We start from the raw sequence: 70,524 nt of genomic DNA, 5'->3' as shown, positions 1-70,524 counted from the left end.
CAGACTCAGGAGGAGACCCGGGAGTGCTGACGGTCCTTGACTGCTGTTGTCCCATCTCCCCATGAGGCCACACAGGTTCCGAACTGGGAGTCTTCCCCGTTGAGTCCCAGGCCTTGTGTCTGGACTGAAGTCTCAGGCTCTATTGAACCTCCCCCAATCCCCAGAGGGACACTCATTCAGCCAGTAACATGTCCTGGGTTCCTGCAGGGTGCACTACCCAGTACTGGTGTCTGGTGTGAAACTAAATAAATAAAGACATCATTCCCGCCTGGGAGGACTGGACAGGCCAGCCCCGCCTGCCTCCTGGGGCTGCTGAGGGCAGGAAGAGGTCTGGCTAAGTGCTCAGGGACCTCAGCTAAGACGCGCTCTGCTCTCCGAGTTACCACTCCCCTCCTCAGGTGCAGGCCACGGTGGTGGGCTTCCTGGCGTCCATCGCAGCCGTCGTCTTTGGCTGGATCCCTGACGGCCACTTCAGTATCCCACATGCCTTCCTGCTCTGTGCCAGCAGCGTGGCCACGGCCTTCATTGCCTCCCTGGTACTGGGTAAGGAAGGGAAGGGAGGGGCAGGGGCGTAGGAAGGGCTGCCCCAGGGGTGTCAACTAAACCTCCAGTCTCTCTTTTTGTTGGTTGATACCCCATTATCTCTTCTTACCCTGGCTGGCCCCTCTCCTTCCTCCCCAGGCATGATCATGATTGGAGTCATCATTGGCTCTCGCAAGATTGGAATCAACCCAGACAATGTGGCCACGCCCATTGCTGCCAGCCTGGGAGACCTCATCACCTTGGCACTGCTCTCAGGCATCAGCTGGGGACTCTACCTGGAGCAGGGTGAGGCTGAGGCAATCAAGGGTGTGACCAGGGGGGACTCCTGGATGGGACTGGGAGAGATGGTAGTGGGCTTGCACATGTGTAAGGATGTCTTCTATGTTCTTAACTGTTTGGTGGGAGCACAGTTTGTAATAACTCCCTGCCTTAGAGAGGTGAGGCTAAGTACTTATCTCAGATTCATGCAGGCAGCGGGAGAAGGGGTGAAAGTATTTGAGAAATATGCTTGGTGCTGTCTATTCTCACTTATCTTGGAGGGGTAAGGGGGAAAGGAAAGGAGCTAGAGGCTGGAATCTGCTTGCAAAATGAAGAAGAAGAGGGGAGATAGGGATTTCTGGGGAATCTAAGCAAGAAACCTAGGATCTGGTCTGTTCCCCTAATAAGTTCAATATCTGAGGAGGTTTCACCTTGGTTTCCTTATCTACAAATGGAAAAGGCTGGCCCCATCTACCTCCCGGGTGTACAGTGAGCATCAAATGAGGTAATACATTTACTGGCATTGAGTGTGGTGTTACTGTTGGTCAGTTGGGGCATTTGCAGGCTGAGCCAGGGGGAGGCTGGGAGCAGGGAGCCGCAGTGCTCACCTCCCTCCCATCTCTGCCTCTCTCAGATGTCTGGCAATATATCTACCCCCTGGTGTGTGCCTTCTTCGTGGCCCTGCTGCCTGTCTGGGTGGTGCTGGCTCGACGGAGCCCAGCCACAAGGGAGGTGTTGTACTCAGGCTGGGAGCCTGTCATCATTGCCATGGCCATCAGCAGGTAGGCTCGGGCTCTTGATGCCCACCCTCCCCCTCCCCCCTCCCTTCCACAGACTCACTTTTAAGCCCCGGAAAGAGGAAGTGTGGCACAGACCCTAGAAATGCCTTCAACACTGGATCAGTCACATGTCCTTCCGGTGCAAGTGACAGAAGCCATCTGAAATGGGTTTCATTAGAAAGCAGAACACACTGGCTTAGAGAACTAAAGAGGCACAGCTGGATTCAGGGACATAAATGATATCATTAGGGCCCCAGTATTCTCCATGTCTCAGCTCTGCTTTTCTCTGTGTTGGCCTGCAGCTTCAGGTTTGCACTTCCTTACGCTTACTGATGCCAGCAGGGATTCTTTCTCTCAACAATTCTGCAGAGTCCCATTATAGAATGTCATTGGCTGTCATCCAGTCATGTGGCTATCCCTGAACCAATCACTGTGGCCTTAGGGATGTGCTGCTCTGATTGGATGGGCCTGGGGCCTCACCATCATTGGAGCAGTGTCACTCGAACCACAGTGACTGAGTTTGAGAGAGGTGGTTCCCTGAGGAAAAGCCCAGCACTGTTACCAGAAGGGGAAATCATACTGAGCAGGCAGAACAGCAGGCGGCTCCTCTAGCCAACTTGGGAGGTGGGTAAAGGAGACAGCTGCCTGCCCCAGTTTGCTCCGGGTGCTGCGCCGGTGTGTATGTCAGGAGCATCAGCTGGTCTGGCAAGGGGAGGCGAGGACTGGAAGGACAAGGGACTCCTGGGAGCCACCTTGCTGCCCACGTCCAGATGGACCTGTACCTCTCATCCCGAGGTCTGGAACAGAAGCCTTCAGTGGTCTTTGTGTCTTGTCTTTGTGTCTGTGTAGTGTGGGAGGCCTCATCTTGGACAAGACTGTCTCAGACCCCAACTTTGCAGGGATGGCTGTCTTCACACCTGTGATTAATGGTGAGGTCTTGGCATTAGCTGCCTAGGGGAAAGAAGAGGGCGGGATCAGAGGATTTAGGGGGCTTTGTATCAGTCAGGGTTCTAGCAGGCAAGAGAGTCCAGCTCAGATAGTTCACGACTTGAACTGCTACTTGAAACTGGTTACTGGAACCAGCGCATGAGCACTGGATGCCTGGGTCCACGCAGAGTTTTGGAGAGGGGCTGAGCCAGGCAGGGCCTTGTCCCCTCGGCTGTGTCTGACCGCAGGTGTACACTCTGCATTGATGGAGAAGGCAGATCCACCTGTGTCCCTTCCTGCACTCTCAGCCATGTTAGGAGTACGTGGGACTGCCACCTCTCCATAGCATGGGGGATGGGAGGAGCCTGGAAGACTCCCTGGAAGGAAGGGTGTCTTTGTCTTCCTTCTTAGTGTCTCACTCTTTTCCTGGGGTCTGGTGAATGGGTCGTGCCCTCCCCACTCCCCACCCCCACGTCTCAGGTCTTATGTGTCTCCGCAGGTGTTGGGGGCAATCTGGTGGCTGTGCAGGCCAGCCGCATCTCCACCTTCCTCCACATGAATGGAATGCCAGGGGAGAACTCTGCGCAAGCCCCTCGCCGCTGCCCCAGCCCTTGTACCACCTTCTTCAGTCCCGGTAATGCCAGAGTCCCCACCTCCTAGGTTCACTCCATCACTTCAGAAACAGCTGGGGCCTGCATACGTAGGTTCTCCTTCTCTGTTGGGCTGTATGTACCAGCTGTTCTGGAGGGCAGAGCCCAGGCAGGAAGGCTGTCCTTTCCTGGGTCACCCTGGGGGTTGGGGACCATGGGATGGAGACATAGAGATAGTCAGCTGTCTGCTGCCCTGGAGTGTAGCGTGGTACCTCCTGACTTCGAAAGGCCTCTTGGAGCCCGTTCTCCTCCTCCCCTTCTCCTCCTCACACCATCTCTCCCCTGGTTCCAGATGTGAATTCTCGCTCGGCCCGGGTCCTCTTTCTCCTCGTGGTCCCAGGACATCTGGTGTTCCTCTACACCATCAGCTGTATGCAGGGCGGGCACACCACTCTGACACTCATCTTCATCATCTTCTACATGACAGCTGCACTGCTCCAGGTACGGACTGGCAGGGGCACGGGGGCGGGGGCCAGGGCTGCCCTGCACGGATGGGAGGGGAGGTCCAGGTTTGGCCCAGAAAGAGTCTTCCAACTCTTTCTCTGTGACTGTGTGGCCAGTAAACACTGGACAGAGGCTCAGGAGAACAGGCTGTAGTTCCAGCAAGGTCACTAACATGCTGTGTGACTTTTGCTCAGTCATTTTACTTCTCTGAGGCTCAGTGATACATTTGTAAATTGAGAGGAGTGGACCAGAGGTGGTGGACTTCAGGCAGGTGCCACCCCCACTATCCTGGCCACACAGCTCCATGTGGTTCTGTTCACATGCTGGGGTTCCTTGGGAGATTTCATTTGAATAAAGGGTTTCACAGCTTGAAAACATGTCAAAACCACTGCACTAGATAATCTGTTGGATCCCATCCAGCCTTGCCATTCTGTAATACTAGGATGCTTTCTCCCTGGCTTTTTATTACCTTTTTTTCAACTTTTTGTTCTGAAATAATTATATATTCTCAAGAAGTTGCCCCCCAAAATGTAGAGAGATCCCATGTACCGATCACCCAGTTCCCTGCAGTGGTAACATCTTGCATAATTATAGCACAACATCAAAACCAGGAAATCAGTGTTGGTACAATGCACAAAGCTATTCAGACTGCACCAGTTTTAGTATGCACTCGTGTGTGTGTGTGTGTGTGGTTCTATGCAATTCTATCACGTGTACATTCATGCAACCACCACCACAGTCGAGATACAGAACAGTTCCATCACCACAAGCCTCCCTTATGCAACCCATTTATAGCCAAACTCACCCTTAGTATCACATTTTCAATTTCTACAGATTTGCTCTTTGAATAGGAAATAGTAGTCACATAGTTCAAAAAATGTGTAAGGTTCCTAGTGAAACCTCAGTGAAAAGTCTTTTCTCTGCTTTTTCCAGCCATCCAGTTCTGTTCCTCACAGGCCATTGGTGTTATCTGTTTCTTTTTTTTTTTTTTTTGAAGTATAGTTGATTTACAGTGTTGTGTTAGTTTCTGGTGTACAGCAAAGTGACTCAGTTTTTTGTATATATATATATATATATATGTGTGTATATATATATATATATATATGAATATATATATATTCTTTTCCATTATGGTTTATTACAAGATACTGAATATAGTTCCCTATGCTATACAGTAGGACCTTGTTGTTTATCTATATCTGTTTCTTATGTATCCTTCAAGTTTATTCTATATTTATGGAAGCAAACATACATATTTTTCTTATTTTCCTCCTTTTTTTTAAACACACATGTAGCACACTATACATACTGTCCACACCCTGGTTTTTTCACTTAATTCATCTTAGAGATCATTCCACACCCATATGTGAAGAGCAGAACACCCTGATTTTTATGGCTGCATTTTCTCCTGTTGTGTAGACGTGCCACAGTTTCATTTAACCAGTCCCCTATTGGTAAGCCCTTATCCATAACTCCAATCCCTCATCCCCGACTTTAGAAATGTTGTGTGTTAGGACATCTTAGCAAGGGCTGGGCCAACCACATGCAGTTTCCCCGCGGCAGTTACCCAAGTTGCCACGTTGCATTGTGAGTTGGGGTGAAGCACACTCGGTGGGAGAAGGGAAGGTGTGTGTACCGAGGGTCTGTGGCTGGAGGGTAGCCCTTGGCCACGTCGGGAAGGATGGGCCCGGCTTCATTCCCCATTGTGAACACGCTGGGGGACACTCTCACCTCTACTGTCTTCTCTAGCCTGTGCAGGGCCGGAGCACGGCACTTGATCCCCTCTAAAGGTTCTTCCTGACCCCCTCACTGCCCCCTCCCAGCCATGTGTCCCAGGGCCTGCTCGGGAGGCTGGAATGTGGGGACAGCTGCTGCCATTCCCTTCGTGGGACACGTCCCGAAGTCCTTCTGGCCACGCTCTTTATTTGGGATGCTTCTGCAGCTGCTGGCCAGGGTGTGAAGTTATGGGGGGCTGGCCCTCACCCAGGGCTGGGGCCAGGGCCACAGGAGTCCAAAGCAGCCGTGTGTGGGGCAAGGTGGAACGTGAAGGTGCTAGAACTGTAACCTCTGGCTTCCTTGGAGAGAAGACAGGAGAGCAACCAGGTTTGCCTAAAAATAGGTATCACTTCTGGCTTCTGGATCCCCCAGTGGCCCTGGTTCCGGCATCTGAGCCCCTCAGGGCAGAATTTGCATACCACAGTATTTACAAAGTACAGTCAGGAGTAAAACCTCCCAAATGACTGTGTTGGAGCTTTACCGTTAGAAACTGTTTCATTCTCACACAGATGCAGTCATTTGGGGATCCCCAAATGTCAGGAATCATGCGGACTATATCAAAGACGCAGGCCAGCCCACTCCACCAGAATATTTTAGACCGAGTTCATCACCAACTTAAAAGTGCGTGTGAATCTTGTTAAAATGCAGATTCCGATTTAGGAGATCCAGCGTGAGGCCTGAGATTCTGCATTTTTCAGAAGCTCCCAGCTGTTGTTGATGCTACTGGTCCTGGGCCCACTAGCAAGGTTCTAATCTAGATCATTCTTAATTTTCTGTAGTAATGGAAGAAAAGCAAGGGCACAGATAAATCAAAGCAGCAGATAATCCAAAACGTCTTTTGAATTGGTGTGCACTGTCTGCTTTGTATTTAGCCGACTCATTCTTAATTCTGTTTTGCTAGGACTAATGTTAAAATAAACTTGCATTCTCTGAGCCCACAACAGCAGAATGGGAAGGGTCAGGAGGAAGGCAGCTTGGGATAATCAACTGTTACTCAGACAGCTGTGCCGGCAGCAGCCTCAAACGCCGTCCTTATTCCACTCTGCTCTGGGACAAATCCCTGTATGAAAGGCAAACTCCAACCCCCAGTCCCCTGCTGGGCTCCCAAAGAGGCCAACATGGCAAGAATTGGAGTGACCTGAGGATAGGATGACCCAGAATTAGAGGCAAGAGGGCTGAATTCCTGCAACCAGTGGGATGTCAATTAGGAAGCCTCTTGTTTAGTAAATTTGGGAGCAGAATGTAATGCTGATGTGGGAAACTCCACGGGGTAGGGGCATCTTCCTTCCCAAAGAACTCGAATTACTCCTGTCATCTGTTCAAGGTGGTCACTGTGGGGTGAAGGAACATAGAGGGGTTGCTGAGGCAGAGGGACGAGCTGTCCCAGCTTAAGGACTGTGGATGGTCAAGCCTTGTGATGCAATGAATGGGTTGATGGCATGGCCTCTGTCTCCCCCTGGAGAGAGGGGATGGCTGCAGGCTGGGCCCTTCTGTTTCTCCAGGTGCTGATTCTCCTGTACATCGCAGACTGGATGGTGCACTGGATGTGGGGCCGGGGCCTGGACCCGGACAACTTCTCCATCCCGTACTTGACGGCCCTGGGGGACCTGCTTGGCACTGGGCTCCTAGCACTCAGCTTCCATGTCCTCTGGCTCATTGGGGACCGAGACACGGATGTCGGGGACTAAGCCTGGTCACTCGGCCTTCTCTCCACCTCTCTGCACTTTCTGTGTGAAATTTTTTTTTGGTTTCTCTTCCCCCACCCCACCCCACTTGACACTCCCACCTCTTTCTAGGACTTCACTTTGATACCGAATTCTCATTATTTTCAATGGGAATTTTTATACATTGAGCCAAGTTTGTAGAGCAAGAATTCAGGCAGGACAGACGGACTGAGATGAATAGTACAAGTAGATTCTTGAGACAATCACCAAGTGCAATTTCATGGTGGGTGCCTCCAGGTGAAGTGGATTGGGGCAGGGGTTTCCATCTGGGATCTGGGGACATTGGTTTAGCTTTAGCAAACTCAGCCTCAGTGAGTGGGCTCTGGTTTTGGGGGTTTGTCTTTGTTTTCTTTTTTTCTTTTCGGTTGAACAGAGGGATAAATGTCACTCTCCCTTCCCCTCCCACACACACATACTTTTTCTAGAAATGGACCAACTTCAAAGCACTAAGCAGGAGACAGCTGCTCCTGGCCCCAAATAATCCGAGCCCTATTCTCTACCCTGCTCTCAAAGAGAATGAGGTGAACTCCTTAAATTGTGTACATGCTCCTTACCCAATTGCCTGATAAATACCACCAGCCCCTCCCTTTGATCTTTTTTCCAATTGATTGTCTCATCCAGGAAGATATGAGCAGTGGCCTGGTCTCCCTGTTGACCCGCGTCTACCCATAGTTTGCCAGGATCTACATCCTCCCTGGGCCCAGAGAACTGATTATCTCTGTTCAACCTTTATCTCTAATTACTTCTAAGCACGACCTTTCCCAGAGCTTGCCGGGTTGGGTTCCAAGATTAGGGACGGAGAATGGGTATGTGAAAAATGGTTGGGAGGTTGAGGGCAGCCAGGGGTGTTTCACTGCTGCTGTTCTCCTGAAGACATAATCACGTGGTCACCTTAGACCCTGTCACTTCCTGAAATCGCTCATTCTTTCATGCCATGGAGGTCAGTTTTCCTTTCTCTTGGCTTCTGCCCACATTCATCATTCATTCACTCATTCATTCATTCAGCAAATACACAGCCTCCCCAAGAGCAGCTCTTCTGCAGGCACGGTCTGAAACATTTGTTGAGCGCTATCTGTTGAGTGCCTACTACGTGTCAGGTCCTGTTTGCACAGGCACTGACTAGCCAGCAGTAAGGGAAACACGGTTCTAACCTCGCCTCGTTCCTAGATATAAAGGCCATGTGCCCTTTTCAATCTGGCAGAGAGTTTCCTCGCTGTATTTCCATCTTTGTCACCGAGCCAGCTTCCGCCTCTAGATTCCACTCCTGGATCCCACTTGCGCACAACACTGACCACGGCTAGAGCCCCTAGCCCCATTGCTCAGCCACTGCTGATTTCCCTAAACTCCCCTTCCTCACCCTCCCTTCCCCCCATCTCCTCACCAGCCACGCAAAAGAGGATTCAGAACTAGAAGGCTGGATATCAACCAACTGCTTCCACTTTTCTCTGCCCAGCACAAGACTGGGAGAACACTGGAGTCTCTGCACCTTCCCCACACGTTACCGTGAGCAGATCAGGATTCTGTTGTCCACACTCACATGTACAAATCTGGGCATTTGGATGCAGGTTTTTTTCTAGCCTGTCTATCCACAGCTTTCCCTTAAGCCCTCCGCTCTGTAGCCTAAAGGGCCCCTCTCCAGGGGAAGACTAGGCAGTGACCCTGACTTTTACCACTACCATGCCTCATCCCAGGAACTTGCCCTTTACTTCCAGAGACTTTCCTCTCCCTCCATTTCCACCCAGGCCACCTTCCAGAGCCTAGAACTTTAGAATTGGAATCATAGAGGTTATCTAGCTGGGGTTGTGTCCAGCAGAGTTTATTAACACCAGCCTGGCCTTGTTTCTGCTCTTCCTCAGGCCTTCTTTCGTCTTGTCTTCCACCTCCAAACCCATTTGCACACAGACTCTTATACAGGCACCAAAACCAACTCTTCCGCCCCTGAGGCTGTGCCCCTGTGGTGTGCAGTCACCCCTGCCCCAGTCACTCACCGCTTCTTCATCTCTGGAGTTCAGCCAGGCTGCCCTGGGGGATTCCGGAGTGTCCTTTGCCACAAAAGCAAGAAGGTAGGCGTGCCCCAACCCCTGAGTGTGTGAGCAGAGGGAGGACTGCGGGGTGAGAGGGAAAGAAAATGGACTTCATGACTTTCATGGAAGATCCATTTCTTTTCCCCCGATTGCACAAACTGCATGGACTTGTGGCCCAGCTGTGAGGAGCAACATTGGTTTACGCTTCTATCCTTAAAAAGTTACAGAACTGTGTCCTACGACAATTATTTATAGTGACTATAACTGAATTGACAAATGTCAACGTAACTGATAAATTATATTTGGTAAAATAAAGAGGACGTTTATTTAGGTGGCTGGTGGTTCCTGTGTGTCTCATCAAAAAGCAGCTTCCACTCTTGCTTTGGGCCCCCTCTGTAGTCCCACCCCCTCCTCGCACAGAAGTGGAAAGGGGCCAGAGTGCAACAAGAAATATTTCTTAAATACAGAGATGCGTGATAGAAAACATCAGCCATTTATTGAGAAGCAGTCAGTGCTGCTCTGGGACATATTCCAGAAGCCTTACTCTATCCTTGCTCTCCACACACTGACTCAGCCTCGGTTGGGGTATTGTGCAAAGGGTGCAAGCATCTATGGGTTAAGATTCCTTCCCGCCAGAGGTTTATAATCTGCTTGGGTCAAATAATAATAGCCATTCTTTGCTGAGTACTTGCACATGCTTTCACTGTGCTCAACCCTGTAAACTCTTAGCAATTTACAATTGACTGCAAAGGGTTTAGAGTCAGGCGTGAATTCAAATCCCAGATCTTCTGCATTGATCTGTGTGACCTTGAGCAGACCATTTACCCTCTCTGAGCTTCAGTTTCCTCATCTGTACTAATACCTATTTCCTAGGGTCGTTAAGCAACTTCAGTAAGATAACTGACATAAAGAACTAGACACTGTGCCTGGCATACACTAAACCCCAACATGCTAGTCAACTCTGAAGTGAGGGGGAGGTGGGCCAATGACTAGGCAATGTCAATACTATGACCATAGGGGTAAACCGAGGGTGGCTGGGGAGCAGGCAGACGGAAAGGACACCTAACCAAGTCTTGAGGGGCAGGGAAGTCTTAGAGGAAGCCAACAAGAATAGGAGCAGCATGTAGAAGGAGAACCATCCTGGAGAGGAAACAGTAAGCTAAGCAGAGAAGTGAGCCTGGTGCTTTGGGGAACTACAAATGGTTCGCATGACTGGGGTTTGGAGGGCAGGGGGTGATAACACAACCCTCTGAGACACGCACACGTTTGTGACGAAGCAGTTTTTCTGAGATGGCAGATAGGGAAGGGCAGAGTCACGGTGCAGTCCCACCCAGATCCGTCTGACTCCAAAGCCTCTGCTGGGAACCACTGCCCGAGCAGGACACGCTCCCCCAAGGATCCTTGACAATGATATAAATGACACAGTGCTGAGCATTACCCAGCTTGGTGATCAGCCCTTTTTTTTGAGATATAATTGACAAAGTTGTAATATATTTAAAGTATATAATGTGATTTAATATATGAGTACATTGTGAAAGGATTTCCCCCCATTGAGTTAAGTAACACATCTATCACGTCACATAATTACCCTTTTTTTTCTAGTGAAAACATTTAAGAAATCAGCCTTTTATAAGGGGCCTGGACTCTGGGACTAACTCTTCAAAGCAGTAATATGTTAGTAAGGCCATTAAGGGTTAGTGGAAAGAGGATAATTGCTTGTTAATTATTATTTGTATAATATTTAATATATAGTATATTATACTCTATGATATACTTTTAAATAATAGCCTCATTTACAACTTCAATATTATCTCTCAAAACTTTGCAAAAAAGATATTATCACCTTTTTACAAGCGAGAAACTGAGGCCCAGAGGGGTTAAGTGTCTTGCCCAAGGTCATAGATTCACACCCAGGATTCTCTCAGCCCAGTGCTTTCCCACCATGCCTGGAGCCAGATGAAAGAGGTGTCCAAGGTGTCCCTGTGTAGAGAACATTAAAACGTACTGAAATGGTCAAAAATACTGTGCCTGTTATCTGTTTTGCCCTTGAGACACCTTGTATTGCTGTAAAATGATAATTGTCTACAGAAATAGACAATATCTTCCAGTGGACATTTAAAAACAGGCCTCCCAGGCGCCAGCCTATCCCTGATGATATTTTTGCAACATAATTACAGGCAACACCACCAACCCTGAGATCAGTCAGCTGACAGTCTCCTGAAATCCCGCTGTCTCCAGCTAAAATTCAGTAACTGAACAATCACAGTATAGTGCTGTTTAGTGCACTATATGTTATTACATTATCTAAAGATAAAATATTTTAATATGACTCCCAAGAAAATATATGGCTTGATTAAAAAAATTTTTAAGGGCTTCCCTGGTGGCGCAGTGGTTGAGAGTCCGCCTGCCGATGCAGGGGACGCGGATTCGTGCTCCGTTCCGGGAAGAACCCACATGCCGCAGAGCGGCTGGGCCGGTGAGCCATGGCCGCTGAGCCTGCACGTCCGGAGCCTGTGCTCCGCAACGGGAGAGGCCACAACAGTGAGAGGCCCGCGTACCACAAACAAAATAATAATAATAATAATTTTTTTTTTAAAGCTAGTAAGAAAACCAATTGCAGGGAGTTCCCTGGTGCCCTACTGGTTAGGATTCCCGGCTTTCACTGCTGTGGCCCGGGTTCAGTCCCTGGTCGGGGAACTGAGATCCTGCAAGCTGCGCGGCATGGCCAAAAAAATCAAAAAAAACAGAAACAGAGTACCTTCCTGCTAGGAGGAATGGAACAGCCTAGAAGGCTGGTGCCCCTGGGCCTGAGGAATAAAATTAGCCTGGGTGGTTAATGTTAGTGTTTCTCCCCTTCCACAGGGTCTCTTTGACAATAGGAACTGTCTGACTTGGTTACTTCTCGTGAAAACACCTCAAACCCCTACCAGCTTGAACTCTCAGTTGAAATATTACATTTAAAGGCCAGACAGAACCCAAATGAATGGATGATTGCGTCACCTTTCAAATATCACTTAAAAAAATCTATGTAGTGAAGACTCAATTCCTTTGGGAAGGAGCAGGAATGAACTGTCACCCGTATCCTCCCTCGGCTTCAATTTTGTCTCTCTCCCTCTATTACTGGCTTCTCTGCTCTCTCCCAGGCTCCCCCTTCCCTTGTCTCCCCACCCCTTCTTCCCATAAAAAAAAAAAAAAAAAAAAAAAAAAAACAGAAACAAAATGCAGGAATGTGAGAACCAGTTGGCCAGAGAGAAAAAATATTCTAAACATAATTTGAAAGACTTTATGGCTATATTCATGTTTAGTTAGGTTGGGTTGACTAATATTGTCCAGTTATTGGTGTTTTCTTTTACAAAGTTAAATGAAAATAATCCCAAATAAGTAAATATTTTGTCATATTCAGAGCATAGTATAAGTTCCTTATTTTGAACATACTAGAACAAATTACTTATGTTGAACATTACAGAAATTATTTTCTCTTAGCTCCTATCAAAGAAATGTTGAGCAAGTAGATAGAAAACCTAGCTTTAAGGGAGCTCCAAATTGTGACCTGCCTGGGACACCCACATGTTTATCCATCCTTGACTCTGCACAGACTGTCATATGTGTGACTTTCAAGTACATTACCTAAGTTGTTGACTACCTCACAAATTACTCAGAAATCAAGTATGTATCTGGTTTTTAGGAGTTAGAAATCTGTGGGAAAAGTAACTAAGTCAAATATGAAATATTAACGAAGATTACCAGGCCAAAAATCAAACCAGCCTTCGATACAGGTTCAGGAAGGTGCAGGGGAGAGATGTCACCATTGCCTGAGGTATTCTCAGGGGACCCAATCCCAAGCCTGGAACACAGCCACTGATCTTCTCCCTTGGGACTCCCATGCTATGGAGGACAGAACAGCACATCACGTGCCCACCTAGGCTTCTACATTCTCTATCTTTTGCTTTGCTTAGCATCCAGGTTATCTTTTTCCTGTGTCAGGGTCAAAGATGGTGGCCAGAATCCTCTGGGATACCCCAGGGCATCACTAGAATTCTCCTACTCCTCCAGTGAGGCACAACTGCCCACTGCCTTCTCCAATCAAGGCAGATTCTTATTTTTTGAGCTCAATAAGTAAGACTCATCATGTCCACTTTTGGAATGAGGCAACTCTTGGAAAACATGCTAAGGATGCTATACTCTTCTTCTGAGAAGTCATCACCCTACTTTCCTCACACAGCTTAATTTTAAATATAATAACAAGCACAAGCTTTAGAGGTAGACATAGGTTTGAATCCCAGCTTTCTCAGCTCTTTTGATCCCCAGTTGTTCCTTCTGTAGAATGGGACAGCAATGCCTTCTCTGTGGGGCTGTTGAGCACACAGAAGTTTCAATAAACAGAAGCTCTTATTATTATTATACAATGTTGATTAAAACAAGAAGAGAAATACTCAGAATATAGAGTTTGGGATGATATGAAGGAACTAGTGAATTGAGAAGTTAATAGACCCGGACCCACCCTGGATTCTGCTCATTAGTGCCGTGGGTGCAGTTGAAGTTGCACAAAGTTGTGCAGTGTGGCAGACCAGCCAGGTTCATAGGTCTCTGTTGGGTAGGTGCACTGTGACCCTGACCCGGCTTCATCTTCAGTGGCCCGAAAACTCAATCCCATCCAGAAGTCATCTCAGGGAGGCTGACTTAGGCCCACAAACTCACAGAGGCCTGTGCATAAGACAAGATGGTCAGTGGGCCTGACACACATGTAAGCCTGACCAGCACATTCTCTCCCTGGAAGGAAGCTACCCAGGAAAAAGGTGATCAGAAGGTACTCAGAGAGTTGGGAATCTTAACAGAGAAGTTTGTTTTATAACTTGAAAATATAATGGTGTCAGGCCTTGTTAGTCAGCTGCAGAGTCTCCACAATAGGGACACCTGACAGACAGCCAGATATTCCCTTAAGACTAAGGTGTCTGCCAGACAGAAGCCAGAGATGTGTAGCCACTCTTCTCCTCTCAATGTCTCCTTTCTTTACTTCTAAGACTGACCAACTTCCCTTCAGATCAACACATTTCTTCTTTAGATATGTTCATACTCCAATCAGTCTAGTCTTCTACCTAGGAACCTCTCATTACATGTTGATTTTAGAGTTTAACACAGTATTTCCAAGTTCTTGGTGGAGGGGTGGGGGGTTGTCAGTGGGTAACTAAGGGTGGCCTATGGGTACAATAGTCTCTGGCTTGCTCCCCTCTTACAGAGTTGAAAGGTCATAGAAAATTAGAATCATCTGTGTTAGAAGGGAATGCCTTCATTATACAGATGCGACTTTCTCAGTGACACGTTGACAGTTGGGGCCACACACTCAGCTCTTTAAACCAAAAATTCTCCTCTACCCCTTTTCCTATCTTCTTTCCCTGGTTTTATTTGGGGTGGACGGGAGGGTATCCATGGAAGAAGGCAAATGTGGCAACAAAAGCAGTAAAAACTAGGGTATAATGTTTTCCCTGGATACTTCCAGGCTCAAAGCTAGCTGCAGACTCTTGGGTACAAGCCCGCAGAGGAGTGATTGACACGTTGCCCTTTGAGCCCACCAGCCTCTCTCCAGAGGGTTTCCTAGGGTACCTTGCTGCAGAAACTTCTGGCTGAATGCTTAGCTGGGTCACAGGCATTCCTGTGCTTCTGCTTCCTGTGCCCAAAGCAATCACCACAAAGTTATGATTACTTAAGTGAATCTGGAGTTTGGGGCTTAGGGACAGCTGCAGCCCCATGGCCTGACCCTTCTCTGGGTCCATCCCTCCCGTCCGTGCTCCTGGGCCACTTGCTGTATCATTTCAGTCTCCATTTCATGTTACAAAGCATTTTTCCACTTTCTTCCTAGCACAGGGGTGGAGGCTATGGAGATTATATAAACTTTCTCTTCTTTTTTTTTTTTTTTTTTGCCACGCAGTGCAGCTTGCAGGATCTCTTAGTTCCCCAACCAGGGACTGAACACAGGCCACAGCAGTGGGAGTGCCAAGTCCTAACCACTGGATCACCAGGGAATTCCCTAAACTCTTTCTCTTCTATTTGAAGTCAAGCTCCCAAGTTCTTAGGCGATTTCCTAGTGCTGGGTCACTTCTTTAATAAATATTTATTGAAATCATATGGTAGTCATCACCAACCTGAAATTAGTGATGTAATAAGCTATACACCACCTCCTCTAGGTAGGGCTCTTGCCAAAAACGTTTTTCCAGAATCTAATCTTGAGAAAACAATCAGACAACCCAGAACATGGGTTGACAACCCAGACTCTCTACAATACAACTCTTTAAAAAGAAAGTCAGTGTTATGAAAAGCAAAAAGAATGGCAAGGGATTACTGTAGATTAAAGCTCTCCAATAGAACCGTCAGTGATAAGGAAAACAGTCCACGTCTGAGCTGTTCAATATAGTGGCCACTATTACATGTGGCAACTGAGCACTTGAAACGTGGCCAGTGTGACTGATGAGCCGATTTTAAATTTATTTAATTTCCATTAATTTGAATATAAATAACCACATATGGCTACTGGCTCCTGTATTGGACACAGCATAGTTCTACATTAAAAAAAGACTAAAGAAACAAAACGACCAAATGCAATGCATGAACTTTTATTGGCTCCTGGATCAGAGGAAGGGAAGTGAGAAAAAAATATTTCAAGGGATATAGATAAATGTAAATTTTTTATGATATTATTGAGCTAAAGTTAATTTTTTTAGGTGTGATAAGGGTAACGGTATTGTTACCGAGTCTGAGCTCCTACTGCTTGCCGCACAACAGGCCAATAAATGGAGAGCTGAGTTCTTGGGGCACGGAATAGCGACTATATTTGGAAAGCCAGATGACCAAGAAGATGATGAACTAGTGTTCCAAAGAACCATCTTACCCTAGTTAGAATTCAGGCTTCTTTTATACTAACAGAGAAAGTGGTGTGGTTGGTTGTTGAAATGTCTTGGTGTTGGTGATGTAATCCTTTGTGCTTGCAGCTGTCCACATAGGTCAGATCACCATGTTTCTATAAACCTCCAACAGGACAAATGTTATTCTCTGTTCTGCAAATTTTTATCTCTATATGAACGGAAAAGTATTATACTTACTTTTAAAGGTCAGAGCCTGGACTTCCCTGGTGGCAGAAGTGGTTAAGAATCTGCCTGCCAATGCAGGGGACACGGGTTCAAGCTCTGGTCCGGGAAGATCCCACATGTCGCGGAGCAACTAAGCCCGTGCGCCACAACTACAGAGCCTGTGTGTGCTCTAGAGCCCACGAGCCACAACTATTGAGCCCACGTGCCACAACTACTAAAGCCCATGTGCCTAGAGCCCGTGCCGTGCAACAAGAGAAGCCACTGCAATGAGAAGCCCACGCACCACAACTAGAGAAAGCCCGCGCACAGCAACGAAGACCCAATGCAGCCAAAAATAAATAAATAAATTTATTTTAAAAATAAATAAATAAAGGTCTGAGCCTTGAGAATGCACTATCCTGTATATTTCAGGTGATAGGCAACATTCTTAACTTACAGCAAAAGTAATAGAATACAAAGGTTAAAGTAAAAGAAACAGATCTAATATGGAGTCAGATTTGTTCTTCCTTATACAGTATTTTGGTTTTATAGGAGAATTTAATTATTAGGGCCTATGTACTAAAGTATTTAGGGATGAAGTGTGTGCTACTTACTTTCAAAAGGTTTGATATGTATACACAAAGAGACAAAGCAGATGAGGCAAAATGTCAGTAATTGAAAATCCAGCTTTAGGACATACCGATATACATTATACTCTTCTTTTAACATTTCTATGGGTTTGAAATTTTAAAAAAAAAAGTGGGAAGTAAAAAGGAGAGAGGCAGGCACCAATTGGAAGTGTGATAGTAACAGAGCAAGGCTGACCACTTCCCCAGCTTCCAAAAAGCTGTGTTCCAAACATGTACATGTAAATCTGCTGTTGGCACTCTGAATGTGCTTTCCCTCTCTCTTATTTATGACTGTCTATCTGGGAGACTGAAGCTTACTATCGAAGAAATACAATACCCCTACCCCCACCAAAGGAATTGTCACTCCTTTAATAGAAACTCTGTGACTTGGGGGGATACCAGGAACTTGCTAATCTTCTCTCTGAAATCCTCACTCTTCACACTTCTGATTTGGCAAACTTAAAGTAGCTCCTCTTACAGACAACCGGGCCCAAAGCCAAAATTTTGTATTTGAAATGCTTGTTTACTTTGCAATGTATTATTTTGCATATAAGTTAAATAATTTTAAATTGGTCACACAGTTAAAGGAACACAGATCAAACCGATTGTAAATGCTCCAGGGGATGAATAAGGGCTGCAATAATAAGGGAAATATTCCTAAATCGGTTGATGCATAAGTCAGGCTTTAAAGCAGCATTTCTCAAAGTGGAATCTGGTCTGGGTATCACCTCAGTACTCGACAAAAAGGCAGATTCCCCTGGGTTCTACCACAGCCCTGCAGAGTCGGAATGTTCATATTTAACAAGCATCCCCAAGTAATTCTTATGCACACTAAAGTTTGAGAACCCAAAGTATGGTAAGATTTAGGTGTGTGAAAAGAAGCCTGAAGGGTATTCTGATAGGTGAAGCACCCTGAGCGAAGATACAAAGTAAAAAATGAAATTGGGCTTTTAAAGAGCAGAAGGAACATCACCGTTTGGAGGGGGAAGATTCCCGTTTGAGATCAGGTGAGATAGAGTTGTTAGGTAGGGTGGGGCTTTGGACACCAATTCAGGAAGGTTGGACAATTTTTGGATAATTGGTAGACAATGAAGGAACAGTGATGTTTTAGGAAAATCATCCTGGCTGGTTGTACAGGATGCACTGAAGATTTTAAAACACTAAAATCAGGGAGATCAATAAACAGGTTTCTGAAGATGATCCAGGTGCGAATAATGAAAGCCTGAACATGAAAGTGGCACTGGATACAAAGCATAAAGGATGGGTGGGAGAAATGTCTTTGAAGGAAGGATCAGTAGGATGTGGTGACTGACTTTTTAAAATGGAGGGGCTGTAGAGGAATGTGTGTAAGAGGAAATATTAATAATGCTCACTACTACACACTACTATATATAAAATAGATAACTAATAAGGACCTACTGTATAGCACAGGGAACTCTGCTCAATACTCTGTAATGACCTATATGGGAAAAGAATCTAAAAAAGAGTAGATATGTGTATATGTATAACTGATTCACTTTGCTGTGCACCTGAAACTAACACAACACTGTAAAGCAACCATACTCGAATAAAATTTTTTTTAAATGCTCAAGGTCTACAAGCAAAAACAAAAACCTAATAACATAGTTTTAAAATTGGCTAAGGAGTTGAATAGATTTTTCTCCAAAGAAGACATACAAATGGCCAAAAAATACATGAAAAATCGTTGAATGTCACTAATCATCAGGGAAATACAAATCAAAACCACAATGAGATATCACTTCACACCTATCAGGATGGCTATTATTAAAAAAAAAAAAAAAGACAACAAGTGTTGGTGAGGATGTGGAGAAATTGGAACCCTTGTACACTGTTGGTTGGAGTGCAAAATGTTGCAGCCACTATGGAAAACAGTATGAAGTTTCCTCAAAAAACTAAAAATAGAACTATCATATGATCCAACAATCCTATTTCTGGGAATTTATCCAAGAGAATTGAAATCAGGATCTCAAAGAGATGTTGACACTTCCATGTTCATTGCAGCACTATTTACAATAGCCAGGATAAGGAAGCAACCTAAATGTCTATCAAATGATGAGTTTAAAAAGTAGTATATGCATACAATAGAATATTATTCAGCCATTACAAAGAAGGAAATTCTGCAATAAGCGACAACATAGATGAACCTTAAAAACATTATGCTAAGTGTAATACCCAAGTCACAGAAAGACAACTACTGCATGATTCCACTCATACGAGGTATCTAAAATAGTCAAATTTATAGAGTCAAAGAGTGGAAGAAATAGTGGTTGCTAAGAGCTGGGGGGAGGGGGAAATGGGGAGTTACTAATCAGTGGGCTTAAGGTTCAGTTAAGCAAGATGAATAAATTCTAGAGATCTGCTGTACAACACTGTACCTCTCTTGCACACTTAAAATTTTGTATTTTTTGTATTGTATTGAATACTTTAAAACATAAGAGGTAGATCTCATGTTAAGTGTTCCTACCACAATAAAATAAAAATGTTCAGGTCTGAAGCCTGAGTGAAAGGAAGAAATGATGAGGCCAGTGACAGAAATAGCTGTTTTTGTGGTGATGCAGTGAGAGGGAGGCTCTGGCACGACAGCCAAATGGAGGCACCTTTATAGCAGTTGAACAGAACTGACTGGAGATAAAGATATAAATAAAATTTAGACAAAGAGAAATTTGAAGCCAAGGCAATTCACTAAAGTAAAAAGTTTAAAGAATGATCAGCTCAAGGACCAAGACTGAAGCCTTAGGAAATTCTTAGGGAGTGATGGGATGGAAGGAAACCATGAAAGAAAAAGGCGATCATCACAGAAGTAGGAGGATAAACAAGAAAAAGTGTCACAGAAGCCGCGTGAGAAACAAATTTCAAGGAGTTGTCAACTATGTTAAAGCCAATGGGAATTGAGAAAAGACCATTGGAAAGGGAACTGAGACATTCGGAAAAGATGAGTAGCCTAGCCTGAACTTCCTTACCTGGGTAACAAATATTTTGGGCTAAATACATTCATTGTGAACCGTGCTGATGTTCTCTCCTCACAGAACGTAAGAGGTAGCCTATCAAGAGATCTAACCAGGGCTGTTTTCCCATTGCCCTGTTGCTTTTACTTCTATTCCTGGGAAAAGTATAGAAAATGGAACTTATTTTCTTTGCCGTGAAGCTCATGTCCCCTTAACTGCTACCTAAAGGGCAGGCAGGTCAGAAAAGTTACAGGCTAAAAAATTAAAAGTATTTGCAAAACTGTAGTTTAATCGTTATTCATGAGCAACAGCAACAACTGGAGGAGGGCTGCCAGTGTACTCCAATTAGCTTCCAGCCCAAATGATGTGATGACTAGAGATTGTGGAAGTGAGGATGAGGAACCGTCTGTTGTTTTCTGTCTTTACTGCAGTAGCTAGTTATTAAATATTAATAACTAACATTTAACGACACGGGTTTTCCTAAGAGTCAGCCTTTTAATCTGTCCTTGAATTTGACTGATATTGGGTCTTTGGGGAAAAATATAAGAGCTAGGCTTCATCATGTTCACAAGATCCTGGATATGTCCATTCAACTGAAAGAATAGGAAATAGATTTGGAGCATGAGGGATGAGGCTTGAGCTTTTATTAGTGGAATAATGTATGGCATCTATGGAATAATTTTTAATCTTAGCTCCATAAAACTTTTAAAGATAGTGAGAAATCTACCTGGGGACGGATTTAGGCAGGTGAAATCATGTCGAACAAATCGCTTCTGAAGGATCTTCTCTATTCCAGAATTATTTTAAAATAAGATTCCAAACGGTTGAAAGGATTTGAAACTTTGCGTACTTTTTTTAAAAAGAAAAATAGTGCATTAACTACACTTCCCAGGAGGCCAGGCGGGCGAGTCTCCTCACTCGCCTACTTCTCTTCACCGCGAGGTAAGATGGGAAATGTAGTGCCTCAAGCAACGCTGCACGTGACGCACGCGGAGGAAGGCGAGAGGGACTGCGCCGCCTGGTGCGGTATGGGGTCTGGGGAGTCTGGTTGTGAACGTCTTTTTCCCCGGAATTTGGTTTTTGCAGTGCGGGGAGGGCTCCCATCTTCTCCCTGACCGTGAAATGAGCTGGCCCGGGTTCATTTGCCCGCCGGAGCAACGCCGGGGAAGTCCCGGTGGGTGAGACACCGTGGTGCCTCATCTAGTTTCTCGGTAGCCGGGCGGGGAGGGGGAGAAGGTGAGAACAGCAGGGGGCTAGCAGCTTGCACCCTGCGCCCCACCCAGGCTGCGGCCGCCCGGGGAGGAAGCGCGTATAGGTTGAGTGCGAAGTTTCCTTTTTTGCTTTCTCGTCAGAGAAGCCCCAACGGGCGGTTCGGCGGGAATGCCAAACTTCAGTTTGAGCGGGGTCGCGAGCCAAAGGGTTTAAAATAAGTTACTCCCCCCACTTCCCGCCGCCGTATAACGTCCATCCCGCTAGCCATGGGCAGCCGCGATCACCTGTTCAAAGTGCTGGTGGTGGGTGACGCCGCAGTGGGCAAGACGTCCTTGGTGCAGCGATATTCCCAGGACAGCTTCAGCAAACACTACAAGTCCACGGTGGGAGGTGAGACGTCGCTGCGGGGGCGGGGTAGACAAGAGGCCGGGATCACGGGACTTGAGCCGCGGACTCAAGTGGGGTGGGGAACGGGGGATTTGGTGTCTTTGGGTCCTTCCCCGGGCCTGGAAATAGGTGTCTGGGATCCTGAAGGGAGGCATGCTGGTGTTTGATTTGCATGCCACTCTTGGGTTTCCCCCAATTAAGTTTTCCCAGCCTGAGCTGATTGTCTGGAAAGAGAGCAAAACTGTGACGATGGGAAATGAGGGCGGGTGGATGAGAAAATGAGCGATTGCTGCGTTTCGCTAGGGAACTCAAGTCTCCTCCTGCAGCCTTCCTAGCGGTCACAGGCACATCTCTGCGATCAGCAGAAGCAGCTGAGACCCTCTGGAGCGCCTGGTTAGGTACCAGTTGGGGCTGTTGTCCTGCCTCTCACGGGAGTTACAGACAGCTGTTGAAGGAACAGAAAGGTGTTTAACCTGGCCTCAAGGAGCCTAGCTTTGTTATGGAAATACCTGCCTGGGAGGGCCCCTTGGCCACACAATCAGATGCTTATCAGGGCTGAAGAGCTGTGTGTTTTTTGTCCATCGATTGCTTAAATAAAGACTAGGAATTCTTCCTAGTGTAAAATATACCACTTTTCTGACCTATCTTCCCCCACACACACACCTTTTTCTCTCAAACTGGGGAGATGAAGGAGGCAGGGAATACAAAGAGTTAATTTCTTTCTTTCCAGTTTGGCCTTTGGACTCAACTGTCTTTTCAGAAGTAGAAAAATGCCTTCTAATTAGAAGTTTAGATGGGAAGAGCTGGTGAAGAGGGAAAGTAACAAACATTTATTTATCTCCATTAAAAGAACATTTTTTAAGGAAAAAAATTGCAGTAATGTAAGTTTTGAAATTGTGTGCTAGTGTTCATTCTGGAATTTTTTTAAATTAACATGCATTTACATTGCAGTTAAAACACCCTCCTTAAGAACATTCATCAAGGGCTTCCCTGGTGGCGCAGTGGTTGAAAGTCCGCCTGCCGATGCAGGGGACACGGGTTCGTGCTCCGGTCCGGGAAGATCCCACATGCCGCGGAGCGGCTGGGCCCCTGAGCCATGGCCGCTGGGCCTGCGCGTCTGGAGCCTGTGCTCCGCAATGGGAGAGCACAACAGTGAGAGGCCCGCGTACCGCAAAAAAAAAAAGAGCATTCATCAAAATTAAGTGTTTAAAGTTTCAAACAAACAAAAGTTTCAAAGATTGTTTCCTGACCATTCTGCCCCACACTGCTCAATAATATGAGCTTCCCTATTTCATGAATTTGGTTTAAAAGTATCCCACTAACTTTTAGCAATTGTTGTAGTTTTCCTTTAGTAGAGAATATAATTGACTGGCTAATTTTTTGTTCAGTGTTTATTCTTAATTTTCCATAGCTTTTATTTCTGTCATAGACGTGGAGAAATGTATTTCCAAATCTCAGAAATTATCCTGTTGCTGTCCTTATCAAAAGCTCTCCCCCGTAGCCTTAACTCATGGACTCAGCATCTACAGATGTGGCAGTAGATTCCAGCACTGTTCTTAAGCGTCATCCATGGAGTATCTTCTTCCTGGTGAATCCTCTGGGACCTTTTCACTTTATCCCATTCCTGCCCAAGATAATTCCTACGGCCTTATGGAGAATGTAGAATTCCCTGAGGGTGTGTTTTTCTCATAATACAGTTGGACTAGAAACCAACACTGAAATGTGGAAGATGCAAAAGCCAACCCACTTACCTCATTTCCCTCTTCTACCCCATCATCCCTTCCCTGAGAAAACCCCCTAAATCTCCCAGAAACTGTTTAACCTGAGATTAGGAGTTGTTTTTATAATTACTCCCATCCTCCTATCCCCAGCCTTAGAGACAAGTAGGATCAAATACATTGATTTGATGAGAGAGTAAAAACTGGAGATGCCTTCAGAGATGCATGTGAATTACCTGTCCCACACTTAATACATGAGTGTGGGCTCATCTCAGTCCATTGAGGGCTTAAAAGTAACCAAACAAATAAATAATGAATGAATGAATGGGATTGGAGTTGTGTGTCTCTAGGGTTGTAATTGCATATTTGATATGACTTTGTGGATTTTTTAAGGTAAATTTAATTCAAGTATATTATACATAAATTTTCAGTGGATTTTGCTCTGAAGGTTCTCCAGTGGTCTGACTCAGAGATGGTGCGCCTCCAGCTGTGGGATATTGCAGGTAGGATGGATAAGACTGGACAAGAACAAGGAAGACATTTTGGTTTAACCAACAAGCTCTCAGAGAAAGAATGGGACAGGGAAACCAGAAGTTTTTTCCTGAAGCTGGAATGATTGAACTGCTCTGAGGACATATAAGCTGAATAGATGTAGAGCTTTTGTAGATGTTTTCTGTAGATGTTTTGCCCTGAATAAATGTAGAGCAGTCTCTGTGTGGGTGAGGGTCTGGCAAAGTAGTGAACTGTCCAGACCGTAGGTAGATGCTCCCACAGCAGGGGGAGGGGGTGCTCTTTCTAGGTTTTCAGCTGACCTTGGTGAGAAACAAGAAAAGAGAAGACAATAATAATAATAGCTATCCTTATTTATTATGTGCCAAGCACTTTTCTGAGCATTTTAGATTCACTGACTCATTATTAATCCTTACAACTATCCTATGATAAAAAGCTACTGCTTGTTTCCCCACTTTACAGATGCTTAATCTGAAGCACCGAAAGCTTGACTTGTCTAAAGTCACATAGATAGTAAATGACAGAGCAGGGATTTGGAATTGGGTGATCTGGGCGCAGAATCTGGACTCACCCACTACGCATACTGCCCTCTTTCCCACAATGAAGATGGAAAGGGCAGGGTGTCAGGGAGGGTTCCAAGGCTGGCTCTCAGGATCACCTTCTCAAGAACCGTCTCCTTACTTCCCAGGGCAGGAGCGCTTCACCTCTATGACCCGACTTTACTATCGGGATGCATCTGCCTGTGTTATTATGTTTGATGTTACCAACGCCACTACCTTCAGCAACAGCCAAAGATGGAAACAGGACCTGGACAGCAAGCTCACACTGCCTAATGGAGAGCCGGTGCCCTGCCTGCTCTTAGCCAACAAGGTATGTGGTTGATCTTGGAAAATGGCCCCTGGCCTCAATCCGTGGGCAGAGAGTAAGCATGTCTAAACTGCACTCTGATTGTGGGTATCCACTTGCCCTTCTCTACCTCCTTTCAAGAGATGTTGAGACTTTCTTTGGGAAGAATGTTGGCTGTAGATTTCAGATGCTGCTGTTCTAGCCATGGGTGGAACTGTTTTAAATCCACACGTATCTGAGCAATGTTTCTATTCCCAGGAAGTTTATGGTGTTGCCTTTTATTTATTTTCTTTGCCAGTGTGATCTGTCCCCTTGGGCAGTGAGCCGAGACCAGGTTGACCGGTTCAGTAAAGAGAATGGTTTCACAGGTTGGACAGAAACATCAGTCAAGGAGAACAAAAATATTAATGAGGCCATGAGGTGAGTAGCTCATCCTGTTCTAGGGATAGGCACGCAGATTTACCCATCTTCCACTGCAGCCCCTTGGACCTCCTTTCCTTGTTTCTGAGCAAACAAGAACAGACTGAGCCACTGGAATGCCAGCTCCTGAAGGTCAGGGATGCTGTCTTCTCTCCTGAGATAATTGGGGACAAAGGGGCATTTAAACCTTGTGACTTTACTGAGTGCCACCTGGTGACAAGACAGATAATATCTGCCGTTTCTCCATCCAGCTTCTCAGGCTTGTTTTTTATTTGTTTTTTAGAGTCCTCATTGAGAAGATGATGAGCAATTCCAGGGAAGATATGTCTTTGTCCACCCAAGGGAACTACATCAACCTGCAGACCAAGCCCTCTTCCAGCTGGGCCTGCTGCTAGTAGCGTTTGGCTTGTTTTCCCTCCCAGTTCTAGGAGATCCTTCTCTTCCCTTTGGTTGCCCACCCAGCAGTTTTACTAAGTACATTTGAACTGTCTGCTGCTGACGGTCCAGTAAGGAGGGCCATCATCACTAAGAAAAGACACGTGGGACCCATGGGCATTTCTGCTGCCTCTGCTGCAAGTTGCCTGTCACTTGCTGCTGGCTCACGGGGCCCAGTCAGTGCCTTCTGTCCAAAAAAGATCATCTCATCTCTCAATTTGTGATCTGGGATTTTGTGGGAAGGATTAGAAGTCAGCATCTGTGTTTTACGGATCATAATTCTCACCTACTTTTGAGCATATTTTTCCATTTAATGTATATTGATATCTCAATCTGATAGGACTTCAGATTGCAAGGAAAATGAGATCAAAGGTCATTTCCCAAATTCCTTGTTGATCAGTGCTTTCAGATTCTTTCTGTCTTGGACTTTGAATTTAAACACCTGATTCTGAGATACAGGAGAAATGGGGCTGGATATCTATGGGTTTAGGGCTACTGGAGGTAAACCAAAAGTCACTATTTCTTTAAGCTTCTCAAGTCATATTAGCTTTCTTTTGTCTTGGTTTTAAAAATAGTTAACCTTTTAAATGATCTGTCTTTGGTTAGAGCGATTCTTTCCCCAAAAAATTAATTCTCACTTTAAGGTTTTCTAGTGTCTCTCTCCCAGTGGGATGGGGACAGGGTTTGCAGGTTGATGTCTTGCCACGTAATGCTGCAAGTGACATCAGCTGGCTGTGGTACCCTGAACTAGGTCTATTCCTCACAGCTCTGGGAGTCTGAATGGAAGAAGAGGGTCAGGTTAACAGAACAAAATCCTACGGGGCAACTTGCTTAGGAGCACTTTGGGTGTCTAGCACTTAACAGCCATAGAAAATAAATATTATGTGTAGACCTTTGCCTGGGGGTGGAGAGTAGATAGACAGAAAATCATTAGGTAATTTAAGTGCTAAATTGGGTGGAGTTTTTAGTATCAAATCACTTCTAGACAGTTTAATTTGTTAAATTCTCACAGGATGGTGATTTATAACCTGCCCAACGTTATGAATATTCTTAGTGAGCTCAGGCTTAGAGCTCTTTGAGAGACACTTACCTAAATAAGTGTTCTAAGTCAGTGGTTCCCAAATCTGACTAATGAGAACCACCTGGGAAGTTTAACGATTTTAAAATAAAATGTTTTAAGATTTCTGTTTCCCAACCTCAAACCTACTGAACCAAAATGTCCAGGGATGAAGCTTGGGGATTTGTTGTTGTTTTTCAGAGTTTCCCAGGCAATTCTGCTCAGCCCGGTTTGGAAACCCTTGCTGGAGAACGTGGTAAAGATGCAGAGACCCGGGCCTTCCCTGGGCTTCTGTAGGCTCCATTAATTCTCCAGGTGATTTTGACACACACCAGACTTTGAAAAGCACTGTCCTAAGAGAGCTCAGAGGCCAAATATCAGAGCCTTCGGTGGTTTGTTTGTTTTTAATGCCAGTTGTTATAAATTTTGCACAATCTTCTGAGACCTTCAGGTTCTCTTTTGTATTACTCTTTCCAGGTAGGGTTTTTATTACAATGATTCTGAAAATAATAGTGGAATAACAAGTTCTCTGTGAAAATAAAATTGATTTTTATTCACTGGTTTGAACCCCTGAAAAATCACAAATAAATGGGAAATAAGTATTGTATTGATAGTAGTTATTGGCCTTCAATGTGACTTTGTTATTTTATACTGATAGAGTATTGTGGAAATGGAGACTTTATTTTTTAAATACCTTCTTTAAAAATGAAGGTAAGGGCTTCCCTGGTGGCGCAGTGGTTGAGAGTCCGCCTGCCGATGCAGGGGACACAGGTTCGTGCCCTGGTCCGGGAAGATCCCACACGCCACAGAGCGGCTGGGCCCGTGAGCCATGGCCGCTGAGCCTGCGCGTCCAGAGCCTGTGCTCCGCAATGGGAGAGGCCACAACAGTGAGAGGCCCGCGTACCGCAAAAAAAAAAAAAAAAAAGAAGGTAAGTGTTATTCTGTTTATCTGTTAATTTACCAGTACTGATTGCCTCATTCCAATTCAGAACTTGATGTAACTTCTCAAATACTGCAATGGTGACCATTTAAAAAACTTGAATATGCTTTCTTTTCCCACTTGCTGACTCAGGATATTCCTGCCTTTTCAAGCATTGCTAGAGGCTGGCCTGCCAGCCCTTCTGGATTTTCTCTCCCAGTTGGTCAACGTTATGGCCCTGAAACTAATTAAAGAAGAAAGTGAAATATTTCTCCTTATGTTCCTATCTATAAAGAAAAGGGAAAGCAATTAAGATAAGGAAGAAGAAAATATTTACATGGTTAGAAATGTGATTATACTAAAAATAATTAGATCCTATCATTTGGATGCTACCTCTTGGGTAAAAATTGTTTGGAACATGGATATCATTGTAGCCCTTCCCTAGAGAAATTTCCATATTTGAGACAAGATACCCCTTCAACCATCCACCAGGTCTGTGGCCAAAGAGAAAACATAAGCATTCCCTGCAGACTGTTCTAAGAGACCCAAGGAAAGGCTGAGAACAGAGCTGTGGGACTGTGACTGCCCTGACTTTCAACTTTGAACAGAATAGCTGAGTGATCAAACAAGCCAGGAAAGGAACCCTAAGTCAAGGAAGGCCCCTAAGCATAAGTGATGGTTTGCTGTTTTGTACTGCTAATGAGCCGGAATTGCTCCAAGATGCTGTTACTCACTTTCCTTTCCTATTGCTAGGGAATATTTGGGTTCCTTATTTTTCCCTTTTATCTCCAGATTTAACTGTTTTCTTTAGATGGTCTTTCTTCTGTCCTCAAGACACTGTCCCATCTAACAGGAGGCTCTTCCTGCCTGTCGTCCTTTTGTAGGCAGTGGCCTGCTTTTGACATGATCTAAGGCCATGGTTAGAAGATGTAAAAATCTCCATGGTAGGTATTCTGTAAAATCTAGTGACTAGATTGCTCAGGGAAATAAACCTCAGTGCCCTTTTCTCCTTCACCCCGCTTGGTTCACTATGTATAGGAAGAGGCCTCAGCTGTGTACATGACTCATTTATTAAAACCAAATAACCCCCAAGTTGGAATGGATAGGAAGCCACTAGACAATGTGCATTGGGGACTTCCCTGGTGGTACAGTGGTTAAGAATCCGCCTGCCAGTGAAGGGGACACGGGTTCAATCCCTGGTCTGGGAAGATCCCACATGCCGCAGAGCAGCTAAGCCCGTGTGCCACAACTACTGAGCCTGCGCTCTAGAGCCCACAAGCCACAACTACTGAAGCCCGCATGCCCTAGGGCCTGCGTGCCGCAACTACTGAGCCTGTGTGCTGCAACTACTGAAGCTTGTGTGCCTAGAGCCTGTGCTCTGCAACAAGAGAAGCCACCGCGATGAGAATTCCGTGCACCACAACGAAGAGTAGCCCCCACTCGCCGCAACTAGAGAAAGCCCACGCACAGCAATGAAGACCCAACGCAACGAAAAACAATGATAAAAAAAAATGTGCATTGGAAAGAACTTTACATGTATTTTTGATTCAGCCATAAATACCAGAGACTTGAGAATATATCTACATATGACCTTTGTTGTTGTTAGAAAACCCTGCCTTCTCTTTGGCTTTCAAGCATAATCTGAATTCTGTTCAGTTTTATCTGCAGGTTTCAGTATAATACTGGTATTGCTCTGTTTAGGGTTCTCCAGGGAAACAGAACTAATAAGATGTGTGTGTGTGTGTGTGTGTGTGTGTGTGTGTATGTAAAGGGATTTATTACAAGAATTTGGCTCATGTGATTATGGAGGCTGGCAAATCTAAAACTTATGGAGCTGATGTCCCAGTTAAAGTCCCAAGGCTGGCAGACTGGAAGAGCTGATATTCCAGTTCAAAGGCCACCAGGCAGGAGAATTCTCTCTTACTCAGGACAGGGCCTTCAACTGATTAGGTGAGGCCCACCCACGTTAGGGAGAGGAAACTACTTTACTACATCTACCAATTTAAGTGTTAATCTCATCCAAAAACACCCTCACAGAAACACCCAGAATAATGTTTGACCAAGTATCTGGGCACCCCATGGCCCAGTCCAATTGACACACAAAATTAACCATTACTTGCACTTAACGGTACTTTACTATGTGATGGTGCTGTTTTGATAACTTTTCTTCACACTGAACTTTAATTTGATTCACACTCATCTGATTAGGAACTAACTACATATTAATGGGAGTAAAGAAGAGAAAGCAGATAGGAAAGGAAAACGATAAGATAGACATTTTATGATTTATCATGATATGAGAAGGGCAGCCCAGTAGCACTGGATACCAATATCTGACTTGGTGTAAACTCTTCCCTCAGCTCTGTGAGTTGTGTATGCTTCTTACACTATCTCGGAAATAAGAAAGCAGATAGTTCTCATTTTATGTTTGAGGGAACAAATATCTCAAAATTTGACTAACTGAAAGGCAGCTGGTTGAATTCGTAATAAAGCCAAGACATAACTGCAAATCTTCAAATTCCCCATCTCCATTCTGTCATTTAGGTTTCTGTGAAGAATTTGACCTGAAACACCTATTTTAGAAAATAAGCCCAGACATTTAGAGAAACAGAACTGGCCCCTTTTGGGTTTGAAACTCTTAGTTTGTGTTATATAGACTTTGAGACCATGTTCGTGTGTTGAATAGACACGTGTGTAATTAAATTTGGAGCCAAATTAAGTGCAGGTTGAATAGCATGCAGCACCGATATGTCCTGAGATGTTTGACAAGTTCCGCTTACTAAGATATGTCACCCAAGTGCAGTGACTGTTATTTAATTTTGAACATCAGCTTTCTTGTTTGCAAATACAGGGGTTAAAATGTTTTTATTCTTTTCCATTGTAGTTTATTACAAGATATTGAGTATAGCTCCCTGTGCTACACAGTAGAACCTTGTTTTTTATTTTTTATATACAAGTACAGGGATTTTAACAGCCATTTTATTTTCGACTGTTGTTGCCAGTAGTTGACATCTGAGTGTTTCTGTAAGCCAAATACATATTCTTCTAAGCACTTCACATGGATTATTTTTATTTTCACAATGACCCTATGATTCTACATATATAGACATTTAAGGCACAAAAATTAAAACTGCTCAAGGTTAGACAGCTAGGGAGTGGCGAACGGATTTTTTTTAATATTGCTTCTGGGTTTTTTTTTTAATATAAATGCGTTCATTTTTGGCTGCGTTGGGTCTTCGTTGCTGCGTGTGGGCTTTCTCTAGTTGCGGCGAGCAGGCAGGGGCTACTCTTCGTTGGGGTGCGTGGGCTTCTCATTGCGGTGGCTTCTCGTTGCAGAGCACGGGCTCTAGGCACGTGGGCTTCAGTAGTTGCAGCACACAGGCTCAGTAGTTGCGGCACACAGGCCCTAGGGTGGGCGGGCTTCAGTAGTTGTGTCTCGTGGGCCCTAGAGCGCAGGTTCAGTAGCTGTGGCGCACGGGCTTAGTTGCTTCATGGCATGTGGGATCTTCCCGGACCAGGGCATGAACCCGTGTCCCCTGCATTGGCAGGCGGATTCTTAACCACTGCGCCACCAGGGAAGTCCCTGGCAAACTGATTTTTAATCTTAAGCAGTGTGACTCCAGAAACTCCCTTTACTATAATACACTGCCTACCATTTTGTATGTGTATGTTTTGATGGCGGCATCCTTGAAGTTTTCCCACATAAATATTCAGTAAGGTGGGAACAAAGAGTAATTTATTAAATGGATATACAGGTTTTCAAATACTTTTATGATGAAAAATTTAAGTCTACTCATTAAGGAAAATGGAGAAAAGAAGGAAAATCCAAACCACTATAGACCCAAAACCCAAACAAAACCTCTATTTACATTTTGATAAATTTGTGTTCAGTCCATTGTTTTTAATGCAAAGATTTTTTTGTCATATATTTGTATTTACACTTAAATCATTTCTGATTACATACCTTTTATGTATACAGTATTGCAGTAGGAGTTGTGGGGAATATAGAGATCTATGCCATAGAACTTCAAAGAAGGAGGGCAAGAAAGGTTTCTTAAAGGGAAGTAGGACAGGAGATGGACACCAATCGAGAAAGAGGTGGGCTAGGATTTCAGGTTGGGAAGAAAGGGGGTTTCGAATTTTTACACAGGTTTGAGAAGTAGCCAGTAGACCAAAGGGCTCATGTTGTAGAGCAGTGGGAAATACGGTTAGAAAGACTGTGGACAGATTATATAGGTCATTAATTAAGCAATAGTGGCACACGTACCATGTGCCAGGTACTTTATTAGAAGCACGGGATGAGGCCTGGGGAAGAGCGTTCAGACTTTATCATGGGAGCTGTAAGGACGTATTGAAAATTTGAGTATAGGAATGCCATGAGTGCTGTGCTTTAGGAAGGTAGCATTGTCTGTTGTATCTACCACATATTCCAAAAAGAGAAGAGAAGCTGTCGCAGTAGTTTAAGCACGAACTGGTGACAAGGGACATGGCGAGTGAAAAGTGAATTTGAGAAATGCAATGAAGAAAGAATCAAGAGGTCTCTATACTGAAGACAGTGAGGGCTTGGGGTGGAGTCAGAGGCACCAAGGGGTTGAGCTCAGGTGATTGAGAAGAAGGTGCTTCTGGCAGAGGTGCAAGAGTCAGGAAAAGAATGTGGGTAGGGGAGATAATTTGTTTGGCATAGATAAATTGAGCTTGTGGGTATTCAAGTGGAAATATCTGTTAGGCAGTCAGGATACTCGCTGGAACTCAGAAGCAGAGGGGCTGGCAGTAGTTGGTAGAATGATGCCCATACTGGGCATGGTCGGAATACATCAGTTCTCCTAGGAATGGTTAGGAGATAGTGGAGAAAGAGCGACAACGCCTTGGACATTCACCGTGGTCAAACATGACTGTCATCACTGTCACCTTTTCTCCATCTGTATGCTGTGGGCAGTGTTTGTTAACTCTGTTCCCGGGGCTCAGGGATTGTTATGTTCTAGTGGAGGAACAAACCAGCTGTTGGATTTGGGGGTTTTCCTTCAGTGAAGACAGTGTGATCCATGCTGCCTCCCAGAGTGCTTCACAGTGTCCAAACTATTATACCTTCGCAAGGGATCCCTTTTTGTTGTTATTGTTATGCCAATCATGTGAAGGCTGTAAGGAGCAATATAATTATCCCCATTTTACAGGTGAAGAAGCAGAGGCACAGGAGTTTAAAATTTGCTGAAGGTCACCTAGGTAGTAAATCACAGTGCTCAAGGCCAGTAGTTTTCATTACAAGTTCAGTGCTCTTTTTTGTTATACCTTGGGGTCTCCGCTTTCAGCACTGTTCACTTAAAAGTATTTGTTGGTGGTTTAGATGGATAAGGCTCTGTCTTCTTCAATGTTACAAGGGCAAGTTTTCTATGGATTTTATTGGTGGTGAGCAAAGCAACAAGTATTAGTCTTCTGGGGTTTCTTCTTCAATTTATACTGGATGTCAAGTTGTACATCCTTTTTATTTCAGTGGTAGAAACCCATCCAAACTTAGGTCTTAACATTCTAAAAGTAGAGAGGAAGATGGAAGTCTGGAGCAGAAGAAATATACACTTGAGAAAATGAATGTAAAAGTTAAAACTGGGGACTTCCCTGGTGGCGCAGTGGTTAAGACTCTGCGCTCCCAATGCAGGGGGCCCGGGTTTGATCCCTGTTCAGGGAACTAGATCCCACATGCATGCCACAACTAAGAGTTCACATGCCACAACTAAGGAGCCCATGTGCCACAACTGAGGAGCCCGCCTGCTACAACTAACAAGCCTGCCTGCCACAACTAAGATCCAGCAAACCAAATAAGTAAATAATTTTTTTTAATAAAATGAAAATAAATAAATAAAAGTGAAAATTGACTTTGGCCCAGTTTTTTTCTGGCTGTGACCTGAGGCAAGGGAGCATCGTCTTTAACCATGCACCTATCTCCAAGCAGGTTTTTGGCCTCTGGGGTTACAGAAAGACTAACCAGACACACAGCTCTTCTATCCCACCCTTTCTTGTGAGTATTGTGATGGGGCAGAGAGTCAGCAGGTTGGAAGTAGAAGAGTAAAAAAGAAAATAAAGCCTGGAGAATCTTTCTTTAACTTCCCGGCAGGGTCTTCAAAGACAGGTCCCTTTCTGAGCTCCTGTGGTCAGTAGAAGCAGTGTCTATCTTTAGACCTCGTTGGTTGTTTTTCATGAGGCCACAGAACTGGAAGTCCCCAGCACAGAGTAAGTGCTCGAAAATTTTTACGAAGCTCCTGGCACCTATAGCATAGCCTTGAAGGAAGTGGGTCTTTTTCTTTTTTTTTTTTTTTTTTTTGCCGTACGCGGGCCTCTCACTGTTGTGGCCTCTCCCGTTGCGGAGCACAGGCTCCGGACGCGCAGGCTCAGCGGCCATGGCTCACGGGCCCAGCCGCTCAGCAGCATGTGGGATCTTCCTGGACCGGGGCACGAACCTGTGTCCCCTGCATCGGCAGGCGGACTCTCAACCACTGCGCCATCAGGGAAGCCCGGAAGTGGGTCTTTGATAGGGATAGGGAAGAGCCATCAGGCCCATCACCCACACGCTGCCAGGTTTTTTGTTTGTTTTTTATTTATTTATTTGGTTGTGCCAGGTCTTATTTGCAGCAGGCAGGCTCCTTAGTTGCGGCATGAATGTAGGATCTAGCTCCCTGACCAGGGATTGAACCTGGCTCCTTGCACTGGGAGCTCAGAGTCTTAACCACTGCGCCACCAGGGAAGTTCCTGCCACTTCTTACTGTCTTTAACATATGCAGGGGAGAAGGAAAAGGCTACTTCTCAAAATATAACTAAAATCATAGGAGAAATTAAGCATTGGGTTTCAAAGCCCATTAAATCTCATTTCCAGGGAGAAAGAATAACTGTCTTTTCTGTCTCCTGAGCCTGTTTCGTTTTCACAGTTTCTCATAGTTTTATTACATGTATTGTCTCTTCAAGGTTAACCGACATGCATCTAAGATCTACCCTGTCATATGATCAGTGTCTTTCTTCAGTTTCCTACACACTGGCTGTGCTTGAGACGTGTCCAGGGAAGATTCTCTGGGGATGCACTGGAAGGATCTGACCTTGGAGGTTGCACTCCAGGTTCTCCTGACAGGCAGGGAAACAGTGCCAGGGCTCTTGTAGGCATAACTCTGTACTTGCCCACTAAAAAGTAAACTAGAAGTTCAAGTCTTACGTTACTTCCTTCTTAAGAGACAGTGTTTGTTGAAATACTGAGCGAATAAACAAGCACATAGAGGGAAGACTTTAGCCAAAGCTGAGATGAGGAGAGATAGAGGCTATGACCCTCACCTTGGAAGAGGAAGAGCCTTCATTCAGTGGCCATCTATATATAGGCCTTGAAGTAAACTACAATGCCAAGGCCTGGAAGACCCGTTCTGAACTTTCCACCTGCCTGGACATGTAGACTATGGCCAGTTCCTTTCATTACCTAATAAGTAAGTAACAAGAATTCCTCTGCCTCATCTCACGATAACAAATATTGGTATTTGCTAAATAATGGCAATCTGACCTAATAAAAGAGCCTCCAACAAAGTCACTCGTGATCACTGCACCACTCCAGCTTCTGCACTGGCATTTTGACAATAATATGGATGACAATACACTTAGTCAAAACAGATTCCAGCACCCATTATGCCCCATCAAAAAAAGCAAAATAAATGTTGACAAGATACGGAGAAACTGGAACGCTTGTGCACTGCTGGTGGGAATGTTAAATGGTGCACGTGCTATGGAAAATAGTATGGAGATTCCTCAAAAAATTAAAAATACAATTACTATATGATCTAGCAAATCCACTTCTGAGTATATGCTCCAAAGAATTGAAATCAGGGGCTGGAAGAGAGACTTATACACCACATTCATAGCTGAAATTATTCACAATAGCCAAAATCTGGAAATGACCCAAGTATCCACTGACAGTTGAATGGATAAACCAAATGTGGTATATACATACAATGATATATTATTCAGCCTTTAAAAGGTAGAAAATTTTGATACCTACTACAACATGAATGAACCTGGAGGACATTATGCTGAGTGAAATAAGCCAATCACAAAAGGACAAATACTGTATGATTCCACTTATATGTGGTTCCTTGAGTAGTCAAATTCATGTAGACAGGAAGTAGAATGGTGGGTACCAGGGGCTGAGGAGAGAGGGGATGGGGAATTAGTGTTTAATGAGTATAGAGTTCAGCTGGGGAAGATGAAAAAGTTCTGGAGATGTGAATGTACTTAATGCCACTGAACTACACATGTAAAAATGGTGAATTCTATGTTATGCATTCCTTTTTTGCTATCAACAATAGCATTCAGGGGTGAAAGGGTGGAGTGACATGGAAGAGGAGATATATATATAACTTTTTTAATGCTTTACTGGTGGACTGTGCTATTCTCTTCCCTTAGGGAAGCCAGATTTTACAAGGGGAGACTTTCAGGAGGCAATAGTGATGGGTTGGTTTGTTTGTTTATGGAGTGTAGCTTCAGTTGGTTATTAACAGGCTGCCTGTGATAGGGATTGAAGTCTATTTTACAATGGTCAGGTAAACCTTGGCCGTTCCCATAGGGATCCTGAGCTCTGCCTCTGAGAGTTTTATGCATCCAACAAATGTTCATGGATTTAAATGGAATGATCTGAGTTACCCTCAATTATTTGACTTGAGTCTTGAGGCAGCCCCTCCCCCATCCCCACCCAGGGATAAGGGACTGAATTTAACAAATACTTACATTGCACTTACTGTCTGCCAGAGGCTGTCCAAAAGCCTTTTCATATATCAACTCATTTAATCCTAATAATCCTATGAATTAAGTACTATTGTTCCCCAGTTTACACATGAGAAAACTGAGGCAGGCACAGAGAGGTAAAGCTATACAACTGTTAAGTGGTGGACCTAAGGTTCAAACTGAAAAACCTTCTGGCCCAGCGCTCATGCTCCTAATCATTAGGCCCCGAAGGTCCATGTCTGGGACTTTAATGACCCTGAAGTGATCTCAAGGTCCAGAATGGAGAATGGAAATTGGTGGTTAAATTATTCCTTGCCTGTGATCCTGCCTCCCTGCTCCAGCAGCGGTTGGGCTCCTGAGGTCTAATGCTTAAGCAGGGAGAAGGGGCTTGTGGGTTTAAGGTCAAAATTTTTGAACCTATGGAATTTCCCTCCAATTCAGAAGCAGCCCCTTGCTGACGAATCAGCTGCCTATCCCACGGGTTTTGCTATCAGTGGAGTTTCTAGATGATCAAGGCAGGCGAAATGATACATCATTAAGCTAACATTAAATGATATTAAACTCTTAATAAATCTTTTTTCCTAGTCATCCTAAGACGCAAGCCAAGACGAATCTGCAACTCTGGAGTGGAAACCAGGGGGCGGGCCGAGCAGCGACCATTTTTGTTTTGCGGCCGTGCGCTCTCAGAGCACCTTGACTAACAGGACCTCACGGAGGAGGCGGAGCCTATCAGTGAGTGGGGCGGAACCTGGGAGACGTGATGATTCAAACGGACGAATGAGCTCTGCGCATCTGGCAGAAGCCGCCAATGACCGGTCGTGTTGGGGCGGAGCCCACAGGCCCTAGTGGCTTTGGTTGTACGGCGGCTTTGGCGCATTTTCGGCTGGTTTGATTCATCCATTTTGAAGAGACAGGGGAGCGGGGGGCTCGTCTGATTAAGGGGCCCTGAACCAAGGAGCGGCGGAGTTTGAGAAGCCAGCAGCTCGGGGTTCGGCGGCAGCGGCCCCCTCGGCCGAAGTTGGGGGGGGGGGGGGGCCGGGGGGGGGGGGGGGGGGGGGGTCCTGGTCTTTGGCTTCTCGACTCGGTCCTGTTTCGACAGCGAACATGTCTCGGCCTGTCAGGTCAGTGCGGAGTCCGAGGCCTGGAACGGGTTGGAGGGGGTTGGGGTGAGTGGTGAAGGAGTGGGGGACAGAAGCCTAGAGTCGGCCCTCTCCTGTGCCACGCGCGGCCTCCTCCTTTTCGGGGCCCGCGCGCGCCCTTGAGCGTAGGGGGCCTTGCTGGCCCGCGGGGCTGCGTGGGGGTAGCGGCCGCGCGCCCATGCGCGCGCTCCTCCCCGCCCCGCGCCGTTGCAGGGCTCTGGGCTGCTTTGCTGCCTCCCCCACTCGCCGCACTGGAGCGGGCGGGGTGTTCCCTGAACCTCCGTCGGTCGGAGGGGGAGGGGTGTGAAGTCAGCGCCCCCACCCAGGCCCCACCTCCTCCGGCCCGGCCCCTTGGAGCCGGCCGCGGGGACCAGCGGACTGGGTCTCGGACCCCACCTTAATGGGGGGGGGCGGAGACGCCGTATTGTCCCTTCCCCCCTCGGCTTGCGTGGGGGTGGGGGGGGGACTCAGCCCTTTTTCTCTAGCGGACGGGGGTGTTCCATGCAAAGCAGGAGGGGCAGCTCTGCCGCCGGGCCCCGCCTCCGTCCTCCGGGTCGCTGCAGAGCCCCGCCTCTCGGATCAGGCCGGGCGTGGGCGGGACGCGTTCTTTTTCCCTCCGCAGCCGAGAGAGTTCGGGACTAGGCCCTGGAAAATGACTGCTGTGTCCCCCCCAACTCGGAGTTTTGAGCTGGTTAACCCCCGCTACCCCGCCTCGAGTTCGCTCTTTGCCTCCGACTAGAAATGTCCTTCCTCGGAAATGTCCCTACTCAGGGAGGTGTGGGTTAACTGCACGACCTAAATCCCGTGTGGTTCTCGTTCCCGCTACCTCTCCTCTTCCTCGGCGTACACGTCTCGGATGTTTTTGTAATCTTATCTTTACCTCGAATAACTTTAATAATAAACGGGCTAGATTCGGTTAATCGGTAGACTTTATTATGAGAATTTCAACAAGTTTGCTGTTCCCCAGCGGACGGTGGAATCGCCCTTGGCCGTCCTCCCGGCTATCGTATGGAATGTGCCATTTATGGAGGGGTGTGGCTTAATCCAATCTGTTGAGGCCTTACGAAGGAGAGCTGTTGCAAATAAATATTACTTTTAATATAATGTCCTTGGCGCTTTCAATGTAAGGAATTGGCTGCTTTGCATAGTGCTTTATGGATAAATAGGTTTAGTTTCTAAATGTTTTAATAGTTGTTGCTTCCTTCCCCTTCTTCATACCAAGTTGTGAGGAACGGAAGTATTTTGAGCTAGAGCACTAAAGGGAGGTTTGGAACCCCGGAAAGGGTTTTGTGCTACACCGTTCTGTCTGCAGACTAGAACAGCAGTCTCCGGCTGGTGGGGGTATGGGGCTGCATGCTCCTACGCTCGGGGTGGGCGTGAGGAGAGTGCTAACTAACTACCTGACAGCTTTTCTGCCTAATTTAAACCCACATCTCCGATAACTCACCATCGCCACCGGGAAGAGTTTTGCCTACTTTTTGGCACGGAGTCTGAATAGATATTGCAAATTATAGTTTGCATACTTTTTTTGGCATAATAAATGACCAGTATATCCCATCAGTTTATGAATAAATGACCAGTGTATCCCATCAGTTTATGTAGAGTATTTTCTTTAGGATCAGGAGAAATAGACAATATCATAATAAAGATTTGTTTCATCTGGATTGGATCTTCTGTCTTCTGGGAGTAAATTACTGTGTGGTGAAGTTGGACTATTACTTTTCTTTACCTTTTAACTGCAGTTCACTAGGTTTTGATGACTTTTAATTTTATTGTTGTAATTTTACTCATTTGACTGAGTTTGTGCTCCCAAATTTAGACGCTGGAACACGAACAGAACTTTTTTTTCTTGAAAACTTGGATTTTTAATGTCACCGGGTAGGAGTAAATATATTAAGCACGTTCTAATCAGTTTTTTGAAGGCATTGGGATTTGTGCACAACTTTTTTCTTGCTCAGTCTGTTAAAAGTAATTTTAACTGTATATTTGCCCCTAATTGAAGAATGGAGTTAATATATTGTGGGCATTTTTGGGTCACTTTCAAGTTATTAATTTTAAAGCAACTTGGTTTTTGATTATATATTTTAGTGAAGAAGTCTCTTTGTAACTTTTTTGAAAGCCTTTAACATACTCTTGACCAATAATAAAGCAGAAATAATTAAACTTGACTTTGGTGGTTTGTTAAATTTTGCAATAAAAAAAGTTCTGCCTTAGGGAAGTGCTTTTGTAATTGAAGAGTCTGTGTACTTGAGGGAATGTAACAAAAAAAATAGATGTTGACCCAATATCAGAATGATCAACCTTGTTTAAAAACAAACCAAAAACAAGAAAAGCATGTGTTGGAAAATGTGTCCCTGCAGCTTCTTTTGGGATATGTTTCTGCCCTTAGGCCTGTATATAATTTTGAGGATTTTCTGCTTTTCATTTTTTACTGTGACTATTATTTTCATTTTAATATTAACCTAAGCATTTAAGGAAGATTTAGAAATGTACTAATGGCTGCTTGACACCAGTTTCCAAATGAATGGAATGATGAACTGACCGGCTACAGCAGGGTTTTCCGTAGACGTGTGCAACACATATCTAAGTAGTTTTGTTCACACTGTATTGCTTTCACCATTTACAGTATCTGACTCATATATAAATGAGAGCTGAAATATTTTAGGCCTTGGATTCAAATTTATAGCGTAAAATTGCAGTCTTAGAGCCAGAAAAAAAATTAGGCAAATTCATTTTACGAGTGACTTAATGTGGGGACCTGGACAAGTGAAGTGCCTTGCATCACACACTAGTAGATGCCAAGATTGGGCCTAGAACCTAGATTCTTAATTTACAGCCCTGCTTATCCTCATCCTCCCCCCTTTCCACATAATCGCTTGTTTCTTCTACCAGATAAGTGTTGATGTCATTTTAGTGTATGGCACTTTTAACTTTTCAAAATGCTTTCATGACTCTTACCCTTGTGAGGTAGGGAAGAAAATGCTGTTACTTTTGAAAGAAAGCTCAGAGATTTACTAACTTGCCCAGCCTAGAAACCAGGTTTTTTGAAATTTACCTTCGTATATTCTTCAGAGATCTTCTCCCTTATTGAAAATGGTCCAAATCACTCAGATCAGTCTGTTTGCTCCTTTCTTTATAATGTAAGTGTACCTGATGTGATGTCTTTTGTTTAGTACTTGAGACTGCAAGGAACCTTTAACATTGAAAGTTTAGATGTGAAAGCATAGGCTTTTACAGATTGATATAAAATTTTTTTGGTCATTTTTTATTTATGTTGAGAATCAGCTTCCCCAAGATTCCAGATTGCTTTCTTTTCAAACAGAATTCGTTTGGAATGTGTGTGGATTTCTAAAAAAAAAATTGATATTTTCTCTTACCAGAAAATTAGTTTCAAAAAGCCCTCGGTTAAAGGGAAAAACTTGGAAACCTGAAAATTCAAGGTAGCTTGGAATTAATGATACACAGGAAGACACTTAAGAGTTTAGTATACTAGTAAATGTGGTTTTAGATGAGCCTGGTTCCTTGTATCTGATCTTATTCTCTATGTCCAGGTTGTGTGTGTGTTTGTGTGTGAAAGAAGTGTGATTTTATTAACCTTTGATCTGTACATTTATTATTACTTTCATGTCACTTTCTTCTAAAAAGACATAAACTCTTCTGTAGACTTTACCTTCAAAGATATCTCACATAATAACTTGGAAAGCCTGAATAATGGGGGAGTTAATTTTATAACAACACTTAAGTATTCAACATTTCCCAACATATATGTCTTTAATCTGAAAATTACAAGAAGACAATGTTGGGAATTCCCTGGCGGACCAGTGGTTAGGACTCAGCACTTTCACTGCCGGGGCCCAGGGTTCAATCCCTGGTTGGGAAACTAAGATCCAGTGTGCGGCGAGGCCAAAAAATAAATAAAATGCCCCCCAAAAAAAAAGACTTTAAAGTTTGATTTTTTTTTTTTGGAGTAATTACCAAATAAACATTTACTAAGAGTAAGTGCAGAGTCAGGTACAGAGGATTTCACTTTATCTTGTTTTATCCTTATTACAACCCTGTAATAGAGGATTTTTTTAAAATTCCCATATAGTAGATGATGAAATAAGCTTAAATAATATGTTACTCAAGGTCACAGAACTGTGAAACAGCCAAGATTTGAACCTAGATTTTCTGAATACAATGCTGGCATTCTTTCTGTGGTAACACTCTTCCCTTCCTAGTGTTTGGCATGAAGATGGTCAAATGCTATTTTATTTTGTAATCTCCAAATAATGGTGAGTGCATTCTGTATGCACTGGTTTTTAAGCTCTATGTAGAAAATACTTGAGGGGAAATATATGGCCAAAATATTTTAAATAGCAGTTTTTTCAACTTACTCTTCAAAACAATTCTCAGAATAAGTTTTAATTAAAAGCTTTTTTTTTTTTTTAACTAGAACTGAGATTAAGTCCAGTTCCTTCAATTTACTACTGATGACTTTTAAGTCTAGGAGCTAAGGCGTAGAAATGACAGTAAAGCTGGATTTAGACTGCATGAGTCTTACCTATTTAACTCTCCATTAGATTTACATTTATTATATACATTTGATTCACGTAGAATGTTTTACAGGTTCACAATCCTTAGTTTGAAACCATTGGGGACTATATGTGTTCAGAAGTTCAGATTTTTTCAAAAATTTAAAAAATGGGGGCTTCCCTGGTGGCGCAGTGGTTGAGAGTCCGCCTGCCGATGCAGGGGACACGGTCATGCAGGGGACACGGTCATGCCCCGGTCCGGGAAGATCCCACATGCAGCGGAGCGGCTAGGCCCGTGAGCCATGGCCCCTGAGCCTGCGCATCCGGAGGCTGTGCTCAGAAACGGGAGAGGCCACAACAGTGAGAGGCCCGTGTACCATTAAAAAAAAAAATTTAAAAGATAACAGGGCGCCTATACTGTATATATAATGTACCATCACCAGGTCTGGGGCAGTGCTCCTATAATCAAACACATTAATCTCTGTGGTAAAACCTAGGAATTTTCACACTAAAAGAAAATCCTAAAAAGCCCCTCTTGTTTGCCCCACATATGTTTACCACCATATAAATTATGAAAAGACTTGGTTGTCAGAACTTTTTGAATTTCTAAATTGTAGATAAGAAGACTAGACCTTTAACAGCACAGTTCCTTTCTCAACCTTCAATTTTAGAAAAAATAAAATTACTCGAAACTCAATAGAGCCATCACTTAATGAGCAACACTTTTTGTGCCAATTCTGCCGGATACTCCTCATGTTTTTCAAAATCTTGAACAACTCTGAGCAAGGTATATATTATCCCTTGTTTCATATGTGAGAGGGCTGAGGCTTAAATTAAGTAACTGATCCAGTTCACCTAACCATTAAAAAGGAAGCAGGAATTCAAATAGAAGTTGTGGGCAGTGTGGTCTTTCCAATCAGACACTGCCACGGGGTGTTAACTCTTTCTTGTGGTAGTAGCACATTTGGGGGTCATGGTTCATAGCAGGACTTTGGTGGGGAAGACCAACTTTAAAGTGAGCGGGGGAGGGGCGGGGTGGGTGGAGGAAACGAAAATTTTTTCGAAGGAATAAGAATATGAGAAGGGGTTAATTAAAGGAAAAGACACCTGAACGTAGAGGAAAAAGCACTGAAGTAGTGTGAGGCTTTAAAAGTGGGAGGAAACATGAATGTTAGATAAGTGGCATTTAAGTGTATACATAATCAGGGACATTTCCCCCTGACCAAAGTAAGTGACTAGATTCCAAAGCCACCTAAAGGACACCACAGAAAATTAATGGGCTCATTTTACGTACATGTATAGATGCAAGAATGCCAAACAGTATTAGCTAACTGAATCCAGTATGTATTAAAAATACATATGATCAAGTAGCATTTGTGCCGGGAATAAAACTTAAAATCTGTCACTGATTCATATTAAAAGACCAAAGGAGAAAAACCATAGCATTTGAAAAGATTCAGCACCTATTATAAAACTCGTCAGTATATTACAATTAGAAGGAAATTAAGATTAATAAATTGGGGTTGATTTAACTTGACAAAAGTTACCAAGATAAGTGGTTGAGTTTTAGTGTTTGAAATCATTGCAATACAACTAGTTAATAAGGAGAAAGTAGTTTTGAATAAAGAAAGGGAGATTGATTTTATTTATGTTTTTGATCTGTTTTCCCCAGAAATATAAAAAGGCCACCGTTCTGTGTAACTCTGGGACACCATCTGTGTTACATCCACATTATAGTCCATGTGAATAGTGCCCCTCTGGCACTTAGAGACTGCGGTGTTGTGGTCAATAAGAGAAAACATTTGATTTAGTATATGACCACTTTGGTCAAAATGGGGCATCCCTGTGTTTTGTTTAAAAAATATTACTATCTAGGTTCTAGGAAGTGGAACTGATTGTTACAGAATTACATTGCCATATTTTAAAATAGTATCTAAATAGCCATAATTATAGGTCTTTAAAATATTTTTGGTGAAGAGACCACAGGTTGCCAAAGTGTTTCAACTGGCTATAGCATGTTTTCAGGTGCTTCTTAGTGCCTATCTACTTATTGAACTGTGCACCTGTTCAGTTACCTGCAAAGCAGGGTGATCTTCAGGGAGATTTCATGTGTCAAGATAAAATGGCCCAGAAGATGAATTACTTGAGAAACTAAAACTTAGCTCCACTGAGAAGTAAAAATCCAGCCGGCTATTCATTGGGCTGGGATAACAGACTATCTTCCACAGATATGCTACAACTGGCAAGATTCATAACAATGCTTCTTTGACTACTGCTTTCCTGCTACGAAAAGATTCTCTAAAATCAGACTGTCAGAAACTTACGCTATTTGAAATTATATCAATCAGAGTGAAACATCACACTTTTGTCAGGAAAAGCTAACTCCTTCTGACACGGAGAGCTATCTTGATTTAACATTTTTAGAGCTTCAAATGAGGGGTTGCTGGGCACAAAATTCACATCTACCTAAACTTCTTTGCCAAGTAATAGGACCCAAGGTCCACTTCACTGTCTAGACCTGATGTAGACCCCTTTTCACACAGTCTGCTGTGCTTTGAGCCTATCAAGGCACTGCTTCATTTAAGTTTCACCTAAATTGTACCCTTCCCCAAATCCTTTTTAAGTTTTCCTCTGTTTGGTGAGATGCTCCACACTTCTGATGTTCCATCACCTTTATTGTAATGAGTCAGTAAATCTTTTTCAGGCTACAGATTTGTCCCTGGTAGTTGAGTTAAGACAATTGGAAGAGTTCACTGAGAGTCCCAAGACTCTTGCTGCAGACAGGACTACTTGGTAATGTGCTCATCTGAGACCCCTTTAATCTCACCTGCTTGAGGTTTACTCTGTTCCTAATTGCATAGTTTTTGCACTAAACTTCCTGTTGGGAAAAACCTAGCCCATTTTATTTACAGAATACTTTGTTATACTCAGAAATTTGTGTGTGACTTTTAAATAAAATAGTATACTATATGGAGAGAATATGGTGGAGCTGAATGTATTTTGGGAATAAGGAGTGCCATATAAGAGTTCATATTTATTCATCTGGACTGAAATATTAGCAAGTTGATAAATTTAGGAGGGCATTGTGACAACTATCTCAAACATATACCTGGCTCGTCATTCAGAACTCCTTTATTCCCCTTTTGTGCAGAAATTTACTTTTTCCATTTGAAAAACTTTAAAGAGCTATTTCCTGTAATGTTCTTGATTTTAAATATTTACTTTAAAATTTTTGCTTTCTTGTATCTTGTGACTGTTTTTGAATTCTGTTTAATTGTAGAAAGCAGAATGATATAAGATGCAGTCAAAGCAATATATCTTAGCCAAAAGGAACGTGAAGCTCAAAATAAGCAACTGTGAGAAATTAACCTGAATTGAGTTTAGGTATCCCGGCTTCTATGAACTAATTTTCTTATATCCTGAGAAAACTTGGCATATGAAGAATCTTGAGGGATAGAAGAATGGAGAGAGGTAAATGTCCTAAGTTTTAAGGACATTTGATATGCAGAAACTTTAGTATTTAGCCTTGAAGAAAAAAGTGGAAACTGTCGCACAAATTTTAAGGGCTGCTCTATGCAAGAGGGTTTAGATTTAGACCATGGTGATCCCAGGAGCTAGACAAGACAGAATTGGTCAGTGGACTTTAGAGGCAGATTTCACCTCGCTGAGAACCGTCTCATTATCCGGTTTTCTTGGAATTATTTGCCTTGGGAGATCATGAAAGGTTCTCAGTCATGCCCTTCCAGGGACATTTGTTGATAGAATAACACGTTTTGGGTAAGATTGGATTAGATTGTCTAAGGTCCAGTAGCTGTAATACACCTGGTGGTGTATCACCCTTCCCTCTGTCCCCCACGGGCCACCAAACTTTGATAGGTGTTATGAGTGCTTAAGTTTAAAAAAAGTGGTTTTCTTTTTTAGTATTTATTTATTTATTTTTGGCTGTGTTGGGTCTTCGTTTCTGTGCGAGGGCTTTGTCTAGTTGCGGCGAGCGGGGGCCACTCTTCATCGCGGTGCGCGGGCCTCTCACTATCGCGGCCTCTCTAGTTGCCGAGCACGGACTCCAGACGCGCAGGCTCAGTAGTTGTGGCTCACGGGCCTAGTTGCTCCGCGGCATGTGGGATCTTCTCAGACCAAGGCTCGAACCCGTGTCTCCTGCATTAGCAGGCAGATTCTCAACCACTGCACCACCAGGGAAGCCCCAAAAAAGTGGTTTTCTTAAAACAGTGAATTAAAATAGGAAGAGATGTTATACTTTTGTGGCCGTGGATTAATAACAAATCGTTTTTTGTAAAGGTGAAACTAAAAACTACTTTGGAAATCATTTTATTCTATAGCAGTGGCTCAGACTTTTTTGATGAAGTTCCTATAAGATATACATTTTGCATTACAATTTGCTACACACAAGAATACAAATACCTGAAACAAGTTTCAGGAACTTGCCAGTTATTTAGGTGTAATTTTCTCTGATATTTTCTATTTGCTTCTTTTTCTTTTAAAATGCTGGTTATAGGGAATTCCCTGGCAGTCCAGTGGTTAGGGTTCAGTGCCCTCATTACCAGGGGCCTGGGTTCGATCCATGGTCAGGAAGTAAGATCCCACGCGAGCCGCAGCCAAGAAAATAAAGTGCTGGTTATACATCAGTAAATTGATTTCAGGACCCAATAGTGGGTTGTGACCAATGGACTGAGAAACATTGTTCTAGATGTTTATCACTTAGGTGATTAGTGAAAAGAGCTATGTTAGCTATTTTGGGTTTCTCAAAACTTAGATTTCAAGTGCACTTTAAGTGCCTAATGAGAAAATTGCTGAATTCTAGAAAATTAGCTAGGTGTTTCTTCTTCCCTGCATTGGTCAGAACAATAGGACTTCTTCAGGGTAAAAATGGAAGATAGCTTGATTGAGCTAAATAATGTAGTAAATTGTCAAAAAGTCTCTCTGATTTGCCTTGAGAAAATGATTTTGTGTTCTTTAATACAAAGCTTAGAGTGTCAATAATTAAATGTGGGTTTCTATTTTAAAGTTCTGCTTCCTCACCTGGAACTTAATTTTTTCTCCATATTTTGATGTGCAGGTTTGTTAGAGTAGCACTTAATTTTGTGGTTTTAAGTTGTTTTCTCATGTTTAAGTTTCAAAGGGTTAGATGAGATCATCTCAAAAAATGTGGTAGTTTCCATCTCTGAAATACTGTTGATCCTTGATTCTTTAGAATGTTAGTTTTACATACCTCACATTTCAGGAATATCATTGATTTGGTCTTGGATGGTTGCTGCTGTAAGAAAGAAAAGGCATTTTGGGTGGTAGACTTACCAGTATTTAGTAAAAAGAAGTTGATGATTAAGAGAATGGAAGAAAAAAAATCCTATTGCTTGAGTTATCCACATTTGGTGCCAAAAATGGATCTTTTAGTGTTCTTTGTCTAGCTTCCAACTTTACCTTTCATTTTTGCACTTTGATGCAAAAGTAAGGGCTTAATCTCAAAGCCCTCTGGTGATCATCCAGGAATTGGTTCATTTGTGACCAAGGTACCTTTAGGATCTAAATATAGCGATTATATCAGCTTTTAAAAAGAGCAGGCACATAATTGAAGTTTTTCTTTTTCTTTTTTTTAAACTTATTTATTTATTTTTGGCTGCGTTGGGTCTTCATTGCTGTGTGCGGGCTTTCAGTGAGTGGGGGCCACTCTTCGTTGTTGTGCGTGTGTGGGCTTCTCATTGCGGTAGCTTCTCTTGTTGCAGAGCACGGGCTCTTAGGTGCACGGGCTTCAGTAGTTGTGGCGCACAGGCTTAGTTGCTCCGTGGCACGTGGGATCTTCCCGGACCAGGGATCGAACCTGTGTCCCCTACATTGGCAGGCAGATTCTCATCCACTGTGCCACCAGGAAAGCCCCTTAATTGAAGTTTTTGTGTTCTTGTAGTTTCTATTTTAAACATTTGTTTTCCTTACTGGGTTACAGTTCTCTTTTCTAGTGCAAACTTTTAGACTTACTTAGATGGAACTCCAGTTGATCTGAGTGATAGAAATCGATCTAACTTAAATGGTGGACTTAAAATAGCTACTGTTGCTACTTTCTCTGGCCTAAATGGCAACTGAAAACTTTATCATAAAGTTGGAAATAATATAAAAATAGGGGGGTATTTTGATATTGCATTTTAATGAAATGAGCAACAAACTCTTAAAGACAATCTTTCTAAATAGCACTAGAATCAGTACTCTAAGACATAACGTTTTTATTTTATTTTATTTTTTAAGACAATGGTTTTAAAAGGAGCAGCTTAATCGCGCTGTTCTAATAAGTAAGAGTGTTACTTGTGTATTTACATGGGTTCAAGATTGCAGTAGTAGTCTGGGTGGAACAAGTAAGTGCTTACAAGAAATAATGGCTGCTATTTATTGGATAATTGTGTACCTGGCCCTCGAAACAATCTTGAGAGATAGGTATTGTTATTCCTATTTTACAGGTGAGGAAACTGAAGTTCAGTGAGGGCAAGTAACTGGCAGAGCCAGGATTTCAACCCAGTTTTAAAAATCTGTGTTTTTAACTTTTATGCTATATTGAAATTTTGTGTTGTCCTCCCAGTTCCAGTTTTTGATGCTCATTTTACACTGAAGAGTTGGTTTAGCTTTGGCATTTAATTTAAGTAATAAAAATGAGAATGTTTCTTTGTTTTTAGCTAGAGGTAGGACTTCCTATGACTTTAGACTTAAATATTGACTTCTTAATTTCAACTTTGCATAGGAATAAGTTCATCAAAAATGTATATCAACCCTGAATAAGGTAAATCTCTAAGTAGTGGAAAACAATATGTTTTGAATAAGCATCTTTAGAAAGCAAAAAATGAACCAAACTATTATTATAAATCATTATAATGAGTTTTTGTGAATGACCCTTGTTATCATAGATCTTTTATTTAAATTATTTATTTTTGGCTGTGTTGGGTCTTCGTTTCTGTTTGAGGGCTTTCTCTAGTTGTGGCAAGCGGGGGCCACTCTTCATCGCGGTGCGCGGGCCTCTCACTGTTGTGGCCTCTCTTGTTGCGGAGCACAAGCTCCAGATGCGCAGGCTCAGTAGTTGTGGCTCATGGGCCTAGTTGCTCCGTGGCATGTGGGATCTTCCCAGACCAGGGCTCGAACCCGTGTCCCCTGCATTGGCAGGCAGATTCTCAACCACTGCGCCAAGGGAAGCCCCTTTCATTTAAATTATTTTTTCTTTTCCCCTCTTTAGCATTTATAGATGGATTTTTTTTTTTGACTAGTTACCCTTAAGGCAAGAGTGCTTCTATATTCATATTTTGCTTTACTCAGGTTTTAGTTTTTATGATAAATAATATTTATTATGTAAGATAATTCTGGCCATTTTCACATAATTGAAAGTTAAAATATTTTGTGTTTCAAGGGAAGCAGTAGTCTTTCAATTTAGTTTTGAAATTTTTTAATTTAATTACTTATATAATGTCAGTATAGTCTGTGTGACATTTCTGTAGTTTTCCTGTGTTGAAAACTAGGATAGAAAAAAATGTACTAAATAATTGCCTTTTAAATCTTTCTTCTTATTTTTGGCCGCACTGTGCAGCTTGCAGGATCGTAGTTCCCTAACCAGGGATTAAACCAGGCCACCGCAGTGGAAGCGCCGAGTCCTGACAACTGGACCTCCAGGGAATTCCCCTTTAAAATCTCTTAGATTTTAAATAACAAGTTTTTCAGTTTGGAGAAAACTAAATTTTCTTTTGTCGTTGGCAGTGGGATTAAATGTCTGATAAGTTGAAAACTCCAGTGGTACATGCATCCCCTCTACTGATTCCCTTTCCCACACTAATCCTCTGCAGATGCCAAGTCCAAGTCCATTCACTCATCAAGCCTTCCTTGAATTTGGTGTTCCAGATGAAGGAGAGACAACCCCTGTCCTCAAGATGTTCACATTTAATAGGGAAGACAGACATTTAGTAGTTTATGTAGTATCAATAAGGGAGTAAAGTTGTTGAGAGGTGAGGTTATATCTGATATGAGTGAGAGTGATATGAATAGCATTCTAAGCAAGGGAGCTGCATGACCAAGTGGTAAAATAACAACCTGATTGGTGGAATTAAGCCTCCTGGGGTTGCTTGCTTGTTAAGTGGCAAGAGATGAGATCTTAAAAATCTTTAAGGAGATTGGATATTATCCTCTAGAGTATTTTCTAAAATTAGGTTTCTAACAGAGCTCTTAAAATTCGGTCCTAAGAGCAAAAAGTTCAGAAAACATTTGAGTGCCTACTTTTTACCTTGTTCTGTACCAGAAATGTGGATATAAGACATGATTGTTACTTTCGAGAAGCTTAGATTAGTGAAGAAAACAAATGGTACAGTGGTACATGTTAAGATGTATGGTGTGCAAAAGGATAGTTGACCATTTACAATTGAAAAAGTCGTCTTTTTCATTAAACTTTGATAATTTTATTTAATTTTATAGAGCAGCTTTTTAGATCTGTCAAGCAGCGTAGGTCATCAGTTCCAACAGATGAGGAACTGAGGCCCAGAGAAGTAAGTGATTTGCTTGAAATTCTAGAACCCAGGATTCCTACTAACAGATTCTTTATCTTGTACTATATAATTCCTTTTTGGAGTGTTTCTAGTGATAGACTAAGGAAGTAACTATATCATTAGTAAACTGTTAGGAAGTTCTTTATATTGAACCCACACTTAATCTGATCACCAAAGCTAACATGTTTTCCCTTTTGCAGGTTAAAAATCCCAGTTTATTCAGTAGTTCTTCATATGATCCTTTGCCATATGGTTACCCTCCTTTATATAGTCTCATAGGATGTATCTATTGATATCAGAAATTGATACCGGAAATTGTACCAGTATTTTAGCTGCAATTCCACCAGCTAACCTAAAATTATTATGCCCGCGATTTCAGAACCTGTACATAATTGTTAGAGATAAAGATTTAAAACTCCCTCTTCTGGATCCTTTCTCCCTAGTTCCATGTCCCATTTTCCTTGATCCTAAGTAATGCAGAAAATGGTCATCTTTGCACTGTGTTCATAATACTGTTTTTCATGGCATCTGTCATTAAAAATCCCTATTTCCTGGAACATGATAAGCATTTGGTTACTAGCGGCCCCCAAATAGGGTTTTTTTTAAGAAAAAATATTTTTATTTTATTTTTTTTTTAAATTGTGGTAAAATAACATATTTACCATTTTAACCATTTTTAAATGTACAGTTCAGTAGCGTTAAATACATTCACATTTTTGGGCACTCAATTTCCAGAACTCTTCCTCTTGCAAAACTGAAACTGTACATACCATTGACTCCCCATCCTCTACTACCCCACCCCTGGCAACCACCATTTTACTTCCTATCTCTATGAATTTGATTAGGTAACTCATGTAAGTGGAACTAATAGCAATATTTTTGAAATTAACTTTACTAATAGAATGGTATCTTTAATATATAAACTCAGTTTCTTATAACAAAATATAGTTACAACATATTTTATAGTTTTGCATCTTGACTCATTGAGGCAGTAAAGTCAGAAGATAATTCATTGTTGGTAGACTAAAGAAAAACAGAATACAAAATTCCTTAAGAGCCTTTCTTTTTTCTTTCTTTCTTTCTCTTAAATCAAGGATGTGGCTATACCTTCCTCCACATCTAAGCCCCAAACATGTGTTCAGAATTCACCCCACCCTATCATTTTTTGCATATTATATAGAAGTTCTGCCTGCACTTGAATTCTGACTCTCCTGTTCTTGCATTTAAATGGTGTCTTAATCTATAAAACCAGGAATAGTCCTCGACTTAGGTTTAAGTGTAGTTAGTGGCATGTTTCCCTTATAGTTCTTTCGGTTCACTTGTTCAGTTTCCATTTAGTTACAGTACATCTAAGGCTCTTTTAAGTTCCAGGCTGTTTGGATACTAACACGGAAGCTCTTATATCTCTCTAAGAGAGGAATTTTAAACTTTTAAGTTTAGAATATGAAGTAGGAAAATGGAAATCAAATTTGTTTGAGATATTAAAGATGCCTTACCTAGTAAGAAGTACTTAAAAATCACTGAGTCAAAAAAAAAATCACTCAGTCAAGTAAATACATAAATTTGTATCTTTAATAAATGCTCTTTAGGGAGTTCCATGTAGCCTAGTAGTTAGGATTCCAGATTTTTCACTGCTGTGGCCCGGGTTCAATCCCTGGTCAGGGAACTAAGATCCTGCAAGCTGCGCGGCATGGCCAGAGAAAAAAAAAAAAAAGGTCTTTAATAACGAGCATCTTTTGAATGAATCCATTTTTTTCCATCCCTTCCTATGTAAGGCTTAACTTACCATCACCATAGTGACGGTAAGTTAATTAAATATAATTAACTATTATAATTAAAAGTCACTTTGCCGTGAAAAAAACTCAGTACTAACCTTATTTATCAGGTGTACACGTGTGTATATCAGTAAGAATAAAGTAACATTTACAGTTTTGGTTTGTGTGCATATGATATCATCTCTGTGTAATGAATATTTATGGTAGTTTGGCTTATTTTGCTGTTTTATGTACTTGTGGGAGGTGGGAGGTTGTTTTGTAGGAAAGGATAGTATTTGGGCTATGCCTCAGATGAGCAATATGAGAATTGTCATTTGAAATACTTTGGGTTTAAGCTATACTTTCCTGTAACAAAATGTGACATTTTTTGGCTGAGTTAGGGGCTTGTTGAAAAATAAATTTCAGAGAGCTAGTTCTAATTCTGTTTGTGAAGTAGAAATGTGGGTTCTGATATCTTAGAAAAGTCCTACATTTTTGTGATCTTAATTAGAGTCTCTTCTTTCTACAGAAATAGGAAGGTCGTTGATTATTCACAATTTCAGGAATCTGATGATGCTGGTAAGTTTTGTGATTTCAATAAGTTGTAAATTCGACTGACTAGTGGAAGAATACCCAGTTTGTGTACATTCTTATTATTCTTTTGAAATAGGTTTCATTTTTTATTTTTAGACTGTTGGTGTATATAAATTATGTCAATCTGTGTCACTCAAAACAAACGTTGAACTTGCATGGATTTTAACTTTTCCTTAGTAAATCATTGAAAATAAACACTTGAATAATTTTTTTCTTATCTGGTTTTGGAGTCCAAAGTTTAAATGTGCGATAATTCTGATGCAGTGTTTATTAGTTTAATATATCTCCTGCTATAATCACGGTAAAACTCATACATTTTAATAGGGAGTATGTAAATTTTTTGCATAATAAAGGACGATGAGAGTATTTTGTGAAATACCTTTGATTTGTGAACTAACTCAGAGTGAGTAGTGCATCTTAAATTGTAGCCATAAAAGGTCTTTTTAGAGTATGTCCTTACTCTCATTTTCCAGATGTGTTTACTATTCTTTTTCCTTTATTTTTTTAAAATCTAATTTTACTTTATAAACATAATATTATGTACCTTGGGAAAACCTAGAAAATGCAGCAATGTATAAAGAAGAATAAAAACATAATCCACCCTCCCAGAGGTAATACTAATATTTATTAAATGCTTACTAAATGTTTGCACTTACTCATTTAATCCTTAGATCATTCCTGTTAAAATGGGATTATACTATTTTTATTTCCATTTTACAGATAAGGAAACTGAGGCAGAAATATTATTCAAAGTCCTTTAGCCAACAGATGGCCATTTTAACTTTTTTGTCCTTTTTTTCCTTTTAAAAATATAGTTGACATCTTGCTATGGAATTTTGAGTTCTGTGCCCCTCCCACCCCACCCCTACTTATCTTTCTTGTGTTACTAAAAGTTTACGTTGGTTAATGGTTGTATGGTATTCCATAATTTATAATTATCCAACCATTTAATAATTGCTGAAGCTTCCGACTATTCTAGATACTCACGATTATATATGATGGTGTAGTAAATAGTTTTGGAATAGTCACTTTTTAAGGTTTTATAGGACTTTTTAAATTGGAGGTATTTTCCTCAAGTGCCAGAGTGTGCTATATATAATACTTTAGTTTAAAAGTAATTTACTTGATAGCAGTAATTGTGTTAGGATTGTAGAATTGTGGGTTCTTTACAGTCTAAAATGCTTGTAATATAACCAAATTACTATAATAGTTTCCAAATAAATATGAAGATGTGGAAACATGTAAAAGTCTTTAACAAATTAAAAGGCTAGAATATAAAGTAAGATATTTGACTGTGGGTATATTAAAATATACACATGAGGACTAGAGAGTAATATGCAAAAACGGAAATGATTGAGTTAAGGTGGAACTGGAGTAGAAAAGATTTTTTTTTTAATGAAAGAAAATTATTTAGGAAATTCTGCCCTCTCACCTTTTAAATAGCATGAGAGAATTATCAGTAAATAGAGTGGTAATTTTGACATGTAAAAATCATAATATAGTTCATTGAATTTGAAAAATACTTTGTTTAGATGAAGATTATGGAAGAGATTCGGGCCCTCCAGCTAAGAAAATTCGATCATCTCCCCGAGAAGCTAAAAATAAGAGGCGATCTGGAAAGAATTCACAGGAAGATAGGTAAGAGGCATAAGTCTGATTCTTCTTACACTGTCACCACTCAGATGAGGATAGTGTCTGGTCTCTAAATTGGTAGAATCTTCAGTTACTTTGGGAAAGTGCTTATTGTTCACTTAATGTTGTTTTGCATGTTTCATGTTATCTCAGACAGTGCTTCTGAGTCTAGAGGTTAGCCTCTTTAAGGTCATGGAATCCAAGGTGAGCTGCAAGTATGCCAGAATGACTTTGGTGCTACTTCAAACCTCTGAACACAGGCAGAAAGATTGTTTAAGTATATAATTTGTTGCCCAAGGTTAGTATTGGCATTTTCATTGTAGAAATGGCAAAGAATAAGTGGCCTTTCCTATTCAGTCACAAATCATTGGCAGAATCATAACTAAAGCTTATAGAATGTTGCATTGCCTGCCGGGTTTTACTATCTATAGTCAATTCTACTTTGTTTAAATAATTTAATCATTTTGGGCTGTTTCCTTTCCCTTAGTTTTATAAATGAATTCAGATGAGTTGTATTTTTAACTGTAATTGCCTCATGAGACGAGGGTATTGTAGCTTTCATCTCTGCTCTTACAGCTATACACATGGATTCACTCTCGTACTCAGTGTAGCATAACTTTAAGACCTCCTTGATGGTGGTGGTGGTGATGATGATAGTTACCGTTTATGATTATTATGTGCCAGTATCTATTATATGCTAATTTATATTCATTATCATTTAATTCTCACAAAACCTTTATTAGGGTAAGTAATATTAACTTAGAGGGGTCAGTGATTTATCCAAGGACCAGCAAATAGACCAGTAGGTTTTGAAACCATGTCTGTTGGACTCCAAAGTCCATTTTTTTAACCATTAGGCTATACCACTTCCAAACAATACTATTAAGTATGAGCAGTTCAAAGAAATGAAATAATAATTCTCACTAGTTCTTCTAAGTTATTTACTTTTGAGCACTAAAACCATTATAATTCCTAGGCAGAAATCTTTCCATTCTGAATTCACAGAACGCTAAGTTTGTAAAAATAATACTAATTAATAAATGTACCTAAGTATTTTCTGTTTGCTTGAATCGCTAACATCTAGTATTTTCTTTCCTGGAGAATTTCAGAAATCTGGAGAAATTTTGAGGAAAAATAAGACAAAATTATACTGTAGGGAGACACATTTTTCATAGTTTCATAATATATCTCTCTAATCCAGTTTTATATAGCAGCCCAACTTAGAACTATCTTTCATTATATTTATTTTATTTCTCCTAGGAATGAGCATCTTCATGGCCTCTTGTAATGTCTCATCAATATAATTGATATCTAGCCTAAATTTTTCCTTGTTGCAGTCATCTGGCTTTATTATTCTCTGCTAAGTGTCCAGGAATGGTTGAAATAAATATAGCTTTTGTTGCCATTTGTATTAAGTGCCTTGTACGTTTATTCCCTTAGACCAATATTATGTTGCTTTTTGTGTTGGTCTCTACTTAAACGTTTAGCTTTTACTTGACTTCACTGTAATGGTGCTCAAGGATTAATGGTCTCTATAAACTCAATAATAAAAGAACTAGAGGAAATGATACCGTTCTTCATCATTGTAATAGACTTGTGAATTAAATGCTTACTTTGCATAAGATATTTATATAGAACAGTCATAGGTTTCAGAATTATAGTATATTTGGATCAGATTACTTAGTAAAGAAATGTGTTCGGTTTTTCTTTTTGCTTAGGAATCTTGGGTTCAATAGGTGGTCATTTGAGTGTGGTCTAAATTACAGGAATACCAAAAGAGATTTACAGGATCTGCTGTTTGAGAAAAGAAAGCTATCAACTTTTATGTGACTTTCTTTTTTTGTTTGTCAGGATTTCTCATGGAATCATAAAATTTTAGCGCTGAAGAGTACAAGTGATTTGCCTAAGATGATACAACTAAATAATTCATGACAAAGACAGAACTCTAGAACCCAGATTTCCAATTTAAGATTTGTGAAGATATAAAATGTGCATCTTTGTGACCTAAAAAGTTATTTTATAAAACTTTTCATTGAAGCTCGTTAACTTCTTATTTTACTCTGCAGTGACCTTTAGCTAGCTTTTATTTTCTCCATGATACAAGGCAGGCCTATGTGTTGAGGTTTCTGATGTATAGAAATATTGGATCCTAAATATTAATATTAGGAGGTAATTAATTGATTTGTTTTCATTTTGTTTTAGATAATTTTTTAAGGCATATTGTAATTTATATAACTAAACTCCAGTTTCCTTTAATAATTATAAAGGTGTTTTCTACATCTATATTTGGGGCTATCCATTTACTTGCCTACTTTACCACCATTGATACATTATATAATTTATTTTCAGTATATTCATACTTTGCCTCTGACAACAAAAAATTTTTCTTAGTAAATGTTCTCCTGAACCAGGTCTTATCCATAGGTGAAAAGTTTTTAGCCTGTGTTGAGATACCTTCTTTTTTTCCTTTGGGTCTTCAGAGGGAGCAGTGTTTTCTAAAAGTAGATAAAATTGTTCTTAATCACCAGCATTCCTATGAAGTAGGGAAATAATGCAAGCAAGCAGTTCCACTCCTCAGCATCTGTTTGAATATTTTATGTATAAAAGAGGTTTTCTTCGGCGTTCTTCTCCAGTCAGATACCAGAGATTTACGTTCACTTGGATTTTGATCTAAGATTTTTAATCTTTTCCCCCTTCCGCTTACAGTGAGGACTCAGAAGAAAAAGATGTGAAGACCAAGAAGGATGATTCTCACTCAGCAGGTAGTAAAGAATTTTTAATGTAATAGGTGTAATTCTATTTATATATTTATTTATTGGGCATTTTAATAAGTGGTTTTATTATAATGCCAGACTCTGTGGTAAATGCTGCATTACAAACATTATGTGTTTTCATCTTCAAAGAGCTCACAGTGGTTCTCAATCCTGGTGGCTTATTGCAGTTTCCTATGAAGGAGGTTTGTTTTGTTTTTTGTTTTATTTTGTTTGTAGGTTTTGTTTTTAGTTTTTTTTTTTGCGGTATGCGGGCCTCTCACTGCTGTGGCCTCTCCCGTTGCGGAGCGCAGGCTCAGCGGCCTAGCCGCTCTGCGGCATGTGGGATCTTCCCGGACCGGGGCATGAACCCGTGTCCCCTGCATCGGCAGGCGGACTCTCAACCACTGCGCCACCAGGGAAGCCCTGTTTGTAGGTTTCAAAAAAAAAAAAAATTTTTTATTTATTTGGCTGCGCCAGGTCTTAGTTGTATTGCCGCGTGCAGGATCTTCATTGCAGCGTGTGGGATCTAGTTCCCTGACTAGGGATCAAACCCGGGCCCCCTGGATTGGGAGTGCAGAGTCTTAAGCGCTGGACCACCAGGGAAGTCCCTATGAAGGTTTCTTTGTTTTTTTGGTTTTTCTAATTTATTTATTTATTTATTTTTGGCTGCATTGGGCCTTCATTGCTGCACGCGGGCTTTCTCTAGTTGAGGGGGCATCTCTTCGCTGCCGAGTGTGGGCTTCTCACTGCAGTGGCTTCTCCTGTTGCGGAGCACAGGCTGTAGGCGCGCAAGCCTCAGTAGTTGTGGCACACAGGCTCAGTAGTTGTGGCACACCGGCTTAGTTGCTCCGTGGTGTGTGGGATTTTCCCGGACCAGGGCTTGAACCCGTGTCCCCTGCATTGGCAGGCGGATTCTTAACCACTGCGCCACCAGGGAAATCTGATATGAAAGTTTTTATAATGTACTTAATATCCATCCCATCCCAGGACTTCTCATTCAGTAAGGTCTAGGTGGGATGTTGGGGCTTTGTTTTGTATAAGTATTTACAGATTATTCTCATGCATAGTCAAAATTGAAAACCATTTACATGAACAAATAAAAGATATCAAACTAAATAGAATAGTAAGAATAAGGGGGAGTGATGACTCCAGGTTGGAAAGCAAACAACGATTAGTTTCAATCTGACTCTTTTTAGCTGGGAAGTAGACCTTTGAAACAGTAGCCACAGAGAAAGTTTTTTTGTAAGAATTCTAAATTAAAAGAATTAATGAGGGGCTTCTCTGATGGCGCAGTGGTTGGGAGTCCGCCTGCCAATGCAGGGGACACAGGTTCGTGCCCCAGTCCGGGAAGATCCCACATACCGTGGAGCGGCTGGGCCCGTGAGCCATGGCTGCTGAGCCTGTGCGTCTAGAGCCTGTGCTCCGCAACGGGAGAGGCCACAACAGTGAGAGGCCTGCGTACCGCAAAAAAAAAAAAGAATTAATGAGGAACTGACTAAATTAAATGTTAAATCCTGATTACTCATTGGTATTTATTTTTTAAAATGTAACTCTTAAAAGAATTGAGAGTTTATCCCATCTTGCTCCCAACCATTTTAGTTGTGGTCTATATTCCCCTGCTTTTGCCTTCCTGGATCCGCCTTTAAATGAGACTGCTGGGCTTCCCTGGTGGCGCAGTGCTTGAGAACCTGCCTGCTGATGCAGGGGACACGGGTTCGAGCCCTCGTCTGGGAAGATCCCACATGCCACAGAGTGGCTAGGCCCGTGAGCCACAACTACTGAGCCTGCGTGTCTGGAGCCTATGCTCCGCAACAAGAGAGGCCGCGACAGTGAGAGGCCCGCGCACCGTGATGAAGAGTGGCCCCCGCTTGCCACAACTGGAGAAAGCCCTCGCACAGAAATGGGGACCCAACACAGCCAAAAATAAATAAATAAACAAACCAATGAACCGACATTTTAAAAAAAAAAATGAGACTGCTATTTAGCTAATATGTAGCGAGGGTAGACAGAGTTCCACTGGATTCACTCCACTGAGCTATTTTGCGTTCGTTTTTTTCTCAAGTCTGCTAATTGTCTGAAAATAAATTATATTAACCTTTTGCACTAGTGCTGTTGTGATAATGTAACGTACACTTTTATTCATCTGCCTTGTGAATCCTAATTTGAATCTCTTACATTTGTAAGCATTTGAGCAATTCAAGATGAATAACTCTGTACTGGTGTTAAGCTCCTGTGAGGTGCGTTTAGTTTTGAGTCTACCGAAGTCAGTTCCGTTCCGTGTGTCTATTTGTCTTCAGGTGAGGTTTTGGGTAGTGAAAGTGATGACTTGAACACTGACCATGGCAAAGCTTATAAGACTCGAGTGTTTCTGGAAGAGTAACAGCTAAACCTTAACAGAATAAGGGAGCCTCAGAGTCCAGGAGAAGGGCTGTAGGTAGAGACTAATAAAAATATAACTTGGTCTAGAGCCAGTAGGCTGGCATCCTGTTGTTTAACCAGATTTATGCACAACCACAACTGTGTGTTGAAAAGAACTTTTAATTAATAAACTATAGTATATGAAAGTAATTTTTTTATAAAATTGTATTGAGATCTAATTGATTTTAATATGTGTTTTAAAGATTTCCCTCAATCTCCTCTAAACTGAAATGGCCACACCTCATTCATTGAAAAGGGATAGTAGTTTGGCATTATTTTAGATTCTGTATGTTTTATATCTTAGAATAAATATCATTGGAAGACAATCTTCCCCTGTTCTACTATTTAAAAATATTTTTCTAACTAGTTTCTAAAAACTGTGTAGATAGGTTTGAATGTGATTGCGAATTTCAGGGCAAAGCAATGATACAAGTTTAAAGTATGTTATAGGAAACATGTGCTCACACCTTAATTCAGCTTTATTATTACTTAGAACTACATGCCTAAGTTATTTCATATGTGCTAGTGGGTGCACAGTCTTATTCAAGCTCATTCTTTGAATTTTAGCTCTTTTGTGTATTTTGTAGAAATTTTTAGGGATAAAATTTACCCTTTTTGAATGAAATAAAGCTGCAGGTTATATCTCATGTCGGCTTTTCTAGTCAGCTGTCAAACCCATAACTCTTTGATCATTGCATTATTACTTGGATATTGCAGAGGACAGTGAAGATGAAAAAGAAGATCATAAAAATGTGCGCCAGCAACGGCAGGCAGCCTCTAAAGCAGCCTCTAAACAGAGGGAGATGCTCATGGAAGATGTGGGCAGTGAAGAAGAACAAGAAGAAGAGGATGAGGTGCCATTCCAGGAGAGTACGTAAAGCTGCCTTGTTACTTTGGTCATGGTTGTAGTTTGTGACCTCGATTACTTCCACATTTTTGTGGATGCTCAGGGTTAAAATCAGTTGCTTAAATTAGATACTAACTATTAAAAGAGATGACTGTTTTGATATCTGTGTATATTTTAAAAGGTTCAGAGATTCTCATGATCGTTATGTCCATCATTTCTAGTCAGATACTGAGTGAACAGTTGTTAGACTAACAGTTACATGGCGGGTGTTGTGATTAAGATTTGTATTTTGGCTTGGTGGAGAAGGGTGTAGACCTCTCCTTGCAAAAAAAGGTGTTAACTAAATTTAGATGTTTCACAGGTTACTCAGATTAATTAATTACATGTATATCTGCTTTGTATGTAGTTTTCTTACTTCATTTGTTTATACTTGGGCCAAACACACCAAATCAGTTGTTTCATTTCCCTGGTCTCATCAGGACTATATAGGAGTGATGGAACTACCAAAAGTTACTTGATGGCTTCAGTTTTTATCCAGATTAAGTCTTATCTTTTCCTGTTTTCAACGTACTCTTCAAACAAGCCAGTCATGTAACCCTCATGGTGCGTGCTAAACCATTTTACAGGTGGGGCCAGTGACAGCTCCAACCAGATTGGTAGTATCTGCAAATAGAATCCAAGAGTGTTTGACTTCCAAATCCATTCTCCATTCTTAGCACTCTCTCCCTTTGTTCACTTGGAAGGCTGTATACATTAAGTTGGACGTTGAAATTCTTCTTTCCTCTCAGAAGATTCCGGCAGTGATGAGGATTTCCTAATGGAAGACGATGATGATAGTGACTATGGCAGTTCAAAAAAGAAAAACAAAAAGATGGTTAAGAAGTCCAAACCTGAGAGAAAAGAAAAGAAAATGCCCAAACCCAGGCTAAAGGCCACAGGTGAGCTCTGCAGAAGTCAGATTAAATTACTGCTTTGAAAAATGTGAAGAACCAATAAACCTCTACAGAAGTTCTTCATTAGGGCTTGGCATTGGCCACGTACTTAACAAAAATAAAAGGATCCTGTGTTCTATACCTGGAAGTATCACTTATTTATTAATTAGGACTCCAGCCCCTCTGAAATTCTGGTGGCTTAGCCCTGGTCTTCAACTACTGCCATACGAGAGGCAAGATTTGGGAATGACCTATTAGTGTCAGGTACAGTGGTAGAAACACCCCACCAGCATAGCTGTTACTGCCCTTTTCCCCCACTGATATCACAATCCCAGCAGCTAGTAAAGACTTGAAATTGTGAAAATACACACCTACAGTAATACATTTAAGTTCTGTGTTCTGATTCCTACACCATCCTCTGTGCTAGCAAAATAAAACCACACTTGACAGCAAAGATTCATTTTCTTTAGGCCCTTGTGGTTCCTACCAGGTGTTCTCCTATTTGAAGCTAGTTTGTGATCAAATCAGAAAGCTGGATTTGCTTTTTCTTTATTCTAGCAAATAGAACTTTTACTCATCATGTCTTACTGTTAGTAATGATGGAACTGTTAAAAGTTATTTGATGGCTTTAGTTTCTATTCAGGTTAAGTTGCATCCCCTCTTCTTCACCCAAGTTTTAAACATAAACAATTTTTAGTTTCACAAGCCACTAAGGATGATGTGCAGTTTCTATAGCATCCTGTTTCTCTATTGTAAACATTACTGCTAACATAACATTACAGTGTTGGTTAAAAGGGTTGGGAAACCTGTACCCACCTTCATTTTTAGTAAGTTAGGGTGTTGTCTTTATAGATTTTTTTTCTTACAGATTATTTTCTTTAGTAGCTGATTTCGTTAAAGATACTTTCTTCCCTTCCCCAAATTGGTATTTTTCTTCTTTCAGTGACGCCAAGCCCTGTGAAAGGCAAAGGGAAAGTGGGTCGCCCCACAGCTTCAAAGGCATCAAAGGAAAAGACTCCTTCTCCCAAAGAAGACGACGAGGAACCAGAAAGCCCTCCTGAAAAGAAAACATCTGCAAGCCCTCCACCTGAGAAATCTGGGGATGAAGGGTCTGAAGATGAAGCCCAGTCTGGGGAGGATTAAAAGTGATGATGGTTTGGGGAGAGATTTTATTAAAAAAAAAGAGAAAAAAAAGAGAAAAAAGAAAAAAAGAGGGAAAAAAAAAAGAAAACCTACTTAAGATAGAATATGGTTTTGGCTATGGCTTGACTCATGGGCTTTCAATGCTTTTTTTTTTTCCTTTTGTTGAAAATAACATTTTCTTTTTCTTTCCTTTTTTTTTTTTTTTTTTTTTTTAAGAAAACCATTGTATGTTTAATTTACCTTTTTTGTCTATGGGTCTCTTTGTCACGACCCCCTCTTTTCCCTCCCCCTCTTTCCCAATGAAAGCCATGTTAAATTAATCACTGGATTGACTGCTTCATCTTTTTATTTTTAATGGAGGGTATGCCACAGTTGTAAAGCAATAAGATTTGAGGTGAACACTATGGAAATTTTGCTTTTTGCTAAATGGTAGCAAGTTAAACAGTAATCAGAAAACATAGAAGGTTTTAGTTAAAAATGATTGTTTCTCTACCTGAACTTTTTAAGAAAACAGTTGTCATCTAATACAAGTTTATATTCTATATACAAAAATATGGATGTCTAGAAAAATCATGACTTTAAACTTCCACTGATGGGGTAGGTAGGAGATAAAGATGAATTCAGAATTGTTACTAAAAGTATTCATGTTTTTTTATCTTGGGGCAGCACAGGGAATTGAGGTTACCTGACCTTGTTTGAGGGTGTGGGTTATTTTTTTTTTTTAATTTCATCACTTGTTATCTCTAAGAGACTCGGAGCCAGTGATCCTTTATCCTGCTACAGTCTTTAAGGAACTTTAAAAAAAAAAAAAAAAGCAAGGGCCGCCAAAACTTAAATCTTTCTTGATTTTCTATTTCATTCTCTAATGGTTCATGTTTTAAAATATATATATGTATCTATTCTGTTTCTTGGATAAAATTTTACCAAGGATCAAAAGAAGAAACCCTAGAATTTAAATGGGGAGATCTATATATCACAGTGGATTTCTTCTCAAACTGACAATGTTTAGGTTTTAAGCAAATAAAGTACCAGTTAATGTGAAACTCAATCACAAAGACTTGACATTTTTGCTTTATGAAAACAGAGAATTGAAATTCTTGTATGCCATAAATGTGCATTCAGATCCCATGAACCATACTCTCTTTTTATCTGGGGATAGAGCGTTTTCCTTTTCATACCCCTGTCTTCCCATTTCTTCGTAGAAACATGGTATGAAGTCATCTCTTGGATTCCTGCTAGGACATAGGACACTACTGCACAGCCCCACCACTAATGTCTACCAGCCCTGCTCTAGGACATGAGTTCTCCTGGCTCTGTTCTTCACTTACATTACATCCTGTGCTTGACGGGAGTGTGTTAAATGCTGCTCCAACACTATTCAGTCAGCAGTTATCTTTTTACTGGTGCCCTTGCTCACTGCTCATGTTGCTTAAAGCAGGAGTTTAAGGGGCTCTGAGGGGCTGGAGAAACCATGTATTCAGGAGGTCTGTGTGTAGTTGATAACAGCCTTGTTACATGCCTTATGAAGGCAGTCACAAGACAGATCTGTAGGTTTGCTCCTCCACATTCTGGTACCATGAGCTAATGGGAACAAGGTTTAGGGGGTCTTAGTGTGCTAATAAGTCGAAAAATTAGTGAAATTTAACCTCTGCCTTTTTATCTAGATTTGCTTCCTCAATATTTACGACGCAGTTTTCTTTTACCTATTGAGTTACAGCATAGTTTTCTCTCATACAACCTGGTTCTTACAGATGTTCATAGAACAAAGGTTATTTAAGGAATATTTTTACTCTGATTTTTAAGACAGTGTAAGGAATATCCTTATTCTGTGATTTTTTTTTTTTTTTTTTTTTAAGAAAGCTCCCAGTGGCAGAGAGTCATTTCACTGTTGCACTATGCGTGTTAAAGAATGAATTTGGAGATTTTAGTACTCGGCCAAAAATGTAAAACTTGAACATTAAGTAGCAATTGGATTATTATCGTTCATGAAGGTTAACTTTATAGTTGTGAACTTTGTAATGAGGTGTTAAAGATTATTCTGTTTGCTATATGGGTTTGTTCAGGTATTTTAACAAGAAGGTTTGTGTTCACGTACTGAAAAAACCTATCAGTGTTTCCACCATGCACTTCTATTTGTAGGGGTTTATAACTTTGAGTCTTACATTCCTAGTAACATTTGTGCTTTCCTTAGATTATATTTCGTGAAGATTGGGGGCAAGTGTCTTTTAAAACTTTAGCCTTGGTATTTTATGTAACACAGTCTCTGTAATATATTAATCTGCACTAACATCTCTGTGATATATGCACATCCTTTAGGGGTAATCACATCTTCTAGGTTATTTGTGTGCGTTTGGTTGGGCTTTTTGTTTGGGATCCCTTTTTTAAAGATTAATTCACGAGATTGAAAAATGTATTATATATTTCTAATAGACTGGACAAAGGATCTGTGTCCCCAAGAAAGACAGGCTCTGAATGACCTTTGTTTTCTCCACTTTTTGCTAATGATTTAAAACACTCTGGTCTTCCCCTCAAATCATGCATGCCAATAGGACAGTTGTGGTGTCTCAACTGGAAACAGGTGCTCAGTAGTCAGGCTTGATAGTGATGTCAGAACAGGTTACAAGCGATAAGCTGATAGCGACTGGCCATTGGCACCACCCTTGACTAAATGCCCTCTTTCTCTAGTGTGCCTATGGTGAGGTGGCAGTAGCATTCACTGTCTTGCAGTGCTCAGGAAGTGGGACATTCACTTTGAACGTGCTTGTTTGTATTATCTCAATTCTCTATGTTAGCTCTGTTAGGTTTACCTCTGGAACATGGATTTCGGCAGCTATGCTAACTGACACTACGTTCTAGTTCTTAAGATTCTTTTTTTCAGACCTCCCCAACACGCACGCACACGCACACACACACACCACACACACACACACCACACACCCCCAGAAATGGGTAGCTTCCATCTTATTAAATCTATTTGTAGCCTGCTGCTGCTTTTAGCCTTCCCCACCTCAGATTATAATCAATGGAGTGGGCCCAAAGGATACATTTTAATTTCAGTAATGGTATATCTGTCCTGCTTTCTAACACATCTCTCCCTTTCATCTCTCCATGCCCTGTTGAGTCCATGTAGGAAAATTAATGGCTGTGTCCTCCTTTATGGAGGTAGTGAGTGAAAAATCTTTAAATCTGGAAGAATAGTAGTTGATTTCCCATGTTGGAGCTTTGATGCTTTTTTTTTTCCTCACAATAACTGGTTTGCTCCAGGTTCAACCCTCAGTTCAATACTTACTCTTGGTACTGGTTCACATAGCATTTTCTTACAGGTAACTAATCAAGAGTGGAATTTGAGGTTACAATCCAGTAGTTTTTGACATTCTTGTGGATATGATCAACTAAACTGAACTTGACACTTTTTCTTTAACGTTTTATTTTTTTTTAATCCATGAACATTCAATAACAAGTGGCTTTTAGAGTAGTGGTTGAGGAGAGGGAATAGTGCTTTTTCCCTTTCCCTAGGAGATGTTTTGAGAGTGTTAGAAAGGCAGGAGCAACAGGGAAAGCTTTATTAAAGGTCATGTGGCCGTTGTGGCTTTTATGAAGAAAGGGAGTTTTGATTTGAGCAGTTCTTTCTGTGCCTGCATCGCCAGGAGCTATGCTGAGGAGAAGAAACTATCACTTTAGGAGTTTGGAAAGGAAGAAACCTGGCCTGTGGTTTTTATGGCATAGAGACAGATACTTAGAAGGAGTGGCGCTTTCTGTCACGGGATAGCTCTTGAGGTTGGAGAGTTGTCCTTTTCTCTGTGCATGGAGCTGGATTTATTTGAAAAGGGAATTAGTTTATTTGAATATTGGGATATCAAACTACCCAGAGCCAAATTTCAATGTGCAACTCATTTTCCCTTTTTCTTGAGATAAGCTTGATACAAAATGAGTCTTTTTGAGTCCCAAATCCCTAAATTACACTTTTTTTCAAAGCCTAATTCACAGAATTCACAGTGGTGCTGTGTATTAACCACTATTGGGAAAAATCTTGTAAACCTGCCTGTTGCCATGCCAATGGAGTGACTGAACTGGTGACATCTGTTTGAGCATGCTTTGTGGCTGGTGGAATGCCACCATTGTGCATACACTTTGTACATCAGGGGTGAAGGGAGGGTTTTCTAGATTATGGGGGGAGGGTAAAATTGGGATTTTTTTTGTTGTTCTTTTTTGGTGGGGTGTAGGGGTATAGTACTCAGCTTATGCCCTAAATAACTTGTATAAAAACCCCTGAAGTATTGTGTGGGTGTGTGTGTGTGAGTGTGTGTTTGTTACATGTCTGGCAGTTAAACCTTTGTCTTCTGGAAATTAGTGAATTCTTTTCTTCTTTTCCTCCAGAATTATTTGTTACAAGATTTGTAAATAAGAGCTCTACTTAGTTTGTTTACCAAGAACATGTTGCAGCAAACCTTCTACACCTGATTCCCTCAAGGTTGAAGGAAAGACTTAAGACTTGCCAGGTTAAGCAGCAGCCAGGTTCTCAGTAATTGTTCATCTTAATTCATCTTTCAGACTCCATTTTGCCAGCTCTAAAATTCCCAGTCTTCCTTAATTGTAGTCCTTAACCTTTTACGTTCTGAGCAGGAAGGGTAAAAGAGAAAAACCTGCTTAAATGTATTTAATTGTCCTTGGGCTGAGACCAGGGCATCCCTTAATACTGCAGTGTTGCTGGGTACATGTGATCAGACACCGAGGGTTGGGCATTCTTGCAATACCTTAACAGTGCTGAAATCTGCAGCATGGTACTAAGGAAGTTAAAGTTTGAATGTAACCACTTTATTTAAAAAAAAAATTTTTTTAATTTAAATGAAAAGGGGTTGAAGTGAACATGATTTTGTTGACCATGTTCGTGAATTATAGATGCAACATGCATTGGTAGACTTGTGTGATGGTCTTTTGTGATACTTTTTACATATCCCAGTCTCTGTATGTATCTACATAGACAAAGAAAAAAACAAATTCCTGCTTTCTCTTATTGAAGGGTTTCCAGGACTGCGTGTCTGTTCCTGAGCTCTGTTTTAAGTATGTGTATCCTTTGCTTGTATTTTGTATTAAAAAATAAGAAAAAGAACCCTTTATTGTTGAGCATGTTGGCATTGTCCCTTTTATTTTTTTCTCTTTTTGGGACACATGAAGCAAGTTATTCTTTTTCTGTATCTTTTTTTCTTTTGTAAACTTTTTTTTGTTTTGTTTAAAAATGGCTTTATAAAAGGGCTTTTGTAACCCAGATGCGTGCTCTGTGTACTTCTTGTAATACTCTGAAGCAAATACACTGACTTACTATACAGCTGATCACCTTGGTCTGTCAGCTCCCAGTCCAGCCTGACTTTAGGGGGAACCCACCATCTGAATGAATTCTTTAGAAATTAGCAGTGACCGTCACTGGTGCTGGTAACAAAAGTATGCCTTGTCTTAATTAGTACTTCGGAGTAAGGAATGAAGAGAGGCAGTATATTCGTTAACTTGATTAATCAAGGGAGCACTGGGCTTGGTGCATGAGGATCCCTAGTTAGCGTTGCTTCTTGTGTTCATGTCCAGGTTATGAAGTCTTATGGAGGGAAAAATTCTTTAAATAATCACATATAATAAAGGATAGTATTTAGACTCATAAAACAGACATCTGCGTTCAATTTCAAATACCTATAAAAACTACACTATCTTGCAATTTATAGTTAAGTATTATCTCTTAGATGGAGAATATGGTACAAGATACTGTAGCTATTAGGGATTTTATCCTTTTCAACCTTTCCCCTTGTTTACATTCTTGCCTTGTCATCTGAATATTGTAATTAACATACAAACTCACCTTGGCTTTGAAATTGAGTGCTTTTTGCATGCTGTTACCCTTTAGTGACTAGCTAACTTGGCATTTATTTCTTACATTGTTGTTTGTCCCAGGTCAAAGTTTACTTCAGAAGAACGTTAACCAGCCACTTTTCCTCATAATCTTCAGGTGTTTTATGATTAACATTATCAAATTTCTGTTTCAGTACAATGCTGAAGAAATAGAGTCTGGTTTAAAGGACTTCAAAAACCATCAGGTAGGGCTTCCCTGGTGGCGCAGTGGTTAAGAATCCGCCTGCCAATGCAGGAGACATGGGTTCAAGCCCTGGTACGGGAAGATCCCACATGCTGTGGAGCAGCTAAGCCCATGTACCACAACTACTGAGCCTGCGCTCTAGAGCTCGCGAGCCACAACTACTGAAACCTGCGTGCCTAGAGCCGTGCTCCGCAACAAGAGAAGCCACCGCAATGAGAGGCCCGTGCACTGCAACGAAGAGTAGCCCCTGCTCGCTGCAACTAGAGAAAGCCCGCGCTCAGCAACAAAGACCGAACTCAGCCAAAAAGAAAGTAAAAAGTAAATTTAAAAAAAGAAAAAAACCATCAGGTAGACAAACAGACTCATAGAGGTTGGGTTTGGTAAAAAACCATTCAGAACTCCCTCACTCGACTCCTATCCATGAGCATTACTCTACAGTAACTTAACACTGTAGCTGTACAGCACTTTGCAGTTTATGAAGCTTTTTTATTTACATAGTACCTTACTCAGTTTTCCCAGCAACTGTGACTGCTCAGGTGTTGTTCCTCCAATTCTGTAGAAAATAAACTGGCTCAGGATGTGATTTGACGTGGCTAGTATGTGGTACAAGGCTTGAATCAGGTCGTTCTTTAAATTGTCACAGCTGTTCTAAAACCAGCTCCCATTATCTTATGTAAATGCGTCCCTTGGGGCTTCCTACTGATAATAAACTTTTGAACATATTGCTGTTGTTCAGTATCACTAAGTAACAGTGATACTTGAACCAGTCCAATGAGTTACATCAAAGATTTAATGGGAAAAATGTCTTTTCAATGAGATACGAAAATTTCTCATTAAATACTTAAATTTACTTGAAAATCCCTGTGGTCCCTGCATACGAAGCTTCAACTTATGTAAAAGCTTTCATTTCTTTTTATTTTTGATTATGTTTTAAGGTAATGGCTATACAGAGGAAAATATGTCATCTTGACTGCACCGCCCTTATCCTTTGCCAGTAGAGGGCGGTATTTGTCCTTCATATACTTAGCTACTGGGACCATTGCTTACCCCATCTCATCTTTAGATACCGACTCCTGGGCTCAGCGACCACAGGTTATCGGGACACTCTACCACCTGCTTGGGTTAGAGATGTTCTGTGATCAGTGTGCCCACTTATCATCCTAGTGTATGCAGCAGCAATATTTTCTGATTTCAAGTGCAAAAATAGGATCTCGATTCGTGCACATCTGTCTGCTTGTGTTGTTCCCTTTTAACAGTTCTAAAAGATGAAAGCGTATGTTGAGATTTCAAAAATGCATCTGTGGACGAAGTGAGAGAGTGGCATTGACAATATATACACTACAAAACGTAAAATAGATAGCTGGTGGGAAGTAGCTGCATAGCACAGGGAGATCAGCTCTGTGTTTTGTGACCACCTAGAGGGGTGGGATAGGGAGGGTGGGAGGGAGACGCAAGAGGGAGGAGATATGGGGATATATGTATACGTATAGCTGATTTCACTTTGTTATACAGCAGAAACTAACACAACATTGTAAAGCAATTATACTCCAATAAAGATGTTAAAAAAAAGATGCATCTGTGAACTCTTGGCCCCGTTTGGAAACAGGTGTTGCCTTTTGGAATTGCCCTCCAGCTCAAAAGCCTCATTTCTTGCACAGGCAGCACTGGTAACATGTTCGTGTACAGCAATACTGAGACTTCTTTTCAAGGTAACATGGTACCTTGTGTTCCTTTATCTGGCTGGCATGCTTCTCTTTCCCTCCATTATTTTAGTAGAATGGACAGATACCCATTCGAGATGCTTTGGCTGGGCCACCGTGAGGAGAAATCAGCATTGCTCGTGGGTGTAACCCCTGTTTCAATATTAAAGTCCTGGACAAATATAGTGAAATAAATGCTGTGTTGATCCTGAGGTCAGAGAATGAGAGTGCAGCCAGAGTTTACATCCTAGTAAAGAAAATAATTACTTTAAAATATGATAATATAAAATGTTAAAAGTAATAGTTTGCCTTGATTTAGCTCTAAGTTGGCACCCAGAAGTGATTTGTTTAAAAATCTAACTTTGGGGGCTTCCCTGGTGGCACAGTGGTTAAGAATCCACCTGCCCATGCAGGGGACATGGGTTCGAGCCCTGGCCTGGGAAGATCCCACATGGCTTGGAGCAACTAAGCCC

General features: G+C 41.8%; 3 protein-coding genes across 11 annotated transcripts in view; all 3 read left to right on the top strand.

Annotated features, from left to right (window-relative positions):
- SLC41A1 (solute carrier family 41 member 1) overlaps positions 1-9,459 on the top strand; it is a 22,968-nt gene extending 13,509 nt beyond the window's left edge. For 3 of the 5 annotated variants that reach the window (XM_027082776.1, XM_027082775.1, XM_027082777.1), the window contains 8 exons: positions 399-543; positions 682-828; positions 1,436-1,583; positions 2,430-2,509; positions 3,007-3,141; positions 3,450-3,598; positions 5,887-5,998; positions 6,880-9,459. In XM_027082776.1, the coding sequence (XP_026938577.1) occupies positions 399-543; positions 682-828; positions 1,436-1,583; positions 2,430-2,509; positions 3,007-3,141; positions 3,450-3,598; positions 5,887-5,998; positions 6,880-7,112 (1,149 nt within the window). In that variant the 3' untranslated portion in view covers positions 7,113-9,459. The remainder of the gene's footprint in view (positions 1-398; positions 544-681; positions 829-1,435; positions 1,584-2,429; positions 2,510-3,006; positions 3,142-3,449; positions 3,599-5,886; positions 5,999-6,879) is intronic. The other 2 variants (XR_003427950.1, XM_027082778.1) reach the window with 2 other exon arrangements.
- Positions 9,460-20,808: 11,349 nt separating this feature from the next.
- On the top strand, positions 20,809-26,982 carry RAB29 (RAB29, member RAS oncogene family). 4 transcript variants are annotated; one of them, XM_027082770.1, is made up of 5 exons: positions 20,809-21,383; positions 23,530-23,601; positions 24,297-24,478; positions 24,753-24,874; positions 25,158-26,982. In XM_027082770.1, the coding sequence occupies exons 1-5, from the start codon at positions 21,260-21,262 to the stop codon at positions 25,267-25,269; spliced, it is 612 nt and encodes a 203-aa protein (XP_026938571.1). In that variant the 5' UTR covers positions 20,809-21,259; the 3' UTR covers positions 25,270-26,982. The 4 variants fall into 4 exon arrangements, with proteins under 4 accessions (XP_026938571.1, XP_026938572.1, XP_026938575.1 ...); XM_027082774.1 differs by having other exon boundaries at positions 21,281-21,383; positions 23,547-23,601; XM_027082772.1 differs by lacking the exon at positions 20,809-21,383 and adding an exon at positions 22,901-22,968.
- A 9,918-nt stretch (positions 26,983-36,900) lies between these two features.
- Positions 36,901-67,538, top strand: NUCKS1 (nuclear casein kinase and cyclin dependent kinase substrate 1). Of its 2 annotated transcripts, none has more exons than XM_027082769.1 (7): positions 36,901-37,148; positions 52,483-52,532; positions 54,080-54,185; positions 56,886-56,941; positions 60,068-60,220; positions 60,989-61,135; positions 62,073-67,538. In XM_027082769.1, the coding sequence occupies exons 1-7, from the start codon at positions 37,132-37,134 to the stop codon at positions 62,270-62,272; spliced, it is 729 nt and encodes a 242-aa protein (XP_026938570.1). In that variant the 5' UTR covers positions 36,901-37,131; the 3' UTR covers positions 62,273-67,538. The 2 variants fall into 2 exon arrangements, with proteins under 2 accessions (XP_026938570.1, XP_026938569.1); XM_027082768.1 differs by having other exon boundaries at positions 36,902-37,148; positions 60,986-61,135.
- Positions 67,539-70,524: the final 2,986 nt, after the last annotated feature.

Source organism: Aethalodelphis obliquidens, unplaced genomic scaffold (genome assembly GCF_003676395.1).
Source record: "Aethalodelphis obliquidens isolate GAN/ISIS:26980383/991018 unplaced genomic scaffold, ASM367639v1 scaffold48, whole genome shotgun sequence".
Classification (NCBI taxonomy): Eukaryota; Metazoa; Chordata; class Mammalia; order Artiodactyla; family Delphinidae; genus Aethalodelphis; species Aethalodelphis obliquidens.
Note: the sequence above shows the minus strand (reverse complement) of the source record. Positions and strands in the feature narration are given on the sequence as shown.

Coding starts and splice junctions, on each gene's coding strand:
- RAB29 (XM_027082770.1), top strand. CDS start 21,260: ATGGGCAGCCGCGATCACCTGTTCAAAGTGCTGGTGGTGGGTGACGCC. Junction 24,479..24,752: donor GCCTGCTCTTAGCCAACAAG/GTATGTGGTTGA, acceptor TTTCTTTGCCAG/TGTGATCTGTCCCCTTGGGC. Junction 24,875..25,157: donor AATATTAATGAGGCCATGAG/GTGAGTAGCTCA, acceptor TTTGTTTTTTAG/AGTCCTCATTGAGAAGATGA.
- NUCKS1 (XM_027082768.1), top strand. Junction 52,533..54,079: donor TCAGGAATCTGATGATGCTG/GTAAGTTTTGTG, acceptor TACTTTGTTTAG/ATGAAGATTATGGAAGAGAT. Junction 60,221..60,985: donor TGAGGTGCCATTCCAGGAGA/GTACGTAAAGCT, acceptor CTTTCCTCTCAG/AAGATTCCGGCAGTGATGAG.